General features: G+C 35.7%; 4 protein-coding genes and 1 long non-coding RNA gene across 13 annotated transcripts; all 5 read right to left on the bottom strand.

Moving 5' to 3' along the window:
- Positions 1-3,424: 3,424 nt before the first annotated feature.
- On the bottom strand, positions 3,425-4,090 carry LOC141672481 (uncharacterized). The gene is made up of 2 exons (XR_012555549.1): positions 3,804-4,090; positions 3,425-3,718 (listed from the first exon to the last, which is right to left on the bottom strand). It is a non-coding gene; the product is annotated as an uncharacterized LOC141672481 (long non-coding RNA).
- Positions 4,091-17,213: 13,123 nt separating this feature from the next.
- Positions 17,214-30,058, bottom strand: LOC141671684 (uncharacterized). 2 transcript variants are annotated; one of them, XM_074477987.1, is made up of 20 exons: positions 29,909-30,058; positions 29,679-29,791; positions 29,502-29,577; positions 29,292-29,434; positions 28,599-28,685; positions 26,217-26,300; positions 25,446-25,653; positions 25,156-25,241; positions 24,810-25,041; positions 24,494-24,617; positions 22,487-22,623; positions 21,353-21,461; positions 20,916-20,958; positions 20,642-20,816; positions 20,140-20,210; positions 19,649-19,742; positions 18,587-18,799; positions 18,289-18,498; positions 17,787-18,140; positions 17,214-17,701 (listed from the first exon to the last, which is right to left on the bottom strand). In XM_074477987.1, the coding sequence occupies exons 1-20, from the start codon at positions 29,924-29,926 to the stop codon at positions 17,576-17,578; spliced, it is 2,703 nt and encodes a 900-aa protein (XP_074334088.1). In that variant the 5' UTR covers positions 29,927-30,058; the 3' UTR covers positions 17,214-17,575. The 2 variants fall into 2 exon arrangements, with proteins under 2 accessions (XP_074334088.1, XP_074334089.1); XM_074477988.1 differs by having other exon boundaries at positions 20,642-20,795.
- A 1,484-nt stretch (positions 30,059-31,542) lies between these two features.
- LOC141671418 (bifunctional bis(5'-adenosyl)-triphosphatase/adenylylsulfatase FHIT-like) lies at positions 31,543-45,942 on the bottom strand. Of its 6 annotated transcripts, none has more exons than XM_074477660.1 (14): positions 45,793-45,942; positions 45,563-45,675; positions 45,387-45,462; positions 45,177-45,319; positions 44,484-44,570; positions 42,101-42,184; positions 41,330-41,537; positions 41,040-41,125; positions 40,697-40,925; positions 40,381-40,504; positions 38,371-38,510; positions 32,817-32,963; positions 31,963-32,061; positions 31,543-31,867 (listed from the first exon to the last, which is right to left on the bottom strand). In XM_074477660.1, the coding sequence occupies exons 1-14, from the start codon at positions 45,808-45,810 to the stop codon at positions 31,757-31,759; spliced, it is 1,665 nt and encodes a 554-aa protein (XP_074333761.1). In that variant the 5' UTR covers positions 45,811-45,942; the 3' UTR covers positions 31,543-31,756. The 6 variants fall into 6 exon arrangements, 5 of the variants coding, with proteins under 5 accessions (XP_074333761.1, XP_074333765.1, XP_074333763.1 ...); XR_012555131.1 differs by lacking the exon at positions 31,543-31,867 and adding an exon at positions 32,328-32,524 and having other exon boundaries at positions 31,972-32,061; XM_074477662.1 differs by lacking the exons at positions 31,543-31,867; positions 31,963-32,061 and adding an exon at positions 32,077-32,637.
- Positions 45,943-47,497: 1,555 nt separating this feature from the next.
- LOC141672747 (bifunctional bis(5'-adenosyl)-triphosphatase/adenylylsulfatase FHIT) lies at positions 47,498-50,626 on the bottom strand. 3 transcript variants are annotated; one of them, XM_074479404.1, is made up of 5 exons: positions 50,441-50,621; positions 50,262-50,372; positions 48,771-48,917; positions 47,919-48,017; positions 47,498-47,823 (listed from the first exon to the last, which is right to left on the bottom strand). In XM_074479404.1, the coding sequence occupies exons 1-5, from the start codon at positions 50,600-50,602 to the stop codon at positions 47,713-47,715; spliced, it is 630 nt and encodes a 209-aa protein (XP_074335505.1). In that variant the 5' UTR covers positions 50,603-50,621; the 3' UTR covers positions 47,498-47,712. The 3 variants fall into 3 exon arrangements, 2 of the variants coding, with proteins under 2 accessions (XP_074335505.1, XP_074335506.1); XM_074479405.1 differs by having other exon boundaries at positions 50,458-50,585; XR_012555694.1 differs by lacking the exon at positions 47,498-47,823 and adding an exon at positions 48,282-48,478 and having other exon boundaries at positions 50,441-50,626.
- Positions 50,627-54,176: 3,550 nt separating this feature from the next.
- LOC141672746 (uncharacterized) lies at positions 54,177-59,725 on the bottom strand. The gene is made up of 8 exons (XM_074479403.1): positions 58,745-59,725; positions 57,433-57,509; positions 57,139-57,307; positions 56,141-56,229; positions 55,884-56,048; positions 55,669-55,746; positions 55,498-55,601; positions 54,177-54,738 (listed from the first exon to the last, which is right to left on the bottom strand). Exons 1-8 carry the CDS (start codon positions 59,325-59,327, stop codon positions 54,633-54,635), a joined length of 1,371 nt encoding a protein of 456 aa, XP_074335504.1. The 5' UTR covers positions 59,328-59,725; the 3' UTR covers positions 54,177-54,632.
- Positions 59,726-72,089: the final 12,364 nt, after the last annotated feature.

The following is a 72,089-nucleotide window of genomic DNA, read 5'->3' as shown; positions in this document are numbered from 1 at the left end:
TGATGCTCGTGATGTTCTTCAAAAGAGGCCGAAGGATTGTGAAAGCAATGATCGGGTGACTCAATACTGAAAGGAGGCACTCGTGATTGATGCACGTGATTTTGTAGATTGATATAGCGTTATGATGAAGAACGGTAGTTTGGAGTTATTGGAAGTCACTATACGGGTCTCAGTGACTCTCAAAAGTTGGAAGAACGAGATGAAGACATTCTTATTCTAGGGGAGACATTGGCGAATGGGCGTTAATGGTTTGAAGGTGACCGTTAATTCGGTTAGTGAAATTGTATTGGATTGAAGGGGAGGATTGTTATGGTTAAACCCAATAATGGAAAGTGTATTTGTTATTTTTCTTTAAAATTAGAAAATTTATCCAAATAATAATAAAAATAGTTTCAAGACTTTTATATTTTATTTAATATGTGAAATTTTTATTTCAAAATTTAAATGTTCACAGGAGTAATTTTACATAATCTTGTGAATATTGGCAAAATAGTTGAGTCATATGATATTTCTTGACATGTAAGTTATAATATACAAATTTTGACGATCCAACTGTACGGATGTTAAAGTACAATGATTCTAATCATATCAAAAAATTATGATAATAATACATATTAATGACACCGCCTCTTAAAATATATAAATAATATTAAAATTATGAAGCAGTGATTAATTTCTTAAATAACAAAAAATCAGATTTTAATGAATTAATTTGTTTCCGATAATAACTGAGTTAAAAAGTATATAATTATTTTTTATAGGTAACGAAAATTCGATAAAATTTCATTTTTTTAGTTTTTTCACATTTTCAAATTTTAGCATTATATTTGTTCATTAAAATTTAAAATTGATAAAATAAATTGGACAAATACAAGAAAAATAAACCATTACAATAATTTATTTCATTCAAATATAAATGGAGTACATTCAAATATTTTTTAAACAAAATACATAATAACTTAAATATTTTATTCCGACGAGAATGATCAAGCTTTAACGGTGTTGGAAGAACGGAATTTCTCACCCTTATCGTCGTCTTTCTTTCTCTTCAACTTTTCCGCCTTCGTTTTGCCGCCTCATTTTCCTTTTTTCTTGCGCTCAAGCGCCAGTTGAATAGGGCGGAGAGCTATTGCCATATCATTTTTCATATATATATATATATAGGCAAGTGCTCAAATACAAACCAATATTAGAATACCATATTTGATATATTTCAGCGATAGATCAGTAATTATGTCTACGAGAATCAATAAAATATATTGGTTCCTGAAATAGTACTGATTTCAGCTTAGTAATTCAGTTAAACTAAAATACTGATTTCTCGTCAAAATATAGCAAATATGCTATGCAAATTGATGAGTGAGAGATGAAGAAAAATACGGTGAAATTATTTTTCTTAAAAGTTAACCGATTAACGGGAAAAGTCCAATTAAAAACGGGGGGGAAAATATATACATGAATACATAGTCATGGAGGAGAGAGAATTGGATTAAACCTGTGGCTCTTGTTGATTTGTAGTTTGTATTCTAATTTGGTTTGTATTTGAGCAATTACCTAATATATATATATATATATATATATATAACGACCTACTCTAATAAAAATCAAATTTTAGAATAGAAACTAGAAATCAAATATATTTTTTTAAAATTACTTTGAAATATATCATATGGTATGCAAATCGATCGTTGAGAGATGGGGAAAAATACAGTGAAGTCGAATTTAAAAAAATTACTGTTTGACGGGGAAAATTCAAATTAAAAATGGGGGGAAAAGTTGAGATTGTGTGTGGGAGGGTGAGTGTAGGAGGGTGCAGATTAATTGGGTATGGTATTTTTAAGGGGACTATTAGATTAGATTGATCTAACGGCTTAGATTAGTCTATAGTTTTTATTTTAATTTTAGTTTCTAGAGATATCAATTCCCTTTGACTAGTAGTAGGATTTCTCTGCTTCGGTGAACGATTCTGAAATATTGCCCATTCGACTCGACTGAGAAATAACACAGTCTTGGTTTACATGCATATGCACCAACAAACATAAGCAACTTCTTGCATACCCCTTCCCATGTTGTCCTTCCGCCCTCTTTTACACCCTGTCATACGGATATATTAGTAGCATAAGATAAATAAGTACAGGACCCGCGAATTGTGGGGGAGAACAAGGATTTACCTGATTTCCTAGAGTAGGAATAGAGGTATGGACAACCCGCTGAGAATCTACCACTCCTATCTTCTCATGTGCAGGCTGTTTTAACATGGCACCACAGATGAATAACTTGGTTACAGTCACACCACGAGTCATGAAATTACGTAGAAAAATCAGGATCTCACCTCTACACATTTCCCAAGCGCAAAATCAAGTCCCCATCCATGCACCAAGTCATTCTACAGATTGGAATATTAACATTTAAACTTCTCCATTAACAGTATCATAAACTTCTTTACAGTAACACTAGACAATTTGTGATGATCTATCTTACTCCGAAGGGTATACTAGAAGAATTAAATTGTATAACAGGAGAGGGGTTATCGACCTGAATTAAATGCCAAACACAACGCCATGCTTTTCCAGAAAAATACAGGTGCCATTATTTTAATGAATCTGCAGTGCAGTCAAGAGGTTTAAATTTGCCATGCTGCTGTCTCATACAAATTTCGTGCAATAAGAGGCATTTACTTATACCATTCAAGTTTAGGTTAATTCGTACTTGTGCTGTACACGGTGGCAAACGTGGATGTGGACACCAACCGGGTCTTTCTTCTGTTGATTTAACACATAAATGGAAGTATAATTGTAAAATTATTGGTTATGATATATAATCAGTTAATCACTTATTAAATCAAATATTGAAGGAAATTCAAGAACATAGACAGTTCTGTTGCTTTACTTGTGAACTTCACTATCATCTTTCTTCTGTGTCATCCTCCAATACTCACACTGTCTGGAGATTAACCAGGTTGTGATATATCCAATCCGTACTTGTTCACCAGTCTAATGTATCTGTGGTAAATAATATATATATATATATATATAGAATTGCATTTTGCACCCTTATATTTGGCCAAAAATTAATTTTGTATAACTATTTTCATAAATTGCATTTTGCATCCCCTACTTTGAAATCCGCTTCAAGTAGTCCAATCCTCTACTTCAACAAAACAAATGCTTGGATAACTCTTCAATAATTTTTTACAAAACAAACACGAGATTGAAAAATTTAGAGGATTATAATCATATCTCATACTTAATACCATTAAACAAACATGGCCTTAGAGAATTATAGTTCAGTAATGATATAAATACAAACCTCTTCAAATTTACAAGACCATTACAAGGTGTTAAGGTCTAAATTCTAATGCTTCTGCTTTAGAGTCAACAACTCAGCATCTACGTTATAACTTTAATCTAACTCAATTCTCAACTGATCATAACCTTCTTGCAAGTTCGTAAGCTAAATGATTTTAATCCTCTCAATATTTTACCCAAAACAAATACAACAAGCTGCATAGTTACATGGTTGTAAACACTGATTCCTGAGCAATATTGAATCTACTGATCCATGCTCAGACAGACCTTGAATATATACTGTATTACATGAGCTTATAGTTGTCATTCTTTTTATATATAAGGAACTCGCTTTCGAGACAACTCAACAAATAAGCAATAGACTCTTCTGTCGATCCATTAAAATGATCCACAAAATCTGGCAAAGAAACCTGCAGATGATCTAATTAGAGTCTTGTGGATGAAATAAAGAAGAAAAGATATGAAGTGTGATAAAATCTAGTCAATCTCACTGACCCCATTTTCAAAATTCCCGAGCCACTTTATAATGGAATCTTCTGTTGCTTCAACTAATACCAAATTCTCTTGAGGATCAACTTTTTGACGTTTCCTCAATGAGTGTTGATCATCAAACTCTTGCATCCTGGAAACTGCTTTGTTCTCCTCTGAAGAAAGATGGTCCTCCACACAATTTACTGGTTCCTTGAGTTTGCAGGTTTTACTCTCTACATGGCTTAAAATATCTAATTGCTTGGATATATCTACCATTTCATTAGCTTCATTAACAGACCAATGACTGGATGCAAGCGTAAAGGCAGAATTAAGCTACGAAACACGAGAGTAGCCATTAAAGGCCTTGAGCTCCCGAACTTTAGTAATAAATACAGCAAATAATAACCTTAATTTTTATCAATAACATTTGGCGCCGTATGTGGGAAACAACAATAACCATGGCGAGAACACGGAGAACAGTTAGAGCCCTTGGAGGAGAAACACCAATGGGGATAACCCAAGTGATCTCTTCAACTGTGGAGGTGCCTCCTCACTCAACCTATGCAGCAACGCAAGGAGAAGCCAAGATAGGGGCAACTGGACCTCAGCCACAAGGGACGATCCCCTCGGCTACTCAAGGTACGAATCCTCAAGTTCAACAAATACATGTACCTGTGAATTCTCGACCCGTCGGGTACGAATATTCAACTGTTGTTACTACTAACCCCCCTTATGGGATGCCCCTTTACCCCGAGGTTGGAGGAAGCGGACATGCTGGGCGGAGTGAACCACGAGGGCGATCGCCGCCATACATACGAGGTTTGGCTCCTATTCCTGAGGATCAGGAATTTTCTGGTCCTTATACTGAGAGAGACTCCGAATCTTCGGATGATGAAGTAGCCCCAAGAAGGAGACGTGCTGGCAAAGAGCCGTTGGCTGAAGGTAGCCAACGCCCTCAGAGCACCCAAGAGACGAATCCCCAAGAAGTGCAGGAAAGAATCAGGGCTCACGAGGCTGAGATTCAAAGGCTGAGGCGCGACCTGGAGGCGCACCAGACCACCAGACCCTCAGCACCTCCTAGGGGGAGAAATCCTCCTCCCATCATAGACCTGGATGGTCCAGTGCAGAGAAGGGCTGTTGTCCCAAGGGCTGATCCAAGCAATCTTCTTCCCCTTGGAGATCCTGATGATCCTACTCCACCCTTCACTGAAGATATAATGAATGCCCATATCTCAAGGAAGTTCAAGATGCCAACTATAAAAGCTTATGATGGTATGGGAGATCCCGCTAATCATGTTAGAACATTTTCTAATACACTGCTGTTGTAGCCCGTGAAAGATGCTATTAAGTGTCGGGCCTTTCCTCAAACCCTGTCGGGTATGGCTCAAAGGTGGTATAGTCGCTTGCCCCCAAATTCTATTGGGTCGTTCAGAGAATTAAGTCAAGCTTTTATTAAGCAATTCATCAGTGGGAGAGTTCATGAGAAAAGTTCAGCATCTCTTATGAGCATTGTGCAGGGAACAAAGGAATCCTTGAGAGATTACCTGAATCGTTTCACAAAGGAGGCTTTAAAAGTCTCAGACCTGGATGATAAGGTAGCCATGATAGCACTGCAACAAGGAACTAGGGATTAGTTTTTTAAGATGTCCTTGGCCAAACGTCCCCCCGAAAGCATGTTGCTGCTCCAAGATAGGGCAAGGAAGTATATCAAGGTTGAAGAAAGCATGAGGAAGATCGTAGTAAGTAATGAGCCCACTAGAGGCAAGAAGCGGAAAACTGATCTGGAGTATATTGCTAAGGACAAGTATCCTAGAACCGAGCAAAACTCTGATTCAACCCCCAAGAAGGGAGGACCTGGGAAAAAGTTTACTAAATACGCTAAGCTGAATGCTCCTAGAATCCAGATCTTGATGGAGATTGAGAAAGATAGAGATATTCGTTAGCCTAAGCCCTTGAAGGCTGATCCTGCCAAGCTAGATAAGAGCAAGTATTGCAGATTTCACAAAGATGTTGGTCATGACACCGATGAGTGTAGGCAACTGAAAGATGAAATTGAGTTCCTCATTCGAAAAGAAAGATTGAACAAATATACAGGAGAAGGAGGGGATAGAAGCAACAACCTGAGAAGGAACTTTGATGACCGAAGGAGAGATCAAGAAGATCAGGGGCGAAATCCCCAACCTAGGGGACTGGTGATAAATACAATCTTCAGAGGACCACGCCCCCAAGGGCCTGTGATCAACATAATTTTTGGAGGACCAACTGCGGCTGGGTTATCCAAGAACTCCAGGAAAGCATATGCTCGAGAAGTTATGCATATTGTTGGGGAAGCCCCAAAGAGGGCCAGGACAGGAGTAACAATGTCTTTTGATGATTCTGATCTGGAGGGTGTGAAATTTCCCCATGACGACCCGTTGGTCATAACCCCGATAATAGGGAATAGCCCGGTAAGAAGGGTCCTTGTGGATAATGGTGCTTCAGTGGATATTTTTCTCCATGACACTTTTTTAAGGATGGGATATAATGACTCCCAATTGACCCCAACCGACATGCCGATATATGGATTCGCAGGAGTGGAATGCCCCGTAGAAGGAATAATCAAGTTGCCAACAACCATAGGACAGGAACCAAGGCAAGCAACTCAGATGTTGGACTTTATGGTGGTGAAGGCTAGTTCGACCTATAACGCTATCATGGGAAGAACAGGGATACACGCATTTAAGGCAGTCCCTTCTTCTTATCATTCAGTTATTAAGTTTCCGACTCGAGATGGGATTGGAGAAGAAAGAGGAGATCAAAAAATGGCTAGAAGCTGCTATGTGGCCTCTTTGAGGGCAGATGGAGTTGGGGGGCAGGTTCTTCCTATTGAAGATCTGGATATCCGAGAGAATGATGAGAAAAGGGGAAAGTCGGCAGAAGACTTGGTTTCAATTCCTTTGGCCCTCGAAGATCCTGGGAAGGTGACTTTATTATAGCAATGCTCGAAGAGCCTTTCAGAGGGAAGTTGGTGAATTTTTTGCAAGAAAATGGTGATGTTTTTGCATGGTCAGCGGCTGATATGCCAGGCATAGACCCGGAATTGATTACTCACAAGCTGAATGTGGACCCAAATCGGAAGACGGTAAAATAAAAGAAAAGAAGTTTTGCTCCAGAAAGGCAAGAAGCTATAAAACAGGAAGCGGAGAAGCTCTTGGAGGCTGTTTTCATTGAGGAGATACAATTTACAGAGTGGTTAGCAAACCTTGTAATGGTGAAGAAGGCTAATGGAAAATGGAGGATGTGTGTGGACTTTACTGATCTAAATGATGCATGTCCTAAGGACTGTTTTCCGTTACCAAGGATCGATACCTTGATAGATGCCACTGTTGGGCATGAAATGCTAAGCTTTATGGATGGATTTAGTGGATACAATCATATCAAGATGCACAAGGATGACATCCCAAAGGTATCATTCATCACTGACTTTGGTGTTTATTGTTATCTTGTTATGGCATTTGGTCTCAAGAATGCAGGAGCCGCCTATCAAAGGTTGGTATATAAAATTTTTAAGGACTATGAAAGTCTATGTTGATGACATGTTAGTCAAGAGTCTAGTAAATACTGATCATATAGCCCATTTGAGGGTAGCTTTTGAGGTCCTGAGGTACCACAAGATGATGTTAAACCCTACAAAGTGTGCTTTCGGAGTAGGGTCTAGAAAATTTTTGGGATTAATGGTCTCCAAGAGAAGGATCGAGGCTAACCCCGATAAAATAAAGGCAATCCTGGACATGGAACCACCAAAAACTATCAAGGATGTTCAGAAGCTCACAGGAAGGGTTGCTGCATTGGGACGATTCATCTCCAAGTCAGGAGACAAGTGCCTATCATTCTTCAAGTCACTAAAAAACATTAAGGACTTTGTATGGAGTGAGGAAAACCAGAAGGCTTTCGAAGAATTGAAGAAATATATGGCGCGGGCCCCGTTGTTGGCCAAGCCAGTTTTGAATGAAGTTTTATTCTTGTACTTAGCTGTTTCAGAGAGTGCCTTGAGCGCTGTATTGGTTAAGGAGGAACTAAAAGTCCAGAAACCCGTATACTATGTCAGCAAAATTCTGCATGGTGCTGAGTTGAATTATTCAACCATTGAGAAATTTGCTCTAGCCTTGGTAATGGCTTCGAGAAAGCTACGTCCTTACTTTCAGGCTCATCAGATTGAGGTGCTAACGAATCAGCCCCTGAGGAATATCATTCACAATCCCAAGGCAAGTGGGAGATTGATCAAATGGGCAATAGAGCTGGGAGAGTTCGATCTCAAGTATAAGCCACGAACGGCAATAAAAGCCCAGGCACTAGCTGACTTCGTGGTGGAATGTACCAAACCCAACCAAGAAGTCGGGGGCAGGAAGATAGCATATCTCAAGACAAGGAAGTTGATAAGGGGGATAAAGAGAAGGTTAATAAGGAAAAAGAATACTGGGTTCTCTATTTTGATGGAGCATCAAAAATGAATTCAAGTGGAGCAGGTTTGGTTTTACAAAGCCCTGATGGGTTCTTAATTGAGTATGCCATGAAGCTAGACTTCCCAACCAGAAACAATGAGGCAGAATATGAAGCTCTGATAGCTGGTCTTGGCTTAGCAGGGACACTTAGAGTCAAGAACTTAAAAGTCTGTGGAGACTCAAAGTTGGTCGTATCCCAGGTGAAGGGAGAGTTTGAGGCAAGGGATGAGACGATGGCTAAATATGTCCGCCTAGTAAGGGCCGTGATGACCCAATTTGATGAATGCCATGTTGAGCACATTCCAAGGGAGGAAAATGCTAAGGCAAATGCGTTGTCAAAGTTTGCTTCGTCTGAGATGGAAGAAAGTTCTGGAAGTGTATACTATCGCGTTCTGAAAACACGGAGCATTGATGTTAAGATTGTGGCTCCTATAGGCCTGGGGACGTCATGGATTGATCCCATTAAGGCTCACATTCAAACCGGCTGGTTACCTAACAATGCTACTGAAGCGCGAAAATTGGTTGTTCGAGCACTAAGACACTCTTTAATAGATGGAATTCTGTATAAGAGATCTTTCGTTGTTCACTACTTAAGATGTCTGAGGCCTGATGAGGCTCTCTTAGCTCTTGAAGAAGTACATGAAGGCATATGCGGGCAACACTTGGGGGGCAGGGCCTTGGCTAATAAGATAACCCGTTTAGGCGTCTATTGGCCAGAAATGATGTCTGATGCCAAAGAATATGTGAAAAAATGTAACTGTTGTCAGAAGCACGCACCAGTTGTTAGACAACCCCCCGAGATGCTGACCTCTATCAACTCATCCATCCCCTTTGCTATATGGGGAATGGATATATTAGGGCCTTTCCCATGGCCACGACACAAAGGAAGTTTCTGATTGTGGCCATTGATTATTTCACCAAGTGGATTCAAGCCAAACCCTTGGCCAAGATCACAACTAAGCAGGTTGCACAATTCCTGTGGGAAAGTATTATGTTCCGGTATGGAATTCCCCGCATCCTAGTCACTGACAATGGAACACAGTTCAACAACGAGGAATTCAAGAAGTATTGTGAGGAAAATGAAATCGAGTTACGATTCACATCTGTGGCCCACCCGCAAGCCAATGGGCAAGCAGAAGTGGCAAACCGAATAATCCTGGATGGACTAAAGAAGAGGATCGAGAAGTCAAGGAATAACTGGGTGGATGAAATACTCTCCATACTATGGGCCTATAGGACTACCTGTAGAGTCACGACTGGAGCAACTCCCTTCATGTTAGCATATGGTGCAGAAGCAGTTGTTCCTGTAGAGATATCACATTCCTCCCCCAGGATTCAAGCTTTCAATGCTGAGGAAAATGAAGAAGGGCAAAGGTTGGCCCTGGATCTAATTGATGAAGTACGAGATGAGGCACATGCGAAGATAGTGGAATATAAGAAAAAAGCTTCGTTCTACTACAACCTAAGGGTTAAAGAAAGATTCTTCAAACAAGGTGATTTAGTTTTGAGGAAAGTGGAAGCTTCTGGTGTAGGGCAGAAAGGGAAGCTTGCCCCAAATTGGGAAGGGCCGTATAAAGTCAAGAGCGTTCAGGGTAGAAGAACCTACAAGCTGGAGACTATGGATGGTTTTGAAGTTCCGAGAACTTGGCATGCACAAAATCTGAAGGTTTACTATATGTGAGATAGTTAAAGTATGATTCTCACTTGTCAGTATGACAAGTAGGTTTAAAAGCACCTTGAAGCTTTGCTTGTTTAGGGTTTTTCTATATAGAAAGTATGTTTATCAGGGTTGAACCCATCTTACCAAGTTATAATATAAAATCTTTGACTTAATTTTGGCCTATTAAATTTGATTGCTTTATGAAAGATAAAACCAAGTTATAAACTTGAGTTTGAAAAATCAAGAGAGAAATACGTCGATACTTGGACAAAATATTACAAAATTCAAATATTGTATAATAAAGAAGAAATACATAAAAAACATAGGCCTTGGAAGGCTGAGATTCGTCAGGACCACTATCCGAAGTCTCATCGGATGTCTCAGTCGTTCCCTCGAATGTCTCAGTCGTCCCCTCGGAAGTTCCCTCGGAACTGCCTTCGGACACTTTGGATGCAGGAGACGCTGGTCTATGAGGCGTTACCTTTGGAGGCTCTTCTACCCTGACCTTCTTTGTAACGGGCTCAGGATCCTCTTCAGAAGAAGTTTCCTCCTCTCCAGAGCTGGACTCGAGCTCCTTCCTCTTTTGGCCTTGGCCTTGACTCCCCGATGAGCCGTCCTTGATCAAATCAACGAGCTTGTTTGTAACACCCCCAAGTGCTGGAACTCGCACAGGGCAAGGGAAGGAGGACTGTTCGAGGACTTCTAGAAATTCATCTTGAATGGCCTCCACCGCGGCATCCCAGCCATCCTTATAGCTAACTGGATGAAGAAGGGCATCGTGCTCCACCATTAAGTCCTTGAACTCCTGAGTGTCCATCCAGCCATCAAAGGCTTTATCCTTTTGAGCCTTCAGGATAACATTTTCGGCCCGGGCTGTTTCCAGGTCAGAAGTGGAAGAGGCAAGTTGGGCTTCAAGGGGCTATATTCTTTGGTTGGCCTCCTTCAGCTTCTTGTTTGCATCCTCCAGGCCAACCTTCCAAGCCTTGGCTTGGTGAATCGCCCCTTGGAAATGGGCGTTTGCCTACAAGAAACACAGCAAAAGTATGAGATGGGAATATCAAAAAGGCAACTATGAAGGGCAAAGGAAAAAGACGTATCGTCGCCAAAGCCCGAGCTCCAAAAAGCTCGTTCCCCTCTAAGTCCTGTTGAAGGACAAAGTCTTGATAGTCAACCGGGGAGATAGAATGCTTAGACCATTCCTTGGCAAGCGCTGTGCTGTCAACAATTGAATCCTTGCCCGGGATTCCCCAAGCAGGTTGAAATTAAAAACCTGGTTTTTGCTTGGTGCGCAAAACTTGGTTGGGGCCTTCTTCGCCTGGTTCCATTGCTTGGAGTAGGAACTCCGGGAAGCGATCCCCAAGGCGCGGGTCTTTAAAGACCTTTCCAGCGCGCTTCATCCTGGTCGTCTCCGGGTCCTTAGGCTTTGTAGCCTCCTCAATTTTCTCAGCCACTGCAACAAATGAGATAAGTAAGATGAGGAATTAACAAAGTTAGAAGATGAAGGAAATGAAGAAAGAAATATATAAGGAAGGAAACTTACTCTTCTTAGGGACGGGAGAAAGGTCGCGTTCTACAAGAACGGTCTCCCTGATAAGATCCCAAGAATGCGAAGTCCCATTATCTTGCGTCAGGAGGTTGAAAGCTCTGGCCTCCTCCTCAGACAAAATTATATCGTTTGGGCTCCCATCAACGGCTAGCTCAAAAGATGATCGAAATAGGGTGCCCCGATCGCCACCCTCACAAACGATGAACAAGAAATATTTCTTCCACCCCAAGTTGTTGTCAGGGATGAACTTCTCGTTCACTATGTGGGGAATAGTTGGGAGCTGGTTTAAAGAAACCCAACCCGGATTCTTTCAGATAGCACAGAATGAGCCTCCAGGAATTAGGGGGAGTTGGCAAGGGCTGATGCCCACATCAGCTAGAAGAACGGGGATAAACGGGTGAAAGAGAAGCCTGATACTTGCCCTCATAGTATCCCTGTAGACGCATAATGCGTCCTTCCTCCACTGACAGGCCCTGTCGGCTGGACCTGCAAGAACCTAGTTTGAAAGGATCCTTGATTCTGAAACAGCTACTCAACTTTTCCAGCTCTTTTGGATCCCGCAAGACACTTATATGGTCGTTTGCGTCCAGATGCGCATCGGACGGGTACTCGTCACCTCGGGTATTGATCATATCGATCAAGGAAGTGAACCTTGATCGAATAGGGAATTCGTTGGACTTTCTGGCCATATTCATCTTGGCCAAACGAGTCATTTTCTTATCAGCCATCTGAAAAAATGGCACATATAAAGAGATAGTTTTAAAAGCGCAAACTATGCGAAAACAAGCACAAGAAGTAAAGGGAGAAATTTTACCTAAAGTAAAGTTCCTACAAAAGGGCTTTGGGGCTTAAGATACTCCGACTTACTGTTATTGCTCTGAGATTCTTAACAGAAGAAGAAAGAAGAAGAATTTAGAAATGAGAAAGTGAGGAGCAGTAGACTCTACTCACTCCTTCATATAGGAGGAAAAGTGAAGTTGAAGGGACAAAAAGCCCAGTAAAGATGGAGGCCCAAAGAGAAAGCCCAGAAAATGGAACATTCCAGAATATTCCAAGGGAGAAATTAAATAAAATTCCCGAGAATTCTAGAGAATTCTAAACAGGGTATTTTGACATATTAAGCCCGGATTAATAAGAGGCTCAATAAGAGTTAGAAGGCCCAAATCCAATTAGGATTTGGAAAAATATAAGGCCCAATAAGAGTTAGAAGGCCCAAATCCAATTAGGATTTGGAAAAATACAAGGCCCAAATCAAAGCCCAAAAAGAAGATCAGGACCAAACAGAGGCCCAATCAAAAATGGATTAGAAGGAAGCCCAAAAAGATCAGGATTCAGGTCGAATTTCAAGTCGTGAATTCTGCTCGAAATCTTTCGAACAGACACCCAAAAATAACGGGTGCAAAAAACTAGGATTCAGGTCGAATTTCAAGTCGTAAATTCTGCTCGAAAACCTTCGAACGGACACCCGAAAATTACGGTTATAATTGAACTGGATTGAGGTCGAAACCAAGACCAGGATCGAGGTCGAATCAAGCACAACATTTTTCAAGTATGGGGTTCAGAAACCTAGACTAAAATCCAGGTCGAAGAATCGACTAGGATCCTGGTCGAAGACCAGGTCGTGAATCCTAGTCGAAATCTATCGACCGGGAAGCAAGAAAAAGCAAAGAATTTTCGAACTAGATCCATGTCGAAGGTTCGACTAGGATCCTGGTCGAAATCCAGGTCGTGAATCCTAGTCGAAACCTCACGACCAGGAATTGAAACAAGGGCAAATTTTCAACAAAAAGAATTACATGGACCCCTTCCTTTATGTTGTTGTCGGCGCTTTTCCGGGTCTGAGCCGAAATTATTTATTCAAGAAAGGGCCCAAAAGCGCTCTCGCAAGAGTTGTACATAAGTCATCCTTGGGGAAACTGTTGGAGTTAAACCCAATATATGATATGGGATTGTTGATACACAAAACATAATTGGATTGGATAATAATTGTATGGGTATGCAATTATTATCAAAATTGAGTTGGATAATAATTCTATTGGTAGACAATTATTATCATAATTGAGTTGAGTAATAATTGTATGGATATATAATTATTATTATAACGGGATTATGTTATTAGTCTTGGTGGTTCAAGTTTGTGATGGCTATATACATAGTCATGTTATTATTTTGATGTATGTTTAAGAGATGTAGTCGTCTTAGGTATCGTGTGAGAGATGCTTGAGCATTGGTTGACCCAAGTATCATTTTGGGACACCATTGAGGTGTTATGTATTGATGTATTATTGATAATTGTTTTGATTAATAATACAAGTTGAGACGTGGATTTTTCACGTCAAATATATTGTTGTCTGTTTGTATGCGTATTCTGTAAGGTATAATTGAATCTCGATTATGTGTGTGTGTTTCCTTTTAACAAGTGGTATCAGGAGCTGAGGTTCGAGGTTCGTGATGAATTGGGTTGTAGGAACATTCGAGGTTTATTTGGTATGGTGGAGTACGTTGATAGATTTGCTGACAAAGTTATGTGCGGTATGGCGGTTGACTTGCACCGTGGATCAATTCGTTCGGACTCGAGGTGGAAGATTGACGGGATTATTGCAATAGTTTCAATGATTTGATGGTTGATCAGTGAAAAATTTGGATGATGCTCGTGATGTTCTTCAAAAGAGGCCGAAGGATTGTGAAAGCAATGATCGGGTGACTCAATACTGAAAGGAGGCACTCGTGATTGATGCACGTGATTTTGTAGATTGATATAGCGTTATGATGAAGAACGGTAGTTTGGAGTTATTGGAAGTCACTATACGGGTCTCAGTGACTCTCAAAAGTTGGAAGAACGAGATGAAGACATTCTTATTCTAGGGGAGACATTGGCGAATGGGCGTTAATGGTTTGAAGGTGACCGTTAATTCGGTAGTGAAATTGTATTGGATTGAAGGGGAGGATTGTTATGGTTAAACCCAATAATGGAAAGTGTATTTGTTATTTTTCTTTAAAATTAGAAAATTTATCCAAAATAATAATAAAAAATAGTTTCAAGACTTTTTATATTTTATTTAATATGTGAAATTTTTATTTCAAAATTTAAATGTTCACAGGAGTAATTTTACATAATCTTGTGAATATTTGGCAAAATAGTTGAGTCATATGATATTTCTTGACATGTAAGTTATAATATACAAATTTTGACGATCCAACTGTACGGATGTTAAAGTACAATGATTCTAATCATATCAAAAAATTATGATAATAATACATATTAATGACACCGCTCTTAAAATATATAAATAATATTAAAATTATGAAGCAGTGATTTAATTTCTTAAATAACAAAAAATCATATTTTAATGAATTAATTTATTTCCGATAATAACTGAGTTAAAAATATATAATTATTTTTTTATAGGTAACGAAAATTCGATAAAATTTCATTTTTTTAGTTTTTCACATTTTCAAATTTTAGCATTATATTTGTTCATTAAAATTTAAAATTGATAAAATAAATTGGACAAATACAAGAAAAATAAAACATTAAATAATTTATTTCATTCAAATATAAATGGAGTACATTCAAATATTTTTATAAACAAAATACATAATAACTTAAATATTTTATTCCGACGAGAATGATCAAGCTTTAACGGTGTTGGAAGAACGGAATTTCTCACCCTTATCGTCGTCTTTCTTTTTCTTCAACTTTTCCGCCTTCGTTTTCGCCTCATTTTCCTTTTTTTCTTGCGCTCAAGCGCCATTTGAATACGGCGGAGAGCTATTGCCATGTCTTTTTCAATATATATATATATATATATATATATATATAGGCAAGTGCTCAAATACAAACCAATATTAGAATACCATATTTGATATATTTCAGCGATAGATCAGTAATTATGTCTACGAGAATCAATAAAATATACTGGTTCCTGAAATAGTACTGATTTTAGCTTAGTAATTCAGTTAAACTAAAATACTGATTTCTCGTCACAATATAGCAAATATGCTATGCAAATTGATGAGTGAGAGATGAAAAAAATACGGTGAAATTATTTTTCTTAAAAAGTTAACCGATTAACGGGAAAAGTCCAATTAAAAACGGGGGGAAATATATACATGAATACATAGTCATGGAGGAGAGAGAATTGGATTAAACATGTGGCTCTTGTTGATTTATAGTTTGTATTCTAATTTGGTATGCAAATCGATCGTTGAGAGATGGGGAAAAATACAGTGAAGTCGAATTTAAAAAAAAAATTACTGTTTGACGGGGAAAATCAAATTAAAAATGGGGGGAAAGTTGAGATTGTGTGTGGGAGGGTGAGTGTAGGAGGGTGCGGATTAATTGGGTATGGTATTTTTAAGGGGACTATTAGATTAGATTGATCTAACGGCTTAGATTAGTCTATAGTTTTTATTTTAATTTTAGTTTCTAGAGATATCAATTCCCTTTGACTAGTAGTAGGATTTCTCTGCTTCGGTTAAACGATTCTGAAATATTGCCCATTCGACTCGACTGAGAAATAACACAGTCTTGGTTTACATGCATATGCACCAACAAACATAAGCAACTTCTTGCATACCCCTTCCCATGTTGTCCTTCCGCCCTCTTTTACACCCTGTCATACGGATATATTAGTAGCATAAGATAAATAAGTACAGGACCCGCGAACTGTGGGGGAGAACAAGGATTTACCTGATTTCCTAGAGTAGGAATAGAGGCATGGACAACCCGCTGAGAATCTACCACTCCTATCTTCTCATGTGCAGGCTGTTTTAACATGGCACCACAGATGAATAACTTGGTTACAGTCACACCACGAGTCATGAAATTACGTAGAAAAATCAGGATCTCACCTCTACACATTTCCCAACCGCAAAATCAAGTCCCCATCCATGCACCAAGTCATTCTACAGATTGGAATATTAACATTTAAACTTCTCCATTAACAGTATCATAAACTTCTTTACAGTAGCACTAGACAATTTGTGATGATCTATCTTACTCCGAAGGGTATACTAGAAGAATTAAATTGTATAACAGGAGAGGGGTTATCGACCTGAATTAAATGCCAAACACAACGCCATGCTTTTCCAGAAAATACAGGTGCCATTATTTCAATGAATCTGCAGTGCAGTCAAGAGGTTTAAATTTGCCATGCTGCTGTCTCAAACAAATTTCGTGCAATAAGAGGCATTTACTTATACCATTCAAGTTTAGGGTAATTCGTACTTGCGCTGTACACGGTGGCAAATGTGGATGTGGATACCAACCGGGTCTTTCTTCTGTTGATTTAACACATAAATGGAAGTATAATTGTAAAATTCTTGGTTATGATATATAATCAGTTAATCACTTATTAAATCAAATATTGAAGGAAATTCAAGAACATAGACAGTTCTGTTGCTTTACTTGTGAACTTCACTATCATCTTTCTTTTGTGTCATCCTCCAAGTACTCACACTGTCTGGAGATAAACCAGGTTGTGATATATCGAATCCGTACTTGTTCACCAGTCTAATGTATCTGTGATAAATAATATATATATATAGAGAGAGAATTGCATTTTGCACCCTTATATTTGGCCAAAAATCAATTTTGTATAACTATTTTCATAAATTGCATTTTGCATCCCCTACTTTAAAATCCGCTTCAAGTAGTCCAATCCTCTACTTCAACAAAACAAATGCTTGGATAACTCTTCAATAATTTTTTACAAAACAAACACGAGATTGAAAAATTTAGAGGATTATAATCATATCTCATACTTAATACCATTAAACAAACATGGCCTTAGAGAATTATAGTTCAGTAATGATATAAATACAAACCTCTTCAAATTTACAAGACCATTACAAGGTGTTAAGGTCTAAATTCTAATGCTTCTGCTTTAGAGTCAACAACTCAGCATCTACGTTATAACTTCAATCTAACTCAATTCTCAACTGATCATAACATTCTTGCAAGTTCGTAAGCTAAATGATTTTAATCCTCTCAATATTTTACCCAAAACAAATACAAGCTGCATAGTTACATGGTTGTAAACACTGATTCCTGAGCAATATTGAATCTACTGATCCATGCTCAGACAGACCTTGCATATATACTGTATTACATGAGCTTATAGTTGTCATTCTTTTTATATATAAGGAACTCGCTTTCGAGACAACTCAACAAATAAGCAATAGACTCTTCTGTCGATCCATTAAAATGATCCACAAAATCTGGCAAAGAAACCTGCAGATGATCTAATTAGAGTCTTGTGGATGAAATAAAGAAGAAAAGATATGAAGTGTGATAAAATCTAGTCAATCTCACTGACCCCATTTTCAAAATTCCCGAGCCACTTTATAATGGAATCTTCTGTTGCTTCAACTAATACCAAATTCTCTTGAGGATCAACTTTTTGACGTTTCCTCAATGAGTGTTGATCATCAAACTCTTGCATCCTGGAAACTGCTTTGTTCTCCTCTGAAGAAAGATGGCCCTCCACACAATTTACTGGTTCCTTGAGTTTGCAGGTTTTACTCTCTACATGGCTTAAAATATCTAATTGTTTGGATATATCTACCATTTCATTAGCTTCATTAACAGACCAATGACTGGATGCAAGCGCATCTCTGGTCAATCCCAGATCTGCCATAGTCAAAACCGCCGTAATATGGGTATAGCTTACCTGGTATTGTCAAGAAATACTAACAATTAATAACTGAAATATATGTAGATAGACAGATGGCAACCATCTTTTTTTTTGTTGTTTACTAAAAAATAACAGTCTCTTTTAGTTGCATTAGTATACTATATGACTTGCTTTATAAGCTCACCTCTTCAGGTAATTCATCTTTGATAGGTTTCAACTTGTCTTTTGAGCCAACTTTCATGATAGCAACTTGAATATTCATGAACGCTTCTTGTGTTAATCCAATTTCCTCAGAAAATCTCATCCAGTCAAGAGCACAACCTTGTCGGGCAGCATCGAGGATATACCCAACTACAGTCTGCACCTTTATGGGAGCTGTTCTACCAGGGAAATTCTACCACAAAGGAGATTATAGAACTAAGAACATAATTTATACTCGATTATTATGGTCTCGTAAGCAATCACTAACTAACTAGACTTACAGCTATCTTCTCAAATGACAGACCATCCTCGTACCACATTTTCCAAGCCTGAAACTTAGCTGGAGTCAATTCTTTTAAATGATTTGATGCGGTACAAATATTTTGGTTGTTCACGGCTTGTAGGTTTGGAACTCCATCTAAAGATAGGCCGAGACCTTTAGATAGATCTCGAATAGCTTGAAGAATACGATCTCCATACTTAACCAAAAGGTGCTGCAACATAACAGATGTTAAGGCTTTATATATATAAAGAAGATGTATATTATATACATATAATGGAGGCTGATCAGCCTTAATAGCTACGGATTTTGACAACTTGGGAGTATATATCATATACATAAACATGATATATATATAGGGTTTTGGTCCAAAACCACGGGTAGTTGGGCCAACCATTAGGCTACCCGCAACCAGCCATTGCTGGAGTAACCCCGCAGCCAATTATTGTGGGATATGTCCTGTGGCAATAAACCAGTGCATGAGGTATAATAAATAATAAAATATTAATAGAAGTTTAAATATATATCCAAACAACTTTACAGATTCATAGAAGTACTGGGTTTAGCTTTAGCTTTTAACTTCTAAAGTCTAAGACTGGATGGTGGCAAGAACAAAAAATAAGCATGTGCTTGCAGAAGACACTTATTCGATAGATCATAGAAGGAAAAGGAGTTGGCACTGCCTGAATGCAGCTTCAATTTCTCATAACAGCAACACAGGATTTACAACACAGCAGTACACTCAGGAAGTTGCTTTTTAATATTTTTTTGGCTAAATGCTTTTTAATTTATTTATTTTTTAATTTTTTAAACTCAAGGAAATAAACCTCACTCGTTTAATTTCATAGAATCAATTGTTTAGGCATTAGTAACAACACTTTTGTTCTGATGAAACTTTTCAAAGAGCTAATTAATATCAAAGAAAGCCGTCCCAAATCCCAATTGTTTTAGTAAATATAAGAACTGTGTGTTTACTGTTGCAAATCAACAAAACTCAGATTCGGATGATGCTTACTAAAGAAAAAACAAAAGTCATAAGACCATCAATAGTGTTCTGATATACCTGGTTGACACCATCAATGTTTGCTAGCCTCGCTTTAGTAGATGGCCTCAACAATACAAACTTCTTTATTGTTTGATCACCACATATAGCATATCTGCAGTATAATTTATATGCAACAAATAAATGGAAACATAAATCTTATGTTCACTATTATGTGGCTGCTTTTATGATGTGTTTGGTTGGAGAGAATGGAATGGGTAAAATTAATAGAAAACAATGGAGTTTGGAGGCAAGATTTGAAAAGAAAATGAGTGAGATGCAAATTTGTTATGATATGGGAAGGAATGGTGCATTACTTCCTCAAATGGGGTGATTAATCTCTAGTTTAGGTTGTTATAAAATGGAATGGAGTCGTATATATTATAGTCCAAATTTCGTTTCATTCCTTCCAATTTCATTCAATCCGACCAAACACAACATTAGAGTTTTAACACATATAATTTGTTAAATTTAAATTAAAAAATGCAATTTGCAGAAGAGAAGAAACGAACGGAGCAATTCCTGCAGATCTAGCAAGATTCATTCTCTCTTCTAAAAGCATTTTATAGAGTTCCACCTCACCCTAACAAAAAGAAACAAGAATCTCAATTAGGAAAGAGTTTCTTACATATTCCACCAATAGGGTAACAAAAGGCTTCTATGTCTGATATGTGGAACACTACGTGGAAAGTCTAATTATTTTACATTAGAGACAAAAGGTTTTAGAGTGTGTAGGCTTTAGAAAACTATACTTCCGTCCTTTCTCAGCTCCACTTCAGAAAAAAAAAACAATGCAGAAAGAAATATATTTAGCTCCAAAATTTATTAAACTGTACAAGAGTTTGTGAAAAAACAAGCAAGTTGCTGAAAGATTTATGTTGCACATTATAATTGGATATGTATATATTTCAAATTGATACAACTTTCAGGACTGATTGAGATACATACATTCACAACTATAAATATATGCTTAAGCGGCCTACTATACAGATTATATTATAAACCAATTAATACCTGCAATAGTCCCTCAGATTTCAGATAATCCATGTTGAAGTCTCCACCATCACCCATCGCATTTTTGTGCTCCTCTTCACCAACTGGTAAAAGCAATGGTGGTTGATGATCAGGCGTACAAGAGGTCAGAAAATGCATCCCATTGGGACTAACACTGGTGGCAAGATGATCATGACTAATGAGAAGTGAGCTTAACGAGCTGACAAAACTAGAATCTGCAATAGTCTGTAAAATAGAGTATAAAATTCTGAAGGGCCCTTAGAAATTGATCTACCTGATAGTTTTATATACATCTTTCAAATTTTCCGTCAAAAACCCTGCACCAAGTAATAAACACTGTAATGCTAGATTTGCCAAAAGAGGTTAAATGTTACACAGACAACTTGCTGAGGATTCACAATAAAACTATGACAACTAACTTGATAAATAAACAAAAATACCATCAAGTTAACTTTACTGTCCAGTTCTCCTCAAAGTTTTCTGTTTCTTTTAATTAAATAAAAGAAACCAGTACTGACAGAAAGAACACATTCATAGCAAGTAACAAACCCCCACAATACTATTAATATGAGATAATATTATAATTCCACATACTTAATACACTTTGCCACTTTGGTACACTAACATCTCTAGGAAAGGTAGGAGGATTTCACCATACCTACAGACATAAGGTGTTTATAATGCAAGGATTCAACCAATAAATAACTATACCAAAAGAAATCAGTTGCGAAGCTAGAGTTTTCCACCAGTTAGCCGAAATCTCTTTGCCTAGGCCATGAAATGGCAGCTTGTCATATTGAGCATCGACAATTTTTTTCGACTGCGACCATGTAAATAAGTAAGTGTAAGTGCGAAAACTGCATAATTATAATAAAGGGTATTTTGATTTTTTTTTTAAAACATTAGTAGTTTGCATAAGATGATATAGTCAACATCATCATGCCTCAAGTTGATACAACATTTTATGATTTTAAGGTGCAACAGACATATTACTTGTATCGTAAGGACGGCTGCTTTTAATTACCAGTAGGCTGTTAAGTGCATTTAATCTGGCATGTCTAAAAAGAATATATATCAGAACAATGCAAGGTAGGTCATCTAGCAAAGAATATTGTACATTTAATAAATTCTTTTACAGACTATGCCTTCATCTTATTTGACAATCTGTCATCAAGCTCCATGAAGTTTCATATTCTGTTTAACCAATCTACTGGTAAGGGAAAGTGCTTCACATGTGTTTAATTACAATGCACTATATATATATATATATATATATATATATATCTAAAGATGCTATCATATATATTTATAAACAGAACTCAAGTATAAATCCATCAAGACTCAATATTTGGTCACTCAACCCACTATCTAGTACATTATTTCTTATCAGGCTAATTAACATTGAAGGCCAAAAAATGGGTATTTTTGTCATCCGATTCAAGATCTTGTGTGCAAGAAAAGAAGGACTATAAAACAAAAAACTAAAAGAGTTCACTGTTGGCATGATAAAGTACTGCATTTCTGCTTCGGAATTGAAAATTAATTTTTACCAATATTAACATCTATTCAACACATTATATTTATTTTCAAATGATCACGTTCAATACTACAGCAGGTTCAAAGGCCAAACACTGACCAAGAATGCAAAAGTGCAAGAAAGATCTAATAGTGATCAAGCAATAACATGAGCATAACTACCAAGCAAAACAAGTTACCTCAACTAATATTTTTTTGACGTGCACCGTGGAATAATGCATGTCATGTATGATGACTTACCGGGCATACTGAGCACTGACAATTTATTTAAAAATACAGCTACTAGCTAATAAAAAGTAGTTGGCTTACCCGAGATCCACGAAGCACGTCTACGGGTATATTAAGTCCCCAACGACCCCCACATGACTTAATGCAGGCCATAAGTAAAAATGATTGTTTAGACATGTCAATCTCCTTTTTTGGTATAGTGCAGTTATCACAGTACCCTGCAATGAAAATACATGTTTTCATATATTGAGATATAGTTGTCAGGCTTTTCTGAAGACCGTGAAAGCACAATAAAAACAAGAAAGCCGTGAATATTAGATTATAGTGGAACCTTGAAAATTCAAGTTTGTGTTTACTTAGATGGGATGGAAGACGGGGAAATGGGATGATATTTGCATGAGTTGTGAACCAATATCTAATCCTCTATTACATTGTCCAGGTTAGGGTATGAATCATTCCTATAAATTTCCACAGAATGATTTGTTCACAATTCTTACCATGAGAATTTTGCATTTTGCATCCCTCTATAACCCCCCCCCTGCGGCCCCTCTCCCACAGATCTCTCCCGCCTTTCATTTCTTAATAAAAATCCATTCCATTCCTTCCAAGTACCACAAGTAAACTAAAATATTTTAACTGACAGCTCTGATTGTCATATTTCATCATTTTAACTGTGTTAAGTAAATTTTACCTTAGTTTATAATCTTCTTATTTGGTATCATACCACCGGTCATTTTTGGGCTCAAAAGGATGGCCAAACCTAGTACACACAGTAGCAACCAGATAAAAAGTATACAGCCACACTTGCAATCCCCTACTAGTCTATTTAAGGGTGAAGTAAGATCTTGTGGTCTGTGAAACACTATAATAATTAATAAGTGTAAAATCAAAGTTGGGGCTAGGTTGGTTCTCAAGGGAGAAATTTATTCACTCGTCTTATAAAAAAGTAAGTTTTTTTGGCCAACTGAATTTAGAAAGTATCTTGAGATGTAGTGTCGGAAGGACATAATTAATAAAACTTCGATACCTCTTATTAGTTGTTTATACTTATTGCATGAACGAGGGCACCCACCAGTAGACTGAGGTGATCTCTTAGGCCACATGTTAGCAGATGCATTATATTATGTACGGGTATCCATGTATGCAATATTTTAATCGACACAACTATGGTACTATTGTTTAATCACAAGTCACAACTTATCACATATTGTTAACCATCAACAGTACCATCATAATATCTGATCTCAAAACAAAGTAATAAAAACTCAGGCCCCTAAAAGTAAAAAAAAAATAACATCAAAATATCTGATTTCGAAACAAGATAATAAAATTTGACCCCTAAAAATAGAAGGTAAAAGAAAAGTGATGTAGCAAATCTAAGGAAAGTCTAACTCCATTTTCCAATAACAAAATGAGGTAACTCTCGTTTCTCGGTTTCTATCTCTCGGTGTGCCACCTTTCTCTGTCTCTCTCTCTCTGTCTATTTCTATCTCTCTATCTCTATCCGTTTAAAATATAGAGCGAATAGGATTTTGATCTGCCACAGTACCACTAGACGACAAAAAGGAACACCTGATTCCCCAAACTGAGTACAATGGCATGTACATTAGACTCTCTCTAGTTGAATCTAGTTTAAGTCGATCAGTATGTGAATCAAGGCGGGGACTGGACGATGCTCCAAAATCCAGGAACACGCGTAGGTCCCAGCAGGAAAGGCAACCTTCCATGGCACATGAAGCTTTGGCAACACCATACTGTCACTGCTTCTTTCCTTGAACTATTACCTAGAGCATCCGAGAATTCGGAATGTCACTACACTTCATAGGGAATACTCAGATTACTATTACCGATATTCCTATAATGCTCTAAGTATGTCACTTTCACAATTCGCCCCACAGTTTAAAATAACTTTAATCTCTAATCTTCTAGTATTTCCATAGAAGTTTACATGTTAACATGAATTGAATGTAAACTTTCAGTACTAGTACAGGGGGTTCCGTGAACAAAATCTTTTACTATACAACATCATTTATTCTCTTTCCGACAAAAATGATATTAATAAAAAAAGGGATGTTCCGGGATACAAACCGCAATTCTCATATGCACAGATTTCGCCAAAGTACTCCAACAGATACTTTCTTCTACACGTTCTCAGCATACAATACTGCTGAGCAGCAATGAATGATGCCATTATAGCCTTTCGTTGACTTTCCTGGTGAATAAAGACCCGATAGCAATTATTAAAAAAAAGGCCCGGTAGCAGAAATGAAATGGGTTAAAAACTGAATACACTACAAAGTTCAGTAGCAAGTATGTTAACAATGCAAATTAGAACAACGTTTAATTGTTGTTTTGCCTTCCCAATAAATTATTACAAGACCGGTAAATAAGAAAGTACACATACTGAACGTGCTTCTCTGCAGTAAAAATCAGCTTTTGCAAAGTCGCTTCTTCTGTAATATAGCCAGCAATTTGAAGCAATACCATCTCGACCACAACGTCCACTCTCCTGGTAATAAGATTCTAGACTCTTAGGGCACCCGTAGTGTATTACATGCCTTATGTCAGGCTTATCAATGCCCATTCCAAAAGCAATTGTCGCAACCATGATGCGGATTTCATCCCTTATGAACGATCTGCAATAGGTGCACCAATTGCACTCAAAACCACTTGGTCAATCCACTTAAAGGTTACGATTCTAAGGGGGTTCAAAAACTGGAATGAAAAGATACTACAATTAAGAGGGTAACCTGTGCGACTCCTCACGAGCTTTACTCGCCATTTGACCATGATAAATTGCAGATTCAACTCCTGTCTCGAGAAGTGACTTGGAGATCTAACAAAAGTGTTAAAAACAAAATAATTAATAAGACTATTTTACAAGATACCTCAAAGTAGAAATGTTCCTGTAATATGACTACCTTTGAGGCCCATGGTAAGAAATCATTAGTCTTGTGGCATGGCATGTTCACTGGTTACATGCATAGATATGTACATGACATGAGAACTTAAAAAGAAAAAGGGAAGTTGAAAGAAATACCTGCTCAACATCTTTGATGCTAGTACAGTATATAATAATTGAGCCAGAATTAGCTACACATCTCAAGATTTCCTCCACGAGCTCAAACACTGATGAAGACCCGCGATTAGAAGCTTTGGCTCCGTAGAATAGATTTTTACGATCAAATGAGCCAACAGCAACATAGGGATCTTTCAGCTTCAAAGAATTGATAATATCAGACTGCACCCTGAAATAACAAGAATCTTTCTTCTCAATTCCGTGAATCATCGATATTTATTGCCACAAACTGTAAGAACCAAAATAAAAATAGAGATCAACATGAACCAGATTTTACTCCATTATGAAGCAACTAGCTTAGACATCATGAACCACAAATATTACAGTGAGAAGTTATCCATATAATCATATCGTGAAATAGCTCAGACTCTGTATTAAAATCATATTTTCTAAGTCTGCACAATAGAACATATAATGTACAATAATGCATGAACAGTTGAACTATAATAGGGGTAGGAAAAATAAGGTAATACTGCAGTGTTTTAAAAAGAAGTTGCAATAAAATGGTAAGTATCTGCTATGATCATATTACAAGAAACTGAGTAGGAATAAAATATATGCATGCAGCATGCAGCATGTATTGAAGTATACATAAGCATATAACAAGGTTGTAGCCATCTTCAAATATATACAACATCATATATAATTCTATCATCCAACACGGCTGTCAAGTAATATTACAATTTGGTTATTGCAAGGGTGTAATAGAAGGAAGATAATAATAATACCTACTTTTCTGTAGCAGTTGCTGTTAAGCCAACAAATGGAACATTGATGAGAAGATCGCGCAATTTGTCTAATTGCTTATATTCCACCCTATAAAAATAAACACACTGAAAAGGTTAGAACGAACAAGGCCATTGTTATCATAAACACGTCAACTATTTGCTATTTGCACTTCATTATTTTTTTCCAGAAAGAAATATACAGATTTTCTGATGCAGGACAATAATTGAGAAAGAACGATTATTATAATCAAACGATAATAAGATACCACTTGGGTGGATGAACCGTAGAACACCCAATACCCCAAGGTTTCCCAACCGCATAAGGGAGAAAATTACAACTGTAACCCATGGAAAGACCCCATTTAATATTTCAATAATATCACATAATCAAGTCTAACTAATGTGGGAAATACATCAGTTATATAGAGAACATGGAGTAAAACCCTAATATCAATACCTAAAGGACTAAGACCCGTAGATTATTGGGCTTTATTACAAAGAAAGTACTTCATCATAAACTCCTAGCCCAATATATAAAATATATAGATAGATACATTATGTACCTCTACACTAAACAAACAAAATAATAACATAAATACATTAATTCTTCATTTATGTTCCTCATCATTTATTAATTCTTCATTTCCCTTCCACATCATTCTCCCCTAGTTCGAGAAAACTCGACCACGAGTTCTGTAAAAATCAAGAACCATGCCAGGATGAGATGGAACCCAAAATAAACTTCATGCTCTTCTTCAAAAAAGGCCGAGGTGCAGAGAAGTCTTAAAATTAACAGGTACGCAAAGGAGCGTAGGCAAGTATTGCGGAGTCATGAAATTGATATGCTCAACCTCAATAATATCAACCACTTGTTTTTCTTGAACAAGCGAAACTTGCTCCACATTAGATTCTTCATCAAAAACATCTTCATTAACATGTTGCCTGCAACTCAAAGAACCTAGTACAGCCACATAATTTTTGATCAATTGCTTTATTATATCTGTATCTTCAACATGGTCGATTTCCATTACAATTTCTTCCCCTTCGACTTTTTTAGCATTTTCCAAAGGTCCAAGACGCTCAAACTAAGATGTAAGAGCTTGAAGAGTCGTCTTTAATCCCTCATTTGAACATTTGTAAAAATCTTTCTCGACTCAACTCAATTTTGTACTTCTTTTCCAACCTTTCAGGTTAATCGTATTAACATAAGCTCATATTCAACAAATAGGACTATGGCTACCGCAGCCGATGCTTTATTTTTTTCCCCTTTTTTTATTCTTCACCATATCAAGTCTAGCTATTTTTACTCTGCTGTGAACAGTAACTTCCCGATGAATACTCCAGAGCCGTGTTAATTTTTTGATGAGAAGTGCATTAACAGGAAATTGGTGAGATGTGCACCTAGAAGTAACTTTTTGGAGAGAAGTGCTCCTAGAATAAATTGTGGAGGGAAGTGCTCTAACAACATTGGTGGTCGTGATGGGAAGCATATCATGTTAAAAAATTAAAAATTTTGAATAAAGAGGGAATGTTGGAATTAATTCAAAATTGTTTAAATTGTACTTTGAATTTATGTTGATTAAGTTGTTGGAACTAGTTTTTGAATAATTATTAGACAATATAGTTTTTAAAATTATAGGTGAGATTTATGGGTGTTTTGATAGGGTTGCTACTTTCTAGGTGTATTTGTTGTTGGATGTATCGCCTATATAAAGGCTTTCTGAAGTAGGTGTATTTGTTGTTGGATGTATCGTCTATATGAAGACTTTCAGAAGTAATTTATGTTTATGAAAACATTAATTAAATAATTTTTTTGAGGTTTACTTTTAGATTATTTTTAGTTTACTTTTTATCAAATTTCATTTACTTATAAATATCTAACTGTATCATCTTAATACAAAATCAGCATTTTCAAACTTTATTTGGACGGAAGAAATCTATGTTGAGCCACCTGAAGGCTTTTCAAAGGAGAAGAGAACGAGGTATGTGATTTAGGACAGCCAGGGGTGGGAAAAGGGTTAAACAGGGGGATAAGTTACCTATCTCCACAGAGATTCGGTGAAGTCACAAATAAATCCTCGAATTTTAATTGTTTAAAATCAATTCATATTCATCAATATTCGAAAATAAAGTATTACAAGAGTTTATGTAATTTATTAATTGATTCATAGCCAAGTAATGTCCTAGGAAATTTAAATATTTATAATATTTTACTACCATAATTAAATAAAGGAAACAAATCCTTACTTTATTATAATACTATAATATGGAATGTTCTTAGCTATATAACATAACTATAAATTACTGATGGTGCTACAAGTGAAAATGGAGACAGTGATAAACTTCAAGAGATAGCAAGTACAACATACAAATCAGAATATCTGACCTGAAATTATGACCCCATTCTGAAATGCAATGTGCTTCATCAACTGCTAAAAGACATATCCCAATGTTTAAAAGTTTCGACCAGAAGCTGAGATGAGTTAAATATTAGTAGCATAAAAAAGCAGTAAATTAATTTGAATGAAACTGCAAGAATCGAAATGGATACATGGATCTAGAGTTTAGAAAAAAAATATCCAATATGCTATTTATAAATATCCCGAGTAAACAGAGTTCTACAATGACGATAAGATTTGAAATTATTTAATTAAAGTATTAATGTTTGAGTATCAACTCTCGCAAAAAGTAGACTCTCATGACAAGTAAAATAGCAGAGAAGCGCCTTGGAGATACCATCAATTCTACCATACTAGAGGTCCAACTTCCAAGCATCAGTAGAGGCAGAGTGTGTGTGAGAGTGGGTGTGTGTGTGTTATGTGTCATAATTCCAGCAACTGACCATTCTAAAAATAAAAATAAACAAATCATAATAAAAAATCAATAACCAAAAAAAATCACAAAAAATGGTTGAAAACAAAAATCCTGGTGATTATGACTGTAGTGTTGGCCACAAGAAGTCGATGGCTTGAGTGACATAAGCGAGTGTTTGATGAACATGTTGTGTGATAAACATGTAACACTCAAGCAAAACAAATAAAACCCTTTATTACACAATTATATCATTCTCTGAAGTTACCTGTTGGAAAGAAGACAAGCCTTTTCAGGAGTCATGTAGAGAATGTGAAATTTGCCAGACTGAGCGTTGGTTTGAACAGTAGAGTCAATGTGAGCACTAGAGAGATACTCAGCTCTAATTCCTCTTTGTTTTAGTGTCATAACCTTAACATGGAAAGGATTAGCTAGGGGCAGTAGTAGTAGGGGGGTAATAGTAGAATAAAAAGGGTACCTGATCTTGCATTAAAGAAATAAGAGGGCTTATGACTACAGCAGTCTTATTTGAAATCAATGGAGGAACCTGATAGCTATTATCATTATTCGAAATAATAATTAGGGAAATTAAAAGGAATGAGTGAAGTAACAATTAGAAATTAAAAGGGGGGGGGGGGTGTTTAGGGTTACCCACCACAATGACTTGCCACTACCAGTAGCCATAACGACCAGAGAGTCATTTCCATCTAAAATATGCTCAATTATCTGTTTCTGATATGGCCTGAATGTTGAGTACCCGAAATGTTTCTGCAAGAGACAGCAGTTATAAACAACAACAACAAATCAATTGTGATTTATGAATACATACATCAGGATACAGTCCTGATAAATAAACATTAAGAAAATGAAGTACACAAATCAGACCTTGAGAACGGACTCCATTTTCGATTGTCCAACTACTGTATGTAAGTAATGTTGTATGTATTGTCTATTTGTTTACTCCCAGCCGAGACGTGTTAACCCTACTCTCCCCAGCCCCGCCCCTAATTTTGGATTCCCGCCTCTTTTCCTTTGGGGCCTCATTAGGAAATACACACAAACCAAGATTTAATTTTATATATATTCAAAAATCAATTAGTTTTTTGTTCCATTCATTTAAACAATTCCAATACATTTTTTCAATGGAATATCTTTTTCAGTTAAATTATTTTTTAATTGTGTATAAAATAAATTAAAACACAATTATATCTCTTACTTTCAAAAAAAAAATTATATACATATATCGGCAAATGATCAAATAGATCCACTAAAATCGAAACTTAAATATAAATCAAGAGAAATAACCCGATAGACACCCACCCCTATATCACATCACCCACCTCCTAAATCACATAATATATTCGGATCTTGTTTTCGGCCCCCCTAAATCTCTTATATAAGCCGAAAATTAGAGCATTTGTTGATTCTCTATTCAAAAAGCTAATAAAATTGGCTACGACAAACATAAACAATTTATGAATTTCAAACAAATTTTGGACGTTCTATAATAAAATTTCAAGTATACTTAAAAACTTTTTTGACAAAATTTTAAATCATCCGCTGCTTCATGCAGATATTTGAGCTTACGCGATCAAGCATGGAGAATAGCTAATGACCGAGTTTAAGATGGAAGTAAAATAATATTTTAAAGAAATACAATTTTAATTATATAAAGTTCGAGCAAAGTGTTTTAAAATCGTAATAAAGAGAATATTTGAAATAAATACAATGTTTTATAAATTATATAAAATTTGAGCTAAATGTCATATCTATTTCTTTAATAAAGTTACAAGATCGGTAGTTAGCATAAAAAAATTACAAGATCAACAGTTAAATCATTTTTTTATAATTAAACCCATGCACCGGTCAAGAGAGGTAAGAGTCTACACCAATCATTTGTTAGATAGGCAAACCATATTTTTGCTCACCTTTGAGTATATATCACAATATTTCGTGTTTTATACAAACGTTCAACATATTTTTAGTCAAACAGCTCGTATTAGAAACTGACCATTGTTTACATATTCGTGTACCAATTTGATTACACAAAAAATATCTAACTAATTAAATAGTCCGAGATCGTACAAAACAAGTTCAGTACACAAAATACATAAAGCAAAATACTGTAGTCAAATCAAGTTATGTCACAATCAAGTTTTTTTTTTAAAAATGAACCGAGTCAATCCAAATTTAATAAACAAACGGAATGATGTTTTAGATCGACTCATTACTAAACGAAACCAACTACCGGGCACTAGAGTCTCTAGAGGCTGTAAATTAGGGAGGTTCCCAGAGGAACCTATATCAAGGGATTATCAGCCTTTACATGCAGAGCTAGCCTATAGAAGCCCTAAAAGTAAAATTTGACATCCGTCCAAAATATCAGCATTCATATCCAAAATAATGCGGATATTATCTGTATCTAAAATAAAGCATATAATATCTATATCTGAATCCGACAATTTCGGATACGAATATGATATAGACATATTCTTAACATTGTGCCTTCACCCCAAAGGAAAAAAATGTAAATAGTCTCTCTAATTAAAAAGAAATACAACCATACAGCTCTTTACAATTAAAAATAACCAGAATTTCTTTTCAAAAAGAACAATAATCAGAATTTTATTTATTTAAGAAATAATAATAACACCTAAACTTCAGATATGACTCGCGGCTGCTGCACTTTGTTTACTCAAAAACAACAATGACTAATGCCTTGCTGCACTTAGTTTACACCAAAAGCTTTTTGTATTCTTCTGCTTCTTGAGCCATTTCCTCCAAGGTTCTGTCTTTCCTTTCCTTGTCCAAGTCCAGCTTCAATTCCTTCTCTTTCTCATCAATCTGCACAAATACAAAAGACCAACAGCTGAGTCACTTGTAATCTCTCTATTTGATGCATAACCAAAAAACAGCAAGTACTATAAGTTTCTTCTCACCGCTTCATATATTTCATCATTTCTCTCAAAGTCACCTCCTTTTTGTGGGATGATGTGGATGTGTACATGGGGAACCGTCTGTCCTGCTTGTGGACCATCCTACAGTACCAAGGAACATCAAGAAGTTGATAATTATGATATCAACTATACACCGACCCATTATTTTTTTTTTTGTCAGTACGGACCCAATATCTTTGAATTGGTTCTCTCTCCCTTAAAAAAGAGAGATAATAGTACTTAAAAATATATGACAAGTGGAAACATCTAGTCATTAAATAGCTATACTTGCAACTATAGTATAGGAAAAAGCTTATCTTTGATAGCGGGAATTCAGAAAGGATCTGATCGTAGATAAAGACTTAAACCTGTGCGGGGGTAGGGGCGGATGTAGCCAAGTGGATCAAGGCAGTGGATTGTGAATCCACCATGCGCGGGTGCTCATTGACAGGGTTCAAAGAAAGGGTGGGAAAGTCAGGAAGAAACAGATGTAGATATAGAAACATCTTCCGAACCAGGACAGCAAGATCAAACGCACCTTCGCGTATTGCTCATAGCAGGCACGCTGCATGAGTTGACTCAATTTTTTGAATAAGGTTGAATTAGCGGTGTCTTGCATGAAGCTTCTTTGAATGCAGGCTATATGCTTAATGCAGGTTGGATGTCAGCTTTTTCACTCTGTTTGCGTATTCCGTGATTAATTAAAATTTGCTAAACCAACTACACAGTCATATGCAACAGCTAATGCAAAATCAACTAGCACAAGTGTCAAATTTCAATAAATAGATAGAAGCATAGTGCCTGGCTTGTATAACATTAGTAGAACTAAACACGAGTGGGCAGCGCACATGTCTTACCTGAATTGTGAATGTGAGAGAGGATGCTTTGTGATAGTACTCAAGCTGCTTACCAACTTTCTGTGCTACAATCCACAAGTCACTAGTCTCATCACCGGTAAGATCAACAAAGCGCTTCACTTCGCGTCTTGGGCAGACAAGCACATGTATTGTATGTCAAGGTAACCAGACGAAGAAGCCTCAATATGCATTATGAAAAAGATAAAAAAGAAAAAGATAACAGAAGACAAACAATTATTTCACTGGGGTTAGTTGTGAATATTTGATCAAACTAATAGGATCATGCGTAACCAGATGAGAGAGAGACATAACGATAATCACATAAGAAATCAAGCTTTTCCCAGTTGAGAAAAAATTATGTCATCTTGGAGAGAAGAACTTATTTGCAAAAACCAAACATCGGTATTTTATATGTGATTCTGTTGATGACTTGAGAAAATAGCAGCAGAACTGAAACAGGTGTAGGCATATATGTGCGCCCCGCCCGTCTGCAGTGTGTATTAAACATGCAGAATTTCATATAAGATTGCAAACCAGTTGAAACCAAAGGATATGACCTGCAAGAGAAGGAAGGGTGTAGTTGAGAAGTAGTTAATTAAAGCATAATAAAAATATCCATCAGAAATACAAGATATATTCATCAGCTACAACAGAAACTTGAATGAGAAAGAATATATGACGATAATGATAACTATAGATACAAGAGAAGAATCCAAGGCAGCAAATAGATTGCACGGAAAAATGACAGTTTTTGTAGAGGTGTGTGCCTCATGGTTTGAGACAAGAAGCGTGCCTCTATAACCCACTTATTTTTTAAAAAGATAAGCCCATCATTTGAGAATCTGGATATCGAAATTAAAAATAATAATATATAAGACGAAGATGAAGGACTCATCCGGATAGGTATACTTCTAGGTTTTCGCATTTGGGTCTTCTCTAGTCTCATATGTTTTTACAGGTGTACAACACTGATGGAAGAGACAAACAGTATTTTGTAGTAAACTGATATATATTAATCATACAGTTTTTTTATTCTGTGCCAATAAGGCACAGGTTAAGGGGCGGTTAAATCTCTCAATTTTCAGTTTTTAGATGAAAAAACAGGAAGCTGTCTTTAATAAATGTTATGTACCAATTCCGCCTTAAGTCGTGTTTGTTACTATCCAAACTGCTGCTACATCGATCTTTTGGTTTTACATCATATTTTCTATAGTTTAAAATTTTGATCTAATATTTTGGATGGGTAAAAGATAAATAATTAACAAATACTGTAAGAAAGAGATATATTTTGTAAAATAATTATTCTTTCTTCATAAAAATCTAATAATAATATTTTATCTTTTCTTTTTTAAATAATAACAATATTTTCTCTTAGTTTCATAATTATTGAACTCTACTCGTGTTACGCGACTAATCTATTATCATTTTTAGTTAAATAATTGTTTCATAAAATGATTTAGTTTCTATTAAAGTATTTAAAATTTTGTATAATTTACTCTAAACATAACAAGAAAGAATAAAAAAATTCTTACATATTTGCTTATTTGGTTTATTATATCCCTAAATTAACTATACTTATATTTTTCAACGAGTTTTTTAGTTTGATAATTATTAGTTATTAAACATATATTATTTGATTAAACATAAATAAAAGTTTCAAATAATCAGTTCAAACCTATAATATAAAATAAACGCTGCTTAGATTAGTTAAGCGAGTAAACCAAATTTCCTATTTATTCGGCTACAAACGTGATAAAAAGGAGGTCTTACAGCCTCTTAACCTGTGCATATTGGCACAGGTTAACAAACCATTAATAATATTAGTGTATGTTTTGGCTTATAACAATTTAAAGGATCAGAAAAAAAGTCTGATCTTAAGATCAGATTACTGAAACACAAAAATCCAGTGGTATTCGAGAGACCACCCACTCTCCACACTCATACTTCAGTCACACTTATTTCTTGATGCCTAGAAACATGAAAAGGCCTTCCTACTTCCCAACAACTACTAATTCCTAAACTATAGCTGAAAATTATTAGTTCCACCGATTCCTCCATTCCAAATCTGTAACTGATGCAACGGTCACTTATTCAAAATTATAATCATGTAACAGATCCACCAAATCCTCCTTTTCAGATCTGATTATGTAACTGACAAAATATTAAATTTGTTTCCTAATAAATTTTCACTACACTAGTCTAGTAGACTAGTGTCACTGAATAGCAGAATCAGATACACATATAGGGCCTTGGTTGGAGGAACGATACTAGAACCATTGTGCGATTAATTTTACATGAGCGCCACCCAGTTTGATGTACATTGCTTGTTGAAGTGTTGACTATTAGTAATGCGTCCAATCTTCATTATCCTCCACCTTTAGCGACACATTTGCACCCCCCACAAATCGAGTATAGTCAGCAAAAGTAAGGTTCAACTCGGAAGCATATTTCAGCTGTGGTAGTTTGCCCAGACCTTCAGTTAGAATATATGCAGTGCTGTCACTAGAAATAATTTGGAACAATGTCTGGTCAAATTTCTTTCCTAGTGAAGTGAAAATTTAGTTCTACATGCTTTGATAAACTGAATTTTAACTGTGGCAGTTCTGGTGTAGTGTTGACTTGTTATCCTAGTATATGAGAATAAAACTGGAAACAGAAAATTTAATTCTGAGGCTCTTAAGCCGAATTTCCTTGCATGAGGCATCTGCAAATGTAAGACCTCTATATTCGGCTTCTGCTGAACTCCTAGATGTCAATGATTGTTTCCTGGCCCGCAAAGATAAGGAAACATCGCCAAGCATGTAAAAAAATCCCCTACTGATTTTTTGTCCTTAGGTTCCCCTGGCCTATCACTATCACTGAAGGCTTGAAGGGTAAGTGATTTGAAGCTAGAAAAATCACTATCACTGAAGGATTGACTGAACATTTTAATTACCTACGAACTCCAACAGCCAAATGATGTTCTCCAGGGGAATAAATAATAGGCTAATAGGCTGTATAAAGAAAGAAAGACACACCAGGTCTTGATGAAGTGAGGCACAAAAGCTCACTAATCCATTTCCTTGTGTATATCAAGTGGTATACAAAGAAGCTTACAATCGGATTAATTTGCATATTTCAGTAAAGTACTAAAGCAAACAAGAAATTTATGTTGCTCAAGCAAAATGCCGTCTATCTTTTCTGTGAATTCCAAGACTAATGTAATTATGTAATGCTAAGCTTCCCTAAATCTTTAATACTAAATTTCTTATTAAAAAAGATATTAGGAAAATGAACTGTATACAAATGATTTCTCCATGATAAGAATATCAGCAATATAACATAATATATGTCTTATATGTGAATGTGAAGAGAGAATGGTCTATTAGCACCAATAAAACAACGAGATAGTTTTTATCGAACCACTGCCAAGATGTTTGTCTGAGGCCATATAATTTTTTTATAACCTTTCAGAATAGCTTTAAACTAGTTGACCGGGGCTTACATCCCAAAGGCAGATTCGTATACACTTCTTCATTTAAATCCCAATGTAAAACGGCATTATTGATGTCGAGTCGGGGAACGTGCCAATTTTGTGCTAGACTTCTAACTGTAAACATCTTAAAAATCGGTGCCAAAGTTACATGATAATCTATGCTTTCCGCTATAGTGCAGCCCCGGACACCAACCTTGCCTTGAATCTGTCTATGTCACGTTTTGGAAAGTAAACAAGTTTGTAAACTCATTTACCGATACATTTCTTGCCCTGTGGTAAAGGAAGTAAAGAACAAATGTTTGTTGGCCTCTAGTGCATCCAATTCTTTTTGCATAGCCTCGACCTACCTATGATCTCTAAAAGCATGCTAATGCTCAACTGGTATATTGTTGTACTAAAGCAGGGTAAAAATCAGATTTGAATGGGAAATGATGGCATAAGCTGGTTTTTATTGTGGATATGGTCATTAACCCACAAGATGGTCTTAACCTTGATATAACTGATAGTCTGGAATATCTGTTGACCAACTGGAGACACGGATGAAGAAAGTGAAGGAACATCATTATATAATTGAGATGAACTGTAAGATAGTGGAGAAGACATCATGGGAGTCATTGGAAAACAAATATCAGGTAGTGTTGATGTGATGAAATTTTTATGATTTTTTTCGTGGAAAAGAAGTATGGAAAATAAACAGTGAAAATAATTTGTTAGCCAGTTCAAGAAAGTATATGAATTTCCTTGAACAGATTGAGCATGTGTCAGGTTTTCCATGACAATTTATGCGTTTTTAGGTCCATTTTTGGTATTTTCTGGTTGTTAAGTGCAGAATTAAGAAGATAACAGATAAACTAGATAATTGAGAGAAGATCAGAGAGATTCAAAGAAGAAACAGAGAGAGATTAGCAAAGAAATGAGGAGAAAACAGAGTTTGCAGAGAGTAATGGGTTTAAAACCCTAGAGAGAGAAAGCAATTATAGAGAGAGAAAGAAGCTTGGTGGAAAAGTTTCCAATATCTATATTCGCCATAATAGGAAACACAGGTCTTTACAAGTATTTATAGACATGTACTGATATGTAACTAACTAGCCTCAAAAGACATAAATGCCTTTAAACCACAACACAGTACAAACCAACAACACAACAGAGCACAACACTAATACTTATACTACACAGACACTAAGAAGGACTAGTTCTGTCAACCCTTCCTCCTTCAAAACAACCATGCCCTTGGGGTTGACAGAAATCTGGAAATCTAGTCTTAAACGGGTCTTCATCCTCCCAAGTGGCTTCATCAACACTACAGACCTACCACTGAATTAACAGCTGATATACCACCTTATGATCCTTAAGAACTTGCCTTGAAATCCAACTGCCTCAAGGAAACCAATTCATAAGTCCCTTGATCATTTACTTGAGGTAAATGTTGCAGAACAGTTCTCTGACCTACAGCCTTCTTGAGTTAAGATACATGAGACACAGGGTGATGTCTCTGGTAAGGCCAACCTATAGTTAATCTCCTGTAAAGCTTATTTAAAGTCAATATAATGTACATTAAATTCCTTAGTTTGTTAATTTTCTTCATTGTCTTTGGTCTTTGTGCTAAAACACAATGTAAAGCAAACAAAGGGACAGAGGGAGTATCTTATATTCCTGTTACATAAAATTAAACTGTTTAAGTTAAATTATGTAATCCAAAATTATCCTTAATTTTCAAAATTCCAGAGGCCGATATGTGTCGTATAAGACACTCCGTGGCTGAGTCCAAGTAACAGAGGTTATAGGTGATAGGGTCTTTTTGAAGGAACAAAACCTTGTGTTATCAATTTCACATGATCTCCTGTATGGTCGTCAAGTATATCCCTAGTACCAACAGTGTATAATTTTAATATATTAAACAAGCTACATTTGTATCAAAGATAAATGATAAATGATCTGAAATAAACAACTCGAAAACCTGAAGAAATCAGATTTGCATATCTGCTAACAGACTAGAAGCAGCACACCAACGACAACAGGGGTGTGTAAAGGTAATCAAAAGCTAGGGGGGGGGGCAGAAAAGGAAAATAAAAAAAAAATACCAGGAAGAAGAGGGCGAAGGTTGACCATGGCATAAGAAAGATTGGAGGAGTAAAACACTCCCTTGTTGTCAATCTTGTACGGCCCGAACGTAAATTTGTCAATCTCCTTTTTTGGTATAGTGCAGTTATCACAGTACCCTGCAATGAAAATACATGTTTTCATATATTGAGATATAGTTGTCAGGCTTTTCTGAAGACCGTGAAAGCACAAAAAAAACAAGAAAGCCGTGAATATTAGATTATAGCGGAACCTTGAAAATTCAAGTTTGTGTTTACTAAGATGGGATGGAAGACAGGGAAATGGGATGATATTTGCATGAGTTGTGAACAAATATCTAATTCTCTATTACATTGTCCAGGTTAGGGTATGAATCATTCCTATAAATTTCCACAGAATGATTTGTTCACAATTCTTACCATGAGAATTTTGCATTTTGCATCCCTCTATAACCCCCCCCCTGCGGCCCCTCTCCCACAGATCTCTCCCGCCTTTCATTTCTTAATAAAAATCCATTCCATTCCTTCCAAGTACCACAAGTAAAATAAAATATTTTAACTGACAGCTCTGATTGTCATATTTAATCATTTTAACTGTGTTAAGTAAATTTTACCTTAGTTTATAATCTTCTTATTTGGTATCATACCACCGGTCATTTTTGGGCTCAAAAGGATGGCCAAACCTAGTACACACAGTAGCAACCAGATAAAAAGTATACAGCCACACTTGCAATCCCCTACTAGTCTATTTAAGGGTGAAGTAAGATCTTGTGGTCTGTGAAACACTATAATAATTAATAAGTGTGTAAAATCAAAGTTGGGGCTAGGTTGGTTCTCAAGGGAGAAATTTATTCACTCGTCTTCTAAAAAAGTAAGTGTTTTTGGCCAACTGAATTTAGAAAGTATCTTGAGATGTAGTGTAGGAAGGACATAATTAATAAAACTTCGATACCTCTTATTAGTTGTTTATACTTATTGCATGAACGATAGCACCCACCAGTAGACTGAGGTGATCTCTTAGGCCACATGTTAGCAGATGCATTATATTATGTACGGGTATCCATGTATGCAATATTTTAATCGACACAACTATGGTACTATTGTTTAATCACAAGTCACAACTTATCACATATTGTTAACCATCAACAGTACCATCATAATATTTGATCTCAAAACAAAGTAATAAAAACTCAGGCCCCTAAAAGTAAAAAAAAAATAACATCAAAATATCTGATTTCGAAACAAGATAATAAAATTTGACCCCTAAAAATAGAAGGTAAAAGAAAAGTGATGTAGCAAATCTAAGGAAACTCTAACTCCATTTTCCAATAACAAAATGAGGTAACTCTCGTTTCTCGGTTTCTATCTCTCTGTGTGCCACCTTTCTCTGTCTCTCTCTCTCTGTCTATTTCTATCTCTCTATCTCTATCCGTTTAAAATATAGAGCGAATAGGATTTTGATCTGCCACAGTACCACTAGACGACAAAAAGGAACACCTGATTCCCCAAACTGAGTACAATGTCATGTACATTAGACTCTCTCTAGTTGAATCTAGTTTAAGTCGATCAGTATGTGAATCAAGGCGGGGACTGGACGATGCTCCAAAATCCAGGAACACGCGTAGGTCCCAGCAGGAAAGGCAACCTTCCAGCACATGAAGCTTTGGCAACACCATACTGTCACTGCTTCTTTCCTTGAACTATTACCTAGAGCATCCGAGAATTCGGAATGTCACTACACTTCATAGGGAATACTCAGATTACTATTACCGATATTCCTATAATGCTCTAAGTATGTCACTTTCACAATTCGCCCCACAGTTTAAAATAACTTTAATCTCTAATCTTCTAGTATTTCCATAGAAGTTTACATGTTAACATGAATTGAATGTAAACTTTCAGTACTAGTACAGGGGGTTCCGTGAACAAAATCTTTTACTATACAACATCATTTATTCTCTTTCCGACAAAAATGATATTAATAAAAAAAGGGATGTTCCGGGATACAAACCGCAATTCTCATATGCACAGATTTCGCCAAAGTACTCCAACAGATACTTTCTTCTACACGTTCTCAGCATACAATACTGCTGAGCAGCAATGAATGATGCCATTATAGCCTTTCGTTGACTTTCCTGGTGAATAAAGACCCGATAGCAATTATTAAAAAAAAGGCCCGGTAGCAGAAATGAAATGGGTTAAAAACTGAATACACTACAAAGTTCAGTAGCAAGTATGTTAACAATGCAAATTAGAACAACGTTTAATTGTTGTTTTGCCTTCCCAATAAATTATTACAAGACCGGTAAATAAGAAAGTACACATACTGAACGTGCTTCTCTGCAGTAAAAATCAGCTTTTGCAAAGTCGCTTCTGTAATATAGCCAGCAATTTGAAGCAATACCATCTCGACCACAACGCCCACTCTCCTGGTAATAAGATTCTAGACTCTTAGGGCACCCGTAGTGTATTACATGCCTTATGTCAGGCTTATCAATGCGCATTCCAAAAGCAATTGTCGCAACCATGATGCGGATTTCATCCCTTATGAACGATCTGCAATAGGTGCACCAATTGCACTCAAAACCACTTGGTCAATCCACTTAAAGGTTACGATTCTAAGGGGGTTCAAAAACTGGAATGAAAAGATACTACAATTAAGAGGGTAACCTGTGCGACTCCTCACGAGCTTTACTCGCCATTTGACCATGATAAATTGCAGATTCAACTCCTGTCTCGAGAAGTGACTTGGAGATCTAACAAAAGTGTTAAAAACAAAATAATTAATAAGACTATTTTACAAGATACCTCAAAGTAGAAATGTTCCTGTAATATGACTACCTTTGAGGCCCATGGTAAGAAATCATTAGTCTTGTGGCATGGCATGTTCACTGGTTACATGCATAGATATGTACATGACATGAGAACTTAAAAAGAAAAAGGGAAGTTGAAAGAAATACCTGCTCAACATCTTTGATGCTAGTACAGTATATAATAATTGAGCCAGAATTAGCTACACATCTCAAGATTTCCTCCACGAGCTCAAACACTGATGAAGACCCGCGATTAGAAGCTTTGGCTCCGTAGAATAGATTTTTACGATCAAATGAGCCAACAGCAACATAGGGATCTTTCAGCTTCAAAGAATTGATAATATCAGACTGCACCCTGAAATAACAAGAATCTTTCTTCTCAATTCCGTGAATCATCGATATTTATTGCCACAAACTGTAAGAACCAAAATAAAAATAGAGATCAACATGAACCAGATTTTACTCCATTATGAAGCAACTAGCTTAGACATCATAAACCACAAATATTACAGTGAGAAGTTATCCATATAATCATATCGTGAAATAGCTCAGACTCTGTATTAAAATCATATTTTCTAAGTCTGCACAATAGAACATATAATGTACAATAATGCATGAACAGTTGAACTATAATAGGGGTAGGAAAAATAAGGTAATACTGCAGTGTTTTAAAAAGAAGTTGCAATAAAATGGTAAGTATCTGCTATGATCATATTACAAGAAACTGAGTAGGAATAAAATATATGCATGCAGCATGCAGCATGTATTGAAGTATACATAAGCATATAACAAGGTTGTAGCCATCTTCAAATATATACAACATCATATATAATTCTATCATCCAACACGGCTGTCAAGTAATATTACAATTTGGTTATTGCAAGGGTGTAATAGAAGGAAGATAATAATAATACCTACTTTTCTGTAGCAGTTGCTGTTAAGCCAACAAATGGAACATTGATGAGAAGATCGCGCAATTTGTCTAATTGCTTATATTCCACCCTATAAAAATAAACACACTGAAAAGGTTAGAACGAACAAGGCCATTGTTATCATAAACACGTCAACTATTTGCTATTTGCACTTCATTATTTTTTTCCAGAAAGAAATATACAGATTTTCTGATGCAGGACAATAATTGAGAAAGAACGATTATTATAATCAAACGATAATAAGATACCACTTGGGTGGATGAACCGTAGAACACCCAATACCCCAAGGTTTCCCAACCGCATAAGGGAGAAAATTACAACTGTAACCCATGGAAAGACCCCATTTAATATTTCAATAATATCACATAATCAAGTCTAACTAATGTGGGAAATACATCAGTTATATAGAGAACATGGAGTAAAACCCTAATATCAATACCTAAAGGACTAAGACCCGTAGATTATTGGGCTTTATTACAAAGAAAGTACTTCATCATAAACTCCTAGCCCAATATATAAAATATATAGATAGATACATTATGTACCTCTACACTAAACAAACAAAATAATAACATAAATACATTAATTCTTCATTTATGTTCCTCATCATTTATTAATTCTTCATTTCCCTTCCACATCATTCTCCCCTAGTTCGAGAAAACTCGACCACGAGTTCTGTAAAAATCAAGAACCATGCCAGGATGAGATGGAACCCAAAATAAACTTCATGCTCTTCTTCAAAAAAGGCCGAGGTGCAGAGAAGTCTTAAAATTAACAGGTACGCAAAGGAGCGTAGGCAAGTATTGCGGAGTCATGAAATTGATATGCTCAACCTCAATAATATCAACCACTTGTTTTTCTTGAACAAGCGAAACTTGCTCCACATTAGATTCTTCATCAAAAACATCTTCATTAACATGTTGCCTGCAACTCAAAGAACCTAGTACAGCCACATAATTTTTGATCAATTGCTTTATTATATCTGTATCTTCAACATGGTCGATTTCCATTACAATTTCTTCCCCTTCGACTTTTTTAGCATTTTCCAAAGGTCCAAGACGCTCAAACTAAGATGTAAGAGCTTGAAGAGTCGTCTTTAATCCCTCATTTGAACATTTGTAAAAATCTTTCTCGACTCAACTCAATTTTGTACTTCTTTTCCAACCTTTCAGGTTAATCGTATTAACATAAGCTCATATTCAACAAATAGGACTATGGCTACCGCAGCCGATGCTTTATTTTTTTCCCCTTTTTTTATTCTTCACCATATCAAGTCTAGCTATTTTTACTCTGCTGTGAACAGTAACTTCCCGATGAATACTCCAGAGCCGTGTTAATTTTTTGATGAGAAGTGCATTAACAGGAAATTGGTGAGATGTGCACCTAGAAGTAACTTTTTGGAGAGAAGTGCTCCTAGAATAAATTGTGGAGGGAAGTGCTCTAACAACATTGGTGGTCGTGATGGGAAGCATATCATGTTAAAAAATTAAAAATTTTGAATAAAGAGGGAATGTTGGAATTAATTCAAAATTGTTTAAATTGTACTTTGAATTTATGTTGATTAAGTTGTTGGAACTAGTTTTTGAATAATTATTAGACAATATAGTTTTTAAAAATTATAGGTGAGATTTATGGGTGTTTTGATAGGGTTGCTACTTTCTAGGTGTATTTGTTGTTGGATGTATCGCCTATATAAAGGCTTTTTGAAGTAGGTGTATTTGTTGTTGGATGTATCGTCTATATGAAGGCTTTCAGAAGTAATTTATGTTTATGAAAACATTAATTAAATAATTTTTTTGAGGTTTACTTTTAGATTATTTTTAGTTTACTTTTTATCAAATTTCATTTACTTATAAATATCTAACTGTATCATCTTAATACAAAATCAGCATTTTCAAACTTTATTTGGACGGAAGAAATCTATGTTGAGCCACCTGAAGGCTTTTCAAAGGAGAAGAGAACGAGGTATGTGATTTAGGACAGCCAGGGGTGGGAAAAGGGTTAAACAGGGGGATAAGTTACCTATCTCCACAGAGATTCGGTGAAGTCACAAATAAATCCTCGAATTTTAATTGTTTAAAATCAATTCATATTCATCAATATTCGAAAATAAAGTATTACAAGAGTTTATGTAATTTATTAATTGATTCATAGCCAAGTAATGTCCTAGGAAATTTAAATATTTATAATATTTTACTACCATAATTAAATAAAGGAAACAAATCCTTACTTTATTATAATACTATAATATGGAATGTTCTTAGCTATATAACATAACTATAAATTACTGATGGTGCTACAAGTGAAAATGGAGACAGTGATAAACTTCAAGAGATAGCAAGTACAACATACAAATCAGAATATCTGACCTGAAATTATGACCCCATTCTGAAATGCAATGTGCTTCATCAACTGCTAAAAGACATATCCCAATGTTTAAAAGTTTCGACCAGAAGCTGAGATGAGTTAAATATTAGTAGCATAAAAAAGCAGTAAATTAATTTGAATGAAACTGCAAGAATCGAAATGGATACATGGATCTAGAGTTTAGAAAAAAAATATCCAATATGCTATTTATAAATATCCCGAGTAAACAGAGTTCTACAATGACGATAAGATTTGAAATTATTTAATTAAAGTATTAATGTTTGAGTATCAACTCTCGCAAAAAGTAGACTCTCATGACAAGTAAAATAGCAGAGAAGCGCCTTGGAGATACCATCAATTCTACCATACTAGAGGTCCAACTTCCAAGCATCAGTAGAGGCAGAGTGTGTGTGAGAGTGGGTGTGTGTGTGTTATGTGTCATAATTCCAGCAACTGACCATTCTAAAAATAAAAATAAACAAATCATAATAAAAAATCAATAACCAAAAAAAATCACAAAAAATGGTTGAAAACAAAAATCCTGGTGATTATGACTGTAGTGTTGGCCACAAGAAGTCGATGGCTTGAGTGACATAAGCGAGTGTTTGATGAACATGTTGTGTGATAAACATGTAACACTCAAGCAAAACAAATAAAACCCTTTATTACACAATTATATCATTCTCTGAAGTTACCTGTTGGAAAGAAGACAAGCCTTTTCAGGAGTCATGTAGAGAATGTGAAATTTGCCAGACTGAGCGTTGGTTTGAACAGTAGAGTCAATGTGAGCACTAGAGAGATACTCAGCTCTAATTCCTCTTTGTTTTAGTGTCATAACCTTAACATGGAAAGGATTAGCTAGGGGCAGTAGTAGTAGGGGGGTAATAGTAGAATAAAAAGGGTACCTGATCTTGCATTAAAGAAATAAGAGGGCTTATGACTACAGCAGTCTTATTTGAAATCAATGGAGGAACCTGATAGCTATTATCATTATTCGAAATAATAATTAGGGAAATTAAAAGGAATGAGTGAAGTAACAATTAGAAATTAAAAGGGGGGGGGGGTGTTTAGGGTTACCCACCACAATGACTTGCCACTACCAGTAGCCATAACGACCAGAGAGTCATTTCCATCTAAAATATGCTCAATTATCTGTTTCTGATATGGCCTGAATGTTGAGTACCCGAAATGTTTCTGCAAGAGACAGCAGTTATAAACAACAACAACAAATCAATTGTGATTTATGAATACATACATCAGGATACAGTCCTGATAAATAAACATTAAGAAAATGAAGTACACAAATCAGACCTTGAGAACGGACTCCATTTTCGATTGTCCAACTACTGTATGTAAGTAATGTTGTATGTATTGTCTATTTGTTTACTCCCAGCCGAGACGTGTTAACCCTACTCTCCCCAGCCCCGCCCCTAATTTTGGATTCCCGCCTCTTTTCCTTTGGGGCCTCATTAGGAAATACACACAAACCAAGATTTAATTTTATATATATTCAAAAATCAATTAGTTTTTTGTTCCATTCATTTAAACAATTCCAATACATTTTTTCAATGGAATATCTTTTTCAGTTAAATTATTTTTTAATTGTGTATAAAATAAATTAAAACACAATTATATCTCTTACTTTCAAAAAAAAAATTATATACATATATCGGCAAATGATCAAATAGATCCACTAAAATCGAAACTTAAATATAAATCAAGAGAAATAACCCGATAGACACCCACCCCTATATCACATCACCCACCTCCTAAATCACATAATATATTCGGATCTTGTTTTCGGCCCCCCTAAATCTCTTATATAAGCCGAAAATTAGAGCATTTGTTGATTCTCTATTCAAAAAGCTAATAAAATTGGCTACGACAAACATAAACAATTTATGAATTTCAAACAAATTTTGGACGTTCTATAATAAAATTTCAAGTATACTTAAAAACTTTTTTGACAAAATTTTAAATCATCCGCTGCTTCATGCAGATATTTGAGCTTACGCGATCAAGCATGGAGAATAGCTAATGACCGAGTTTAAGATGGAAGTAAAATAATATTTTAAAGAAATACAATTTTAATTATATAAAGTTCGAGCAAAGTGTTTTAAAATCGTAATAAAGAGAATATTTGAAATAAATACAATGTTTTATAAATTATATAAAATTTGAGCTAAATGTCATATCTATTTCTTTAATAAAGTTACAAGATCGGAAGTTAGCAAAAAAAAAATTACAAGATCAACAGTTAAATCATTTTTTTATAATTAAACCCACGCACCGGTCAAGAGAGTCTGCACCAATCATTTGTTAGATAGGCAAACCATATTTTTGCTCACCTTTGAGTATATATCATAATATTTCGTGTTTTATACAAACGTTCGACATATTTTTTGTCAAACAGCTTGTATTAGAAACTGACCATTGTTTACATATATTCGTGTACCAATTTGATTACATTAACTCAAAACTAACGTATTCATATTACCCAGTTTAGTATAATATTACATACAAAAAGAATATTAAATATCAATGTTACAAAATATCTAACTAATTAAATAGTCCGAGATCGTACAAAACAAGTTCAGTACACAAAATACATAAAGCAAAATAATGTAGTCAAATCAAGTTATGTCACAATCAAGTTTTTTTAAAAAAATGAACCGAGTCAATCCAAATTTAATAAACAAACGGAATGATGTTTTACATCGACTCATTACTAAACGAAACCAACTACCGGGCACTAGAGTCTCTAGAGGCTGTAAATTAGGGAGGTTCCCACAGGAACCTATATCAAGGGATTATCAGCCTTTACATACAGAACTAGCCTATAGAAGCCCTAAAAGTAAAATTTGACATCCGTCCAAAATATCAGCATTCATATCCAAAATAATGCGGATATTATCCGTATCTAAAATAAAGCGTATAATATCAATATCTGAATCCGACAATTTCGGATACGAATATGATATAGACATATTCTTAACATTGTGCCTTCACCCCAAAGGAAAAAAATGTAAATAGTCTCTCTAATTAAAAAGAAATACAACCATACAGCTCCTTACAATTAAAAATAACCAGAATTTCTTTTCAAAAAGAACAATAATCAGAATTTTATTTATTTAAGAAATAATAATAACACCTAAACTTCAGATATGACTCGCGGCTGCTGCACTTTGTTTACTCAAAAACAACAATGACTAATGCCTTGCTGCACTTAGTTTACACCAAAAGCTTTTTGTATTCTTCTGCTTCTTGAGCCATTTCCTCCAAGGTTCTGTCTTTCCTTTCCTTGTCCAAGTCCAGCTTCAATTCCTTCTCTTTCTCATCAATCTGCATAAATACAAAAGACCAACAGCCGAGTCACTTGTAATCTCTCTATTTGACGCATAACCAAAAAACAGCAAGTACTATAAGTTTCTTCTCACCGCTTCATATATTTCATCATTTCTCTCAAAGTCACCGCCTTTTCGTGGGATGATGTGGATGTGTACATGGGGAACCGTCTGTCCTGCTTGTGGACCATCCTACAGTACCAAGGAACATCAAGAAGTTGATAATTATGATATCAACTATACACCGACCCATTATTTTTTTTTGTCAGTACCGACCCAATATCTTTGAATTGGTTCTCTCTCCCTTAAAAAAGAGAGATAATAGTACTTAAAAATATATGACAAGTGGAAACATCTAGTCATTAAATAGCTATACTTGCAACTATAGTATAGGAAAAAGCTTATCTTTGATAGCGGGAATTCAGAAAGGATCTGATCGTAGATAAAGACTTAAACCTGTGCGGGGGTAGGGGCGGATGTAGCCAAGTGGATCAAGGCAGTGGATTGTGAATCCACCATGCGCGGGTGCTCATTGACAGGGTTCAAAGAAAGGGTGGGAAAGTCAGGAAGAAACAGATGTAGATATAGAAACATCTTCCGAACCAGGACAGCAAGATCAAACGCACCTTCGCGTATTGCTCATAGCAGGCACGCTGCATGAGTTGACTCAATTTTTTGAATAAGGTTGAATTAGCGGTGTCTTGCATGAAGCTTCTTTGAATGCAGGCTATATGCTTAATGCAGGTTGGATGTCAGCTTTTTCACTCTGTTTGCGTATTCCGTGATTAATTAAAATTTGCTAAACCAACTACACAGTCATATGCAACAGCTAATGCAAAATCAACTAGCACAAGTGTCAAATTTCAATAAATAGATAGAAGCATAGTGCCTGGCTTGTATAACATTAGTAGAACTAAACACGAGTGGGCAGCGCACATGTCTTACCTGAATTGTGAATGTGAGAGAGGATGCTTTGTGATAGTACTCAAGCTGCTTACCAACTTTCTGTGCTACAATCCACAAGTCACTAGTCTCATCACCGGTAAGATCAACAAAGCGCTTCACTTCGCGTCTTGGGCAGACAAGCACATGTATTGTATGTCAAGGTAACCAGACGAAGAAGCCTCAATATGCATTATGAAAAAGATAAAAAAGAAAAAGATAACAGAAGACAAACAATTATTTCACTGGGGTTAGTTGTGAATATTTGATCAAACTAATAGGATCATGCGTAACCAGATGAGAGAGAGACATAACGATAATCACATAAGAAATCAAGCTTTTCCCAGTTGAGAAAAAATTATGTCATCTTGGAGAGAAGAACTTATTTGCAAAAACCAAACATCGGTATTTTATATGTGATTCTGTTGATGACTTGAGAAAATAGCAGCAGAACTGAAACAGGTGTAGGCATATATGTGCGCCCCGCCCGTCTGCAGTGTGTATTAAACATGCAGAATTTCATATAAGATTGCAAACCAGTTGAAACCAAAGGATATGACCTGCAAGAGAAGGAAGGGTGTAGTTGAGAAGTAGTTAATTAAAGCATAATAAAAATATCCATCAGAAATACAAGATATATTCATCAGCTACAACAGAAACTTGAATGAGAAAGAATATATGACGATAATGATAACTATAGATACAAGAGAAGAATCCAAGGTAGCAAATAGATTGCACGGAAAAATGACAGTTTTTGTAGAGGTGTGTGCCTCATGATTTGAGACAAGAAGCGTGCCTCTATAACCCACTTATTTTTTAAAAAGATAAGCCCATCATTTGAGAATCTGGATATCGAAATTAAAAATAATAATATATAAGATACATGAGACACAGGGTGATGTCTCTGGTAAGGCCAACCTATAGTTAATCTCCTGTAAAGCTTATTTAAAGTCAATATAATGTACATTAAATTCCTTAGTTTGTTAATTTTCTTCATAGTCTTTGGTCTTTGGTCTTTGTGCTAAAACACAATGTAAAGCAAACAAAGGGACAGAGGGAGTATCTTATATTCCTGTTACATAAAATTAAACTGTTTAAGTTAAATTATGTAATCCAAAATTATCCTTAATTTTCAAAATTCCAGAGGCCGATATGTGTCGTATAAGACACTCCGTGGCTGAGTCCAAGTAACAGAGGTTATAGGTGATAAGGTCTTTTTGAAGGAACAAAACCTTGTGTTATCAATTTCACATGATCTCCTGTATGGTCGTCAAGTATATCCCTAGTACCAACAGTGTATAATTTTAATATATTAAACAAGCTACATTTGTATCAAAGATGAATGATAAATGATCTGAAATAAACAACTCGAAAACCTGAAGAAATCAGATTTGCATATCTGCTAACAGACTAGAAGCAGCACACCAACGACAACAGGGGTGTGTAAATGTAATCAAAAGCTAGGGGGGGCAGAAAAGGAAAATAAAAAAAAATACCAGGAAGAAGAGGGCGAAGGTTGACCATGGCATAAGAAAGATTGGAGGAGTAAAACACTTCCTTGTTGTCAATCTTGTACGACCCGAACGTAAATTTGTCCGCCTCCATCTATAATTAATTAATTGATTCAGTATAATTAAAAAAAAATGTTATGTAAATGAGATGAAGGAAATTGCCTTGGGATGATCACTACAGGTGAGAGTACTTGCTCTTCTTCTTCTTGTTGTTGTTGTTGTTTTAGTAACAGTGCTAATACTACTCCTACGGGTAACACTACCCCAGCCTGTTGTTTTTGTTGCTAAAAGGCGCTTTGAACATATCGGAATCTGCTTCAACATCACTGCCAATTGCAATTTTTGTTTAATACACTTTCACATTTTTAAAATATAAAAGGGGAAATATTAAATTTCAGAATTGCAGTTTTTTTAATTCTTTTTCCATTTCAAAAAAATATAAATTTTTTTAAATTCTCGATTAATTGGTATGTCCTTAAATTATAGGTCATCTTTGGTTAAGATCCTAAAAAAAAATTAATACTTCAACTTTTAGAATATTTGATTAACGTCCCTCCGTCAGAATTTGACTTATCGTCTTTCATCAATTAGGCTTCTTCAATTTCTTGAATTTGGAAATTTTTAATTTATTAGTACAATGATAAAATTGAGAACGTAAGAAATTTCTGTAGGTCAAATCGAAGAGATTTATGTATGTTTCAATTGTGGAGTATGGCCGAAAATCATGACCATTTTTCGGCCGACAGTGACAGAACTACTATTTTAGCAATCGAAATCTACATGAGTCTTTTCGGTTTAACTTCCGGGATCTTTCGACACTTTCAATTTCATTAATCCCTCAACGAATCAAAACCCCCCAAATTTTCCCCGAAACCCCGAGAAGTAACTAAGGTAAACAACGTTGGAAAAAAGCATTCATTTATGTACCAGTTCCGGAAGAACGAAAAAAAGGTGAGTACATGGACCCCTTCCTTTATGTTGTTGTCGGCGCTTTTCCGGGTCTGAGCCGAAATTATTTATTCAAGAAAGGGCCCAAAAGCGCTCTCGCAAGAGTTGTACATAAGTCATCCTCGGGGAAATTGTTGGAGTTAAACCCAATATATGATATGAGATTGTTGATACAAAACATAATTGGATTGGATAATAATTGTATGGGTATGCAATTATTATCATAATTGAGTTGGATAATAATTGTATTGGTAGACAATTATTATCATAATTGAGTTGAGTAATAATTGTATGGATATATAATTATTATTATAACGGGATTACATTATTAGTCTTGGTGGTTCAAGTTTGTGATGGCTATATACATAGTCATGTTATTATTTTGATGTATGTTTAAGAGATGTAGTCGTCTTAGGTATCGTGTGAGAGATGCTTGAGCACTGGTTGACCCAAGTATCATTTTGGGACACCATTGAGGTGTTATGTATTGATGTATTATTGATAATTATTTTGATTAATAATACAAGTTGAGACGTGGATTTTTCACGTCAAATATATTGTTGTCTGTTTGTATGCGTATTCTGTAAGGTATAATTGAATCCCGAATATGTGTGTGTGTTTCCTCCTAACAAGTGGTATCAAGAGCTGAGATTCGAGGTTCGTGATGAATTGGGTTGTAGGAACATTCGAGGTTTAATTGGTATGGTGGAGTACGTTGATAGATTTGCTGACAAAGTTACGTGCGGTATGGCGGTTGACTTGCACCGTGGATCAATTCGTTCGGACTCGAGGTGGAAGATTGACGGGATTATTGCAATAGTTTCAATGATTTGATGGTTGATCAACCTTGATCAACCAGGTGAAAATTTTGGATGATGCTCGTGATGTTCTTCAAAAGAGGCCGAAGGATTGTGAAAGCAATGATCGGGTGACTCAATATTGAAAGGAGGCACTCGTGGTTGATGCACGTAATTTTGTAGATTGATATAGCGTTATGATGAAGAACGGTAGTTTGGAGTTATTGGAAGTCACTATACGGGTCTCAGTGACTCTCAAAAGTTGGAAGAACGAGATGAAGACATTCTTATTCTAGGGGAGACATTGGCGAATGAGCGTTAATGGTTTGAAGGTGACCGTTAATTCAGTTGTGAAATTGTATTGGATTGAAGGGGAGGATTGTTATGGTTAAACCCAATATATGATATGAGTTTGGTGATACAAAATATTAATGGATTGGTTAATAATTGTAAGGGTTGACAATTATTATCATAATTGAGTTGGGTAATAATTGTATGGCTAGACAATTATTATTATTATTATGAGATTAGGTTATTAGTCTTGGTGGTCAAGTTTGTGATGACTATATATACATAGTCATATTATTGTTTTGATGTATACTTAAGAGATGTAGTCGTCTTAGGTATCGTGTGAGAGATGTTTGAGTATTGGTTGGCTCGAGTATCAGTCTGGGACACCATTGTCTTAGGTATCGTGTGAGAGATGTTTGAGCATTGGTTGACTCAAGTATCAGTTTGGGAAATCATTGAGGTGTTATTTATTGATGTATTATTGATATTTGTTTTGATTAATAATATAAGTTGGGATGTGAGTTTTCCACTTCATATATATTGTTGTGTGTTTGTGTGCGTACTTTGTATTGGTAGAATTGAATTTCAAATATGTGTGTGTTTTCTTCTAACAGGAATTTCTTGAAGGACCGGTCATCTTTGAGTTGTCGAATGAGAGATTGTTATATCTCTTACGAAAGGGCCCTAGTGAAAGTACTATTTGACGATTCGCTCGATTGTTGTCCTATTCCGCTCGATTATTACGCCATTTTCTTTAGTGTAGGTATGGGATTAAGCCGCATTCAAGAGTTGGACATCTTTATTGGACTAACGGTAATTGGTCGAAATTAAACGAAAGGATGCAAATAAATTTTTTGAAATGTTTAGAAATCACAATATTTTAGAAAATAAATGAGCGGCCTAGGCAATAAGAGACATGAAATTGAGGTTTTTTTTTTTAAAATAATTTCCCCAATTTAATTTATGAATAACTTATCTTAACATAACCCAAACGGACTACACTCAATCTACATTATACTAAAACAAAGTACGGCTCACATCATCATTGCTTATGTGTCAAACTCTACTTTAAGAGTTTACATCATTAAATCATACGTGTCAAACTCTGAATAATTTGATGATGTCATCATTCACCGACAATCCTCTTCGTATTTAATTTATTTTATTCAAATCTCTCTCTCTCTTATTCTTTTCATTTATTACCTCCACTTATTCTCTATTTTACTAATTTCTCATTATCTTTCGTCCTCATTTTTATATTCTTAAATTAGTAATTTCAATAATTCAATTTCCTATTTAGCAAAAAAAAAAAAAAAATAATTCAATTTCCTTCACTTATTTTATCTTATTCAAAATTAATTTTATTTATACAAATATATTATATTTTTATATTTAATAAAAAGTTGATAATCAATATTTTTAGTTTGGATAATATTATTTTTAAAATTTTAAAATTTATAATTTTATTCAATCCTCATTATTATGTTTTAAAAATACTGTATTAATATATATTCAAAGTAAGCTATTTTAAAATAATTTTCAGAAATTAACTAAAATATAACCGGACATCTGCCGGGAACTGATCTAGTTACTAGTAAATTTCAACTTCATTTGGGGTACTCAAAGAACTTGGGCATAATGTTGGGAAACACCGGGCTGCGGGCATGCATCCATGGCACTCATGCTTATCATTCAGAAGAGCCCCCATCACCATATTTAGTAAATACTACAACGGCCCAGTAGCAAAACAAGAATGAACTGTCCGTGTTCACGATGTACATCTAATCTATATATATTTGAACCATATAGCATGTCAAGCAAGGATTTATTCACATACATCGCAAAACCATACATTGTTACAATTAAAAATATAATATATATTTATATATATATGATATGTATAACAAAGCTTAATGCAGTTGTCTGTGTTTCAGAGACATAGAAAGACCAATATTCTTGAATATACAAACAATGACAATACACCCAAGGGGGCAGCTAGAACAAAGGTTTTTGCGATTCATAATTTGTGCCAGTTCTCCACATCAGTAATAATCCACCGGAACTCCTCAAACCTACTTACAGTTCACTTCCCAGCCTGGTTTGCGAGAACAAATTGTGCATGTTAACATTAATCGGAAAGCTGTACCTTCACATTCATCTACTATACGAAGGGAACTCTGCATTTCAAAAAGCTGCCCAACATAAATAATTAGGAATCTATCAAATTCAGCTAATTTTGGTCAGTTGGGTCAGACGACATGATAAACCACATCATATATAGACGCTGCCTTCCTCTTGTCAACTACATCAACCAGTAGCTAAAATAACTGGAAAAGAAGACTGGTAGATCCATCTCCATATGATTTTATATCTGCTGGTCGGACCAGGGCCCTGCATAAAGGACATGTCCTTTCCCTCTCAAACCTGCAGTCATACAAGATCCAGCGAGTATAGTCAAAAATAAGTTGAAGGGAGAAAGTTCACAGCATCAAAATGTTTAAGGTGAACTACAAAGTTAACAGGCAAAACAGGATAAGCAAGGAGCACGGGAACATGAACCGAAAGAACGGCAGATATCTTATATACTTCCAGTTTGAGGGAAAAGATATTTGCAACAAGAAGCAATTTCCAATGACAGAGATATTTCAAAAGGGTGATGCTTTCAAACACGCAAACTGGATAGAATGAGAACATTTTCAGTTAGAGATACAGCTAGATGCCAAGAGACGTGCTAAGTGAACTATAGCTTAAATAGCAAAGAAAGAAATTAAATGAAGTTGAGAACAATACATTGAAGAAAACCATTACTTCGAAGGAGTAATGATAGGTGTGGTAGGGTTAACCAACACTCTACTTATTCCGGTGACAGCTCTGAGAGTTGGTTTATAAAATAAGGCTGACCCTCTATTTATAAAACAAATGAAAAATTATTACCTAAACATTTTAATACTGCAGTACCTATAAACCTCAGTGCCTACTATTGCTACAGTTACTACAGTGATCATGTCATCTTGATGATGCATGCACTTATTGCTGATAATTAACAATATCCCTTGAAAAACCATTCATATTTATTTATTTATTCAACTTTTTATGCGTGTGTATTAGTTGACAAGCTGCAGAAGAAATCAGTAAAAATTAAAAACTGTTGTAGTTAAAGTAAGAAAAGAAAAATAAGCTGACCACTCTGCTACACAGTCCTCGCAGAAAATGTGTTTACAACTAAGAAATATGGGAGCATGCATTTTCTCCTGGCAAATGGCACAGAGATCTCCAGCAGCATTGACCTACATCAAATTAAGTTAGGTGAGAGAAATGCAAACATAAAGGACAAAAAAAAGAAGCAAACTTTACCTGCTCAGAAGTAGCATATGAACCATAATGGACCTCTTTGCGAGATAAGGCCCTAAGTGCAGCAATGAATAACTGAACCTACACAGGGAAATAGTGACAACAGAAACTTCATGTGAATTGAACTGACCCTATTAGCTGTCAAGTTAGTACAAGGTACAGAACCAAAACATAAAAGAATCTACTTTACATGAAGGAAACAGCAAGCAATAGCACACCTTTTGTACAATTGATGTCAGCTTAAAGGTCAAATACAATCCTGTCGTCAATGACGAAAAAAGGCTTCCATATTCTTTATTTAAGAAAAAACGGTACCAAACAGGGGTAGGAAGTAATGCACGATACAGCAGTACCATGTACTCGACCAGTGTCAACATCTGACCCTGAAAAGCCAATGTCAGTTACAAACTGTCTATGCTCATAACATGGATCTGCAGAACATTAGCATCTGTATAATGTCTGATATAATGGTTACCTGCCTACGGTAGTTATGCCCACCACTATTCTTGTAGTACATCAGAAGTATGCATTTGAACACCATTGCAGCCTGTCGCACCATTGTATCTAAAAGGAAACAATTCATAAATATAAGCACTGGATACCACGAGGACCCGCCAACAGAGAGAAAATGTAACATTTAAAAAGAGTGACAAACAACCTGGTTATAACAGAAAAATATGCAATAAAAATAAAAAGAGAGCACAAAGCTGTTTAACAGAATGGTGAACACTGGCACAGGGGCAGCTCTGGTGAACGTTACACTTCAGCACTTCAACAAAAAATTGGTTGAATTGTGTAAAAAGAACATGCAACTCAACAGACAGGGTTATAAGTGGTTACCATGCCCATTACTAGAAGAAGGCCTCCAGCTTAAGTTGAGTGAGCTTTCTAAATTGTACTGTAACAGAGTCATTTAATATTATTAAGGTGGAGTAGAGGTAGTATTCAATAGTAGAATATTTAAATTTTAATTGGTCCAATGCTATATTCTTCTATGTGAGATTACCAAAGAAAAACTTATCACTCAAAACTTTTCACATTACAACAAGCGTAAGGACTTTTTATTCACACCTATGCAAATAAAATGCAAATAGAATAACAAATTTTGTCTAATTACTAAATGGGACAGGGATTTTATGTCACACTGACTCTATACTACTGGGGATTTTCAACCATTTCCAAATTCAGAAGGAACCACATCTTGTCAAAATGGGGGATCGAGGTTTTGCATAGAAAACATGGACATATCTTATAGGTGGCTGAGTCGCTTCAACCTGTGAAACCTTTCTTGATCTGTTTATGATTACATATACAAATATATATGTAAATATTTCTACCTTCGCTAATTTTACATTGAAAATTAGTTACAGCTTACAATAAAGTAGCTTATTAGGAGTATCTAAAAGATACAAAGATAGGCAGTACTAATCCTTTTGTTTAGAAATAAAGCATAATGGAAACATAGAGTTTTACCGTTGACCACAATGACAAATATCGCATGCCAAAAGGGTGGGACTGCTTTTGGAGGAAGCAAGACCAACGGATATACAAGGTCTGCACTCTGATACCACCAATAGACCGAACCCACATGTAGCATAAATATCAGAGTGATACACACGAGAACAGAGATTTTTCTCTCTCCCTGTAGAAATGAGCAGATAGAATGCACAAAAAGCAGGTTAGTGAATGTGATATGCATACATGTGTGTGTGCTCTTGTGTATTATCCCATAGCCATAAATTTAATGGTTAGGATTTCAGAAGGAACCTTCAGTGCTGTTTGCTTTCTCAAAATATCATTTGACTTGAAGAGGACAGCGGAAACCCAGATTGTACCAAAAAAACCTGAAGGATATTATAACAATTGTGTCTTAGAAATTTCGAGACCATAGTCTATGGTTGTTACTAGTATAACAGTTATTGTAGCCATGACGACAATGATATAAAATCAAACTTTAGAAAGGTAGCCAGGAAGACATGGTTCTTCACTCAAAGTTCCGTTATATGTGACAACCAGGCCCATTGGACATATGCAACAAAAAATGTCATTTTATAACATAGGGCTTGATCTAGCCTACAAAAAGAGCTTCATAAAAAAATTGTAACCGCTGATAAAATATGTGGAGCCAAGATCCGCTCAGAACTCATAGAATCTCCAATTACTTGATACATTGTAGCATATATTGAGAAATAACTCAAAACAATGGGTTAGGCCATAATATTTATTCATGTGTATTATTGAGCTGAGAAGAGGTCAATTTATGAGACTAATTCCCAACCCAAATTGACAAATTATATCCAGATTTCCTTCCCAGAACCTCAATACCTCATACAAGTCAAGCCCAATCATCTAACTTCATCAACACTGCATCAGATTGGATGTTCATCATCCAACCTTCTTAAGGGGCTCGCTACTATTCACTGACAATACTGGCTTTAAGATAGAATCAAGAAATAGTAATTCCATTCTTGGTCTAATATCAATAACCATATGAGCCTAAAGGTAATATCCATATATTGCTGCTTCATTTGATCTGAAACACATGGTTAAAGTGCGAGGCTTATTTTTCTAAAAGAAAACAATTGAAGCCTAAAAATTCTGTAATATGCAGTAAAGTACATTACTCGTTCAGAATATCTAAGTATACATTAATCATCAGTGATATGTTTGTGTACTATGATTTCATGATAGATTTTTAAATGTATGATTTACAAAAGAACATGTTTAAATTAGGTTCAATTCCCTGTCACTGAAATTAGAAATATAAACTCGAATAAGAAAAATTGAAATGATAGCTCAATTTATTGCATTTAAATTTATCATATACCTCATGTTTTAAAACAGAATGTGAAAGAATTCTAAGAATACAGTGCCATGTACTAAACATTTAGGTGCTTGAATTTCTGTTCAGCTAACTTTCATACAAAATTAATATTTGAAAGTGTAATATAGTACCTCATATATTTCCATGCCAATAAAGGACACAGTTCAATCAACAACAAGTGTATTGTACAAATGATTCATAATCTAGTTGTGAAGATTCTATCGAAGCAAATATAATTTAATCAAGCACTAGTACCTTGTAAATGTTGGCGAATAAAGACAACCAAAAGAAGCAAGGAGAAAGGAAGTATCTGCTCGAACCACCTTGCAATTTGCTGGATGCCATATCTTTGATTAGTTGAGTCCCCATTAGCATTATTATTAGCATCAGCCGTTCCATCTTCTCCTTGTGGTGTTGAGTTGGGTAAGCTGAAAAGCGGCGTGGATGGTGAAGAGTGACTTTCAACATCCTCATCGTCTCTGGTATCAGCTACCACAACCGAAGAGAACTCTTCTTCATCATCTTCTGAAGCAATAATACTGATTGAAACCTCCTCGGAAGGTGTAGTAGTAGTAGTAGTGGTAGAGAGGGCAGCAGCGGTATCATGAAAATGAGGAGGTGGGTTACGAAGCAACGCTTGCATTTCTTGATTGGAAGCAGTAGCAGGTGGCGAAATAGGGGAATTGTGAAGGAGGCCAAAGTAGTCTAATAGGGTTAATAAGGGAGTGTGTATCAAATTGGAAGCCGATAAATTGTATCTCAATCGTACCGGATTACTACTAGCATTAATATTGGTGACAGCAGAAGAATTACTACTTGGTGAGGAAGATGTTTCCATCGTAATTAGTCAAGCCAAACAAACAAGCACGCAAACCCTAAACCTGAACAAACTATAATTCTTTCGAAAAATACCAAGTCACAGGTCAAAATTAAACAACCTCATAGCAATTAAAAATAGAAACGACAAGTAGAAAGGAGATGAAACTTAATCGGGGTTGACCTTGAGAAATGAAAATCGCGGAAACATAAAATTAAGAAAAAAAAACAACGACTACCGGCTACTAGTAGTCATGGAGACGGAAGCTTCTGAAAGGCTAGGTGATGTGAAGGTAAGATAAGAATGGATGATACAACAACTACTACTTTCCTGCCTATTTAGTATTACTATGTGTTCATCCCTTGTTGCCAGCCCTCTTCTGTTGAGTTATGAGTATACTTGCTCTGCATATTCAATTTAGTTAGTTTTTTTTTGTTTTTGTTTTTGATTTTAATGCTAATAAGGGATTAAAAAAATCTAAATAAGTGTACGAGTTTAGTGAGTAACAAGTTGCGCTGCAATACCTCCTTGAATAGCAAATTCAATCATACCAAAATTATAATCAGCCGAGTCCGCAGTCATAACATTTTTATTCATGATCTTATGTACTCTCCTAGGAAACTCAACATCATCAGATGCCAAGAATTCAAATGTGTCAAAAGCAAAAGGCATGAACACGTGTTGATTATTTTTGCATGCCTCATCATGTTTACGAACTTTTGCCTCAGGCGATTTTGTAGCCGCCTGACAATTATAAACGGTTCATTCCCAAATCCACTCAAAGGAGAAACTCCCGTTAAATTAACACAAGTATGTTTTCCAACATTCAAACTGTAAATTAACACACCAACTGATTTAAGAGTTGATCTAACTTTACCGGGAGGAGTAAAAAAGTTAACAGGTGCTTCCTTTTTAGCTAGAATGTCAGCTCTCCATAATACATCATATAGCACATCTCTTACCAAATCATGTCGATATTTAAAGCCTGGTTGCTTTTTAAAATGAATAGCATACTCTCCAAATACATATGTCTGACATGTGCATATGAGCTCCATTTGAAAATAAAGGAATCATGAACCTGTACAACAATATCAATAGATATTCCATAGGCGTCATACGATGTCCTAATCCCTCTATAATAACCCGGATTTTTGGGATTCTGTAAAACATTCGATGAAGAAAAATATAGTTTCTGAGTCAATTTTGTGGTTATACATACAAAATGAGTGTATGTAAAAGTCATTAGTTTTGAAGAAAACTAACTTTGTAAAACGACCTTTTTTACAAACCACCAAGAAATACGAAAATCACGTTACAATCACGAATCCAGAATTCCACAAATTAAACCGAAGTACAAGATTACAAAGTATAAAAGACTTAAAAGAAAATGATTTGTCCCGCGAACCGCTTATGAAGATTTATCACGATATCAAATAAATGACCAAGCGAATACGTAAGCGAATAAATAAACGAATCAAGTTCATGCAACTTCCCATGCAAACCATGCAAACTAATTAGTATGAAATGCAACCAAGAATTGGTAATCAAATAGTGATCATCCAAGGAGTATAGTAACTTAGTAGGATGAATAGTAGCAAGAATAGTGATAGTAGTACTTAGCTAAGGTATAGGTTTTGACAATTGGCCATGCTTCTTGAGTACTACAAGATATATGCAAATCTAAGTACACAAAACAAATCAAAAACACTTGATCACCCAAGCAATCAAGCCAAAAAACTCTCTCTCCCTCCCCCTTGAAGCTCCATTCGGCTTTTCATAGAAAAGGAAGAACACAAATTCAAATCATCAACTTCTAGCCATGGATAAATGCTACAAATAATTTCTAAGCTTTCTCATCATCAAACTAAGGTAATATAAATCTTTCATAGCATTTGCTTAAGGTTTTATTGGTTAAATATAATGGCGAAAGTGATGATGAATAGTGTCAAATGGTGACTTTTCTTGATTTCTTGATTTTCTTGGAAAGACCTAGGTTTCTTAAGCATACCAAAGCATCACCAAGCATCATCCATAAAGAATATAACCTCCCAATCTCCCAATAGAGGTATAAACCTTCATCCAAACTTTGTTTAAGCTTTAAGTTTCAAGAAAAGTAAGGATTTTGCATGTAAACCTAGTTTTGATGGTTGTTTTGTGATTTCTTGAATATTAGTTAGTTAGATGCTAAGGTTGATGTTGTGGCCTCAAGAACTTGATGTTATTGAGAGTATTAAGTAGTTAAATGTTGGAATGATGATTTTTGGTTAGTAATTAGTGGTTTAGAGCGAAAACGAAACTCGGATCGTAAACGTAACAACGATAAAATGGTCGAATCATAACATAAAGTTTTATGCAGAAATACAGAAAGTGTAAACTGTGTTTTCTTGAAAAATAAGAGTTGATAATAATATATATTGTTGTAAGGATCGTTTAGACGCTTGAATCGCTTGATTTTGATTTACGGTTCAAAAGTTAAGTCTGTTTTACTGAAAATGATTTACGAGACAAAAATTGCTACGAATTACGAATTTTGAAAATATAAATAATCGACTTAAAATTATTCAACAATCATGAAAACTTTACAGAGAGTAATAAATGGAGTATACTAACTGCCATAAAAATTTCAAATGAAAATATGGAATTTTCAATTTTATAAAAATGTCGGAGCCGATATCGTGCTAGCTAGTAGAAATTCTTAAGAATCGCGAGAGAAGCCGAGTGGTAAAAGTAAAAGAGATTGATGGACATAAAGGATAGTAAAAAGAAAACGAAGTTAATGAGTACTCATACTTTATTAAAATAATGAGAGTAAAGTGAGTCGTGCGAATTAATTATAAACATTGCGTATTTAGCAAGTGACGATAAATACGATTAGAATTTAACGGAACAATAATGTTCTTGATTATAGATTTTCAGACTAACTGGAGAGTGCCCTCCACCTCAAAATACACAGACAAGTTTTCAAACCCTACCATTTTAAAATTGTTGTGTTGTGTTTGTTTTCAAATAACTGCAATATATGCATGATGAGTGTTTTACAAGTTGATATATATTAAATCATAAGATATGATGATTTAGGTATAGTAAAATACTGGATTTGAAATTATATATTTAGACCGAGATTCGGTCGGTGTAAATTTATAAAAACCCGAAATATTCTAGAGTTATTTATATTTGAGAATATTTACGCTAGCGAGTAGCGTGTTGTTATATTGTAGACCGATAGTCATCGGTATAATCATTTAAAAACCTAGAATTAATCCGGAGATGTTTTGGATGAGTAAAGTCCGTATTATTTTATTATGAGTGACTCGATGTCCTCTTACGAATTATTAAATAACTCGAACTAATTTAAAACGATTTCCAAATACCGTATCCCCTCAACTATATATAATTACTCGAACTGTAAATATTATTTCAGATATTCATTTAAAAATGAGAAGTATTCTTCGACGATTATTTCATTTTAAATTCAATTATTTAATAATTATTAGAGATTAATTTAATATCTTAAACATAAATTAGTTGAGGAATATAATTTCACATATCCTTTTAAAATCGAATTATTAGAGTTTTAATTATTTAATAATTATTATTTAATTATTAAATATTTATTAAATAATTTATATGATTTAAAAATCATAAAACCTATTTAAAATATTTTATGAGTTTTAAAAAATCATACTAATACTTTAGGATTGTCGAAAAATATTCGGTTCACTCACATTATCTTAGTAATTTCTCCGAAAAATTCTCGAAAATACATATTTATACATATAAAATGAGTTATGCCTATCAATAAGCAAAACGTTTTGGGAACTTGAGGAGTACGAGTTCTTGGGATATGATAGGATTCTTAAAGGACAAAGGAGGGGTAGAGATCCGGTATTTCGTGTACTGGGGAGACTACTAATTTAATTTTCGTATAAGAAGGTACCATGTGTACTTAAAAATATGCGAAGTATGCAAAATATACCTGGGAGAAAGGGGAAGCATATAAAGCCCGAATGCGGCTAGGGTGACAACCGGGAGTAAGGAAGTCATCATTCTACATGTAGAGAACAATAATAATATTCTGCTATACAACTGATCATCGTATAGCAGGGCCCCGGTAAATATCATATCCTTCCAATCGAAATTGAGATGTGAAACCGCAACCCAAGCCTAAGTGATGGGTTTACCATGAAGGTATTTGCAAACTGATAAGTCAATCAAAGAATTATTTTGAAAAGAGGTGTATATAACCAAGAAAGTTTACTTTAAACAAACATATATCCATATACGGAAATCATATATAAATTCACTGTACAGTCTTTTCATAATGTAAATTATTATACTGGGCATTATAATTCACACTTGTTTTCTTAAAATGACACAACACAACAGTGAACGAAGATGCCGGTCAGAAAGCTCACATCCCGGAAGTGAGTTGGAAATAGCCAGCTTTTCCGTAGATTGTTTTGTGCAGTGCCACAGGTTGACCGTATGAGCTGGATAGGTTTTCAGATGTTTTTAGTCCATCTTATATATAAGTATGACTTATGTAAGGTAGTAATGAAGAAATATATATTTGGATGTCGGTCTAACCTTAAATAAAGGTTACACACGTGGTAAGACTTAATTACTTTAGGTCTGTAATAACTATCATCTTGCGGATTTAATAACTTTAGTAATGTATTGTTCGTTTTCAAGACAATAACCTGTAAGTGTGTGTGTGTGTGTGTTGATAAGTTTGGGGTTGTAGATGTGTGAGTATATATAATCTTGTGCAAAAGTGTTTAAACATGATTCAAGATGACGTGATTTCCTACATCCCCAACCCCGGATTTGGGGGCGTCACAAAAATGGTATCCGAGACTTGGATTATTAAATTTTGGAAATGATAGGAGATAAAATACGTAGACTTAAGAATAATAAAAAATGATTAGAACTCAAATCGAGTTCGTCGTTAGACTGCTTGGAGTAGTCTTGATAGTTTTACCCTCAAGGGAATCCCGACACTAAGTTAGTACACCTTAGCTATTGTGTCAGGTACCAGGGGAGCCTATAGGGGAGGTCGACCATGTTAAGGATGTTATGCCATTTGAGCACGACCCTACTCCCGAGCCGGAGGACCCACCTATTGATGACTCAGAGGATGACCCTACCGAGGATCCCCGGGAGGACGAGACTGACTTCTCTACCCCTATAGAAGATGATGCTGAGGAGCCCCAGGACGATGGCGTAGACTGGATAGACATAGAGATGTTCCCTCTCCCGACTGTTTGCCCTCATACCTCTTACCCAGGGATACTGAGCCCCTTACCCTCCGTTGATGAGGATGAGGACGATGAGATGGAGGCAAATACTTACGAGATTCATGATATATCCTCCAGTGACCCGGACTCGCCCCTGCCACCCCCAGCGACCATACATGTGGTAGTTCATGACTGGATTGTGGCTTAGCTGATTGCTGAGATCACTGCGGCGTCTGCCCGCATAGCTGAGTTACGTCAGGCATTATATGCCGAGAGAGCTACTAGACTTGGATACCCCGGGGACTTTAAGGATGCTTTCACGGCCATAGCTCGCCGAGAGTTTGACATGATTGAACTCCACACTCGGGTGCAGATGAGGATGACTGCGTTAGGCCATCTCCAATAGTGGTCTATTGGCCTAAATTTGGACCGATTTCGATCCAAATCTACCTAACATTGGTCTATTGTCCTGTTCTAATTTAGGCCAGTGAATAGTGTCAGCCTAAATTTAGACCGAAACTATTCACCGGCCTAAATCTTTTTAATAATAAAATATTATCTTTTTTTGTTTTATATATTTGTTAGTTAGTTGATCGAATGTTATTATATATATATTAAGTTGTTTTTAATTATATTTTTTAATTTTCATTTATATATATAATAGTTATTTAAAAATATATATTAAACACATTTTTTTTTCTTGTTTAAGTGTAATGTTTTTCTAATTTAATAAATTTATTAAGTTTGAAATTAATATGATCTTATTAATTCCGCGTCCAATTAAATTAATGGGTATGTGAATTAGTATCAACACTCAACACATTAAAATAATAATATATTAACAATTGAAAGAATAAAATATTAATATATGAATTTGGACCAAAATTTAGACCGGACTGTTGTAATAAGGAGTTGTCTCGGTCCAAATTTAGGCCAAGATTTAGGCTAAAAAGTCTGACCACTCTTGGAGTTGCCCTTAGGAGGATACATTCCGATAGTCGATGTTGGGCTGATGCTGGATGGAGTGATGAGGAGGGTCAGAGACTTCACGCGCAGTGACATAGATTGAGGAGAACAATAGCTGTTTATGGACCTTGTAAGGGCTGGGTGACTTGTCAATTTTGTTAGGATAGCTGATAGTAGATAGCATTTATAGCCCTCAAGGGTGCCCGATTTATGTATTTGATATTCAGTATTCAGGAATTATGTATTTGGTAATTTGTATTCGGAACGTATGTATTTCGCCCCAAGACATAGTATGGGAGACCTTGTTATAAATTATCTAGCAGTTGTTAAGAAATTATTTTACTTATTATTGTACCCTCGATGAAAGCAAGTCAAATATATAAATGCATGTGTACGTACAAACGAATTAATCAAAATATAAATGTGTGCAACTGTATTAACACCCTTTTCATTATCAGATGTCACCCCTTAGAAGATGGACTAAGCTTAGCCCGCAGAATTTGTTAATTAGAGGCAGGACGAACCTGACCATGTGGTAAATGAGGAAAGTGAGGAAGACTTAGATTTCAATGAATTTTTTGTGTGAGACATGCATGTACTATAAGAAGACTAAGTCAAATTGACAACCCTGAGTAAGTTGTATGTGTTAGGTATAATTCTAACTACAATGCCTATATATTGAGAGGTATACTTGAAATAAAAAGAACATAAGTCTCAGTGCCTACCTCGCAAACATATATGAGTTGCATAGGTTTGTTTTGTGCAAACTGAGATGCGAGTCGCCGTTGATCGCTGCTGGTTCTGTCACCAGATTGATATGTTGTTGTTTTATCCTGGAAGTGATATTGTTGTATCCCATCACAACGTAAGTGGGGGCAATAATCTCTTCAAAATTTTTGGGTATAATTCTAACTACACAGCAACAATAGACAATTATATATATATATATATATATATATATATTAACAAAAACAAATCAAATAAACTGATGTGGATCTCTCCACAGAGAAAGAAAAGAAAAAGAAGAAAAGGGATAAGAGAAGAAGAGGATATTTCAAAAGAACACGATCAATCCAGAAACGTGAACTTTGAATCTCAAATTGCTTAGATCAATCCAGAAACTAAGTAATTCGAATCTAACCTTCAAAACAATCCAGTAATTGAAGTTTAGATGAAAGAAAAACTACTCATAGTTTATCTCAAAACACAAATTTTATATCATCCATTGTCTCCCTTAAAATATTACATTATAAGGGTATTTATAGGCTTAGACAATAACCCAATCCCAATAGGATTCCGAGAGAAATTCAATATCAGCTTGAATTAGCCAATATCTGAATCCTTCTAGGAAACAAATTTAAAAACCAAATCCGAATAGAAAAAAGACAAAAACCAAATCCAAATAGGAAAATAAAATCCTAAGTGCTTAAAACAAGAAAAATCCTTTCAAGTGAAAGGTAAAAACTTGCAAGCAAAATTCGAATTAATAATTATATAATAATCAGCTACTTGTCCAATTTCATGCATCGCTCCTTTATTCCTTGTTGTCCAAGTAAGTTTCATAACCCATGTTTGCATCCTCTCCAATTGAACATCACAACGAGTATACATAGCCAAATCCCAATTAACATATTCATTCCTTGATCCTCATCATAAACCAAAGGCAAACGAATTATGTTGGTCTTGTGGACAAGTTGGTCGTTAGAGCAAGGACTGTTCTAATAAGAAAGCTAAGAAAGCTAAGAAAGCTGGAGTGGTAGCTCAAGCAAATACTGTGCTTGGACCTGGAACCACGAGTAGGCCTGTAGCTAACATGGTTGTTAGTGAGGTTGTTGCCTCTGGAACCGATAATGGGTATGTTACTTACAACCCTGTACTACTTTCCACTTATTTGTCACATGAGTGGTTGATTGATACTGAAGCTAATGTACATATTTGTACTGATATTAGCTTGTTTGTATCTTAACAACTGAGTTATGGAGTGACAGTGGTGATGTGGAATGATAGTGCTGCACAAGTGCTTAGAGTAGAAAACGTGGACCTGAAATTTACTTATGGGTGTATTATGTCTCTTACTGGAGTGCGTCATGTCCCCTCTATTCGTAGAAATACAATAAGTGGAAGTTATTTAGTTAAAAATGGCTTTGAACTTTCTTTGAAATGTAATAAAGTAGTTATTACGCACACTGATACATTTTTTTGGCAAGGGTTACTTATCTGATTGCTTGTGTTTAATAAATGTTGAACCCGTTTTGGGTGGTTTTATTAATGATAGTGTTGCACCTTCTGTTAATTGTGTAGAATCGTCTGACTTGTGGAACTTATGACTTGGTCATTTAAATTTTGGTGCTGTAAAGAATATGATTAATTTAGAGTTGATTCCAAAACATGCCACTGATAATAAATCTAAGTGTCAAGTGTGTGTAACTGTTCAACAAACAAGGAAACCTTTTTATAATGTTGTTAGGGATTCAGACTTGTTAGATTTAGTTTACTCGGACATATGTGAATTTGGTGGTGTGTTGACTAAATATCACTGTAGATATTTCATTACTTTTATAGATGATTGTAGAAGATATTGTTATGTTTATTTGCTTAAACATAAGGATGAATCACTACATAAATTCATTATGTATAAAAATGAAGCTGAAACACAAACCGGTAAAGTACTTAAACGTTTGAGGTCTGATATAGGTGGTGAGTATACGAGTACCTTGTTTAATGAATTTTGCGCAAACAATGGTATAGTACATGAGATTACTCCACCATACACACCTGAGTCCAATGGGGTGGTAGAGCGAAAGAACATAACTTTTAAAGACATGATTAACAGTGTGCTGATTAATTTTGGGTTGGATAAGTACATGTGGGAAGAAGCTCTGAATACGGCTTGATATATTCTGAATAAAGTCCCTCTGGAACTATATGTACAAGATACCTTATGAATTAGAGATAAAGCGTAAGACGGGTTTGAGTTATCTTCGTGTGTGGGGGTGTCATGCTAAGGTGCTTGTCCCTGAACACAAGAGAAATAAACTAGCTCCGAAAACTGTTGATTGTATCTTTCTGGACTATTTGGAAACCACTACTGCTATGAGATTTTTAATATTAAAATCTAACATAGATAGTATTACGGCGAATACGATAATTGAGTTTCGTGATGCAAATTTCTTTGAGAAAGTGTTCCCTATGAAGACTGGTATACCTTTGGGTAATTATGAGGATGATTCCACTCACACATCAAGTTTTATTCCTGATCATGTGGAAAAGATGAAAAATATGGGGGCGGATCGTGGTAGTAGCTCTAATCCTAATGAAGTAGAGGAACCTAAAAGGAGTGAGCGTGCAAAGATAGTCAAGGACTTTGGAAGTGATTTTATTACTTACAATGTTGAGGATGAGCCTTTAACTTTATGTCAAGCCATGGATTCTTCAGAGTCAAGGCATTGGAAAGGCGCTGTAAAGAGTGAAATTGACTCATTTATTTCTAACGGAACATGGGAATTAGTTGATTTTCCTCCTGGGTGTTCTTGGGTGTAAATGGATCTTCAAGAGAAAGCTAAAACCTGATGGCTCAATAGATAAGTACAAGGCTAGGCTAGTTGCTAAGGGCTTTAGGAAAAGGGAAGGCATTGACTATTTTGATACATACTCTCATGTTGCCTGAATGACAACAATTATAATGCTTATTGCATTGGCTTCCGTATATGGTCTTATCATCCACTCAATGGATGTGAAGACAGCTTTTCTTCATGGTGACCTTGAAGAAGAGATTTATATGGATCAGCCCGAGGGATTAGTTGCTTCTGGTAATGAGAGGAAAGTATGTAGACTAGTTAAGTCCATCCATGGCCTTAAACAACCACCTATAGACTATCATAAAAAGTTTGATGAAACTATTTTAGACTTCGAGTTTTTAGTTAATGAAAGTGACAAAACAACCCCTTCCACCACCGCCACATACTGCTCAACAAACTGCTGCTACCGCATTCAAGGCGTTGAAGTCCCTCAAACCCCCAGAGTTTCTAGGATCTGCCGACCCCGTTGAGGCACGAGTTTGGCTTAAAGAGATAGAGAAGTCTTTCGAGATACCAGGTGTCGAAGAGTGACACAATACCATCTTCGCCTCCTACATGCTGAAGGGGGAAGCTAACTATTGGTTGGAGTTTAATCGTAACCTCGAGACTGATGTTGTGATCCCATGGGATAGATTCACGCGGTTCTTTCTAGACAAGTACTTCCCTGGGTTTATGGAGACTCACATGGATATAAAGTTTCTAGAGTTGAAACATGATAGGATGACAGTGGCGGAGTACGATGCCAAGTTTACCGAATTGTCACGGTTTGTACCGAAATTCGTGAATACGGATTTGAAGAAGGCGTGAAGATTTCATCTTGGTCTGAAACAATGGATTCAAAACCGAGTGGCGATGTTAAAACTGACAGATTATGCCATTGTATTGCAGAAGGCCTCGATAGTTGAAGCAAGCAATGAGCAGAGTTTGAAAGAGAAGGAAAATAAGACAAGACGGTGTACACCTGAAATACAAAGTGCTTACTCCAGGAAAAGGTAACCATGCACAGAAGACATGACAGCGTAGCTAACATCCATTCCAATATATTTGTGTATACTTGCCATTTGAGTTTTCAAAATATATGTTAAAACTATGAGTACAAGAGAAAAGTAAAAAAGAATATAACCAACTCAAGATGGTGGAGGATAATGGTTCTAATTGAGATCCAATTGTTAGGGGGAACACACACAAGTATAGAACCAAACAAACAATACAAAACACACACTCAATATATGACGCGGAAAAACCCACGTCCCAACTTGTATTATTAATCAAAACAATTATCAATAATACAATCAATCTCACCAAACGGTATTCACTCAAGCGATACTTAAGTCAAACAATACTCAAGCATACATCAAAACAATAACATGACTATGTATATATAGCCATCACAAACTTAGTCAACAAGACATACCTAATCTGATTACAATAATAACTGTCTACCCATACAATTATTACCCATTCCCATTATAATAATAATTGTCAACACATACAATTATTACCCAACTCAATTATGATAATAATTGTCTACCCATACAGTTATTACCCAATTCAATTATGTTTTATATCACCAAGACCATATTACCTATTGGGTTTAACCCCAACAATCCTCCCCTTCAACCCAATATGATTTCATGCACAACCGAATTAACGGTCATCATCAAGCCATCGACGTCGATCGCCCAATACCTCCCCTCGAACAATAACCCCTCCTTCTAGTACAAAAAGATTTCTCTTATCTTTTCGACCTTTGAGTATCTCTAAATCTCCTTTAGTGACTTTCAACATACTGTTGTTCATCATAACAGTATATCCCAAATCAACTAATTTACCCAACGAAATCAGATTTCGATTAACTCCGATATGTATCTTACTTTAGTTAACTTCTGAACACGACCGTTGTGACGTTTCATTGTTACCTCACCAATGCCAGCAACCTTTACCGTTTTACCGTTCGGTAAAGTTACAATCTTTCCCTCACACTTTTTATAGGACGAGAACCACTCCCTCCTACCACATATGTGATGAGAACATCCCGAGTCAAGCACCCATTCTTCTTTTGATCCTTTCTCTTCTTGAACCAAAAGAACATCTTCATCAACTTCTACAAGCGAAACACTACCCCCTTGATTTTTCTTCAACTCTCTCAAGTCTTCTCTTACCTTTGGACACATAAATTGTATATGACCCAATTCCTCACAATAAAAACACCTGATACTAGGGTTATGTTTCTTAGCATACTTCTTTTTCGTGTCACGCGAACGTACCACAAATGCACTTCCATCAGATGTGTCACTCGATTCTTGTTTCATCAATCTTTCGGCCTCCAGAAGAACAACAATAGTCGCATCCAAATCTAACTTCGTTTTCCCAACCAATAAAGAAGTCATCACAGTATTATACTTCTTCGGTAGAGACACTAGTAGTAGAACAGCTTTATCCTTATCCTTTAATTTTTCATCCAAATTATTTAGCTGGTTGATTAAGCCATTAAAACGATTCAGATGATCTCTTCAATCTCCGTCTTCTTCCATATTGAGCCCAAACAAATCTTTCTTGAGAAACAACTTGTTGGCCAAAGACTTTGAGTAATAAGTCTTCGTTAACTTATCCCACAAATTCTTGGGATTGTCCTCTTCAAGAATATCATACTTGATTTCTGGTGCAAGGGCCAACTAGATCATTGATGCCGCACGTAACTTCATGTCTCCCCACTTTGTATTATCAACTTCAGTAGGCTTCTTCCCTCCAAGAGTCGCATATAACCCTCGTTGAATTATCAGATCTTTTACCGTACTTTACCACAAGGTAAAATTGTTTCTTCCATTAAACAATTCAATTTCAAATCCCCCAACCTTCTCCATCATGAACCTTGGCTCTTGATACCAATTGTTAGGGGGAACACACACAAGTATAGAACCAAACAAATAATGCAAAACACACACTCAATATATGACGCGGAAGAACCCACGTCCCAACTTGTATTATTAATCAAAACAATT

Source organism: Apium graveolens, chromosome 7 (assembly GCF_009905375.1).
Source record: "Apium graveolens cultivar Ventura chromosome 7, ASM990537v1, whole genome shotgun sequence".
Classification (NCBI taxonomy): domain Eukaryota; kingdom Viridiplantae; phylum Streptophyta; class Magnoliopsida; order Apiales; family Apiaceae; genus Apium; species Apium graveolens.
The sequence above is the reverse complement of the archived record's forward strand: the minus strand, read 5'-3'. Positions and strand labels throughout refer to the sequence as shown.

Coding starts and splice junctions, on each gene's coding strand:
- LOC141671684 (XM_074477987.1), bottom strand. Junction 25,042..25,155: donor GCTCGTGAGGAGTCGCACAG/GTTACCCTCTTA, acceptor CACCTATTGCAG/ATCGTTCATAAGGGATGAAA. Junction 20,959..21,352: donor TTCGCAACTGATTTCTTTTG/GTATAGTTATTT, acceptor TACTTGGTGCAG/GGTTTTTGACGGAAAATTTG.
- LOC141671418 (XM_074477660.1), bottom strand. Junction 44,571..45,176: donor GCTTGTCTTCTTTCCAACAG/GTAACTTCAGAG, acceptor AACTCATCTCAG/CTTCTGGTCGAAACTTTTAA. Junction 41,538..42,100: donor ACAGCAACTGCTACAGAAAA/GTAGGTATTATT, acceptor TTGTTATTTCAG/GGTGCAGTCTGATATTATCA.
- LOC141672747 (XM_074479404.1), bottom strand. CDS start 50,602: ATGTTGAAGCAGATTCCGATATGTTCAAAGCGCCTTTTAGCAACAAAA. Junction 50,373..50,440: donor CCTGTAGTGATCATCCCAAG/GCAATTTCCTTC, acceptor AATTAATTATAG/ATGGAGGCGGACAAATTTAC. Junction 48,018..48,770: donor CTCTCACATTCACAATTCAG/GTAAGACATGTG, acceptor TTGGTACTGTAG/GATGGTCCACAAGCAGGACA.
- LOC141672746 (XM_074479403.1), bottom strand. CDS start 59,327: ATGGAAACATCTTCCTCACCAAGTAGTAATTCTTCTGCTGTCACCAAT. Junction 55,747..55,883: donor TGACATCAATTGTACAAAAG/GTGTGCTATTGC, acceptor TTCCCTGTGTAG/GTTCAGTTATTCATTGCTGC. Junction 55,602..55,668: donor CATATGCTACTTCTGAGCAG/GTAAAGTTTGCT, acceptor AATTTGATGTAG/GTCAATGCTGCTGGAGATCT.